Source organism: Salvelinus alpinus, chromosome 8 (genome assembly GCF_045679555.1).
Source record: "Salvelinus alpinus chromosome 8, SLU_Salpinus.1, whole genome shotgun sequence".
NCBI lineage: Eukaryota > Metazoa > Chordata > Actinopteri > Salmoniformes > Salmonidae > Salvelinus > Salvelinus alpinus.
The window spans coordinates 57002516-57074604 of record NC_092093.1 but is presented as its reverse complement, the minus strand read 5'-3'; the positions used below and the strand labels follow the sequence as shown (position 1 = coordinate 57074604).

The 72089-nt window shown below is 45.8% G+C and overlaps 1 protein-coding gene and 1 pseudogene across 2 annotated transcripts; both read left to right on the top strand.

The window, feature by feature from the left end:
• The first annotated feature begins 29034 nt into the window (after positions 1-29034).
• LOC139583329 (eukaryotic translation elongation factor 1 epsilon-1-like) lies at positions 29035-36744 on the top strand. Of its 2 annotated transcripts, none has more exons than XM_071414287.1 (4): positions 29035-29158; positions 30077-30274; positions 33206-33301; positions 34338-36744. In XM_071414287.1, the coding sequence occupies exons 1-4, from the start codon at positions 29072-29074 to the stop codon at positions 34479-34481; spliced, it is 525 nt and encodes a 174-aa protein (XP_071270388.1). In that variant the 5' UTR covers positions 29035-29071; the 3' UTR covers positions 34482-36744. The 2 variants fall into 2 exon arrangements, with proteins under 2 accessions (XP_071270388.1, XP_071270389.1); XM_071414288.1 differs by having other exon boundaries at positions 29048-29158; positions 33206-33308; positions 34338-34839.
• Positions 36745-49151: 12407 nt separating this feature from the next.
• On the top strand, positions 49152-58244 carry LOC139583328 (biogenesis of lysosome-related organelles complex 1 subunit 5-like; annotated as a pseudogene).
• The last annotated feature ends 13845 nt before the right edge of the window (positions 58245-72089 follow it).

The window sequence follows — 72089 nt, the reverse complement described above, 5'->3', positions numbered from 1 at the left end:
CTCATAACTCTCTGTTAAACTAGACTACAGCTTTTCCGTACACGTTATCTCCCAAAATAAAATAAAACAAAAAAATCCAAGGCTACCTTGGTTACCTCCCACTGCTTCCACCTGGAAGAAGGTTCAATAGCTCACTATGTCTATTCGCTCTAAAGGAAGGTTGAGTGACAGATTTGCAGGATTGATATTTCTCTGGCTGCCAAATGGAGCCAGGAGGGTGTCTGTGTTTCACGGAAGGCCTCTGACGTGGTGTGTTAAGGACATTAGACATCATGCTGGGTTGTCACGGTTGAACGATCAAGGAGAAGAAAGTAGCGGAGATAAAACGCAAAATGGGTCTGGCACAACACACACACACACATTCACACAACACAACACACACACATTCACACAACACACACACATTCACACAACACAACACACACACATTCACACAACACAACACACACACATTCACACAACACAACACACACACATTCACACACATTCACACAACACAACACACACACATTCACACAACACAACACACACATTCACACAACACAACACACACACATTCACACAACACGCAAACACACAAACAACAATAAATCAATAGTTACGGTAAGCTTTCCCTTTAGGATGGCAAGAAATGTGAATTGTTGTAGGTTGACAGTGAATGAGAACGCTAGCATGCTGTGGTTGTTGTTTTCTAGGACTGGGGAGGTATCTAGCAATGCGAATTACCTAGTTGGAACCCTCATCAGATGTGATTTGCGATATCTAAGACTATTTGACAATACATGCAGTGGATACTGTACATGCAGTAAAACAGAGAAACCCCAAAACAATAGGAGACACAGCTGTTGAGTGACCTGACACATCTTTTCTACCGAGATACAAAGAGATTTTCAGGTTGAACAAAAACACATATCATTTCATAATGTTTGGTTGAGTAACCTTTGAATTGTCCCTGATGTTGAAGGTATGTCAAAAACGATACTCAGGGGCTCGCTATTAGCATGTCACCAGGGAGGACTGGCCTGTCTCTACACAGTCATGTGCTATCCCTTAGCCATTCAAACAAACGCCCAGGCTAATTCAATCTCCCCGGCTCACTTTGGCTGTGGATGGCACAGGCCTATGCTTTGGTAACAACTTTACATCCACCGCTGTCACAAAGGTCTCCGCACCTTGAGGAAAAAAACTGCAGAGTGCAAGCACATTATCCCCCCACTCCCTCACACTTCCAAGGGGATCACTGCCCTGAGCCTGCGGACGGACCCATCCGCTTAGCACGGCTTGGCAGGATCCCTGTCCTCTCCCTGGATGCTTCATGATGGCCGTCCAGCAGTTCTGACAGCTTGTCAGCATCCCTAGCTGTCCTGTCCCCGAGACTAGGAGACCAAGCCAGAGCTCTCATCGCATTCCTGATGACAAAGGTTGCTTGTCTCTTAAAGGACTCTGACGCCGTCATCATGTCTAACCTCAGATACACACCAAGTTCCTGTCTCTTCCATTGGCATCTGTGGGCGCTATGGCTGATTGGACGTAGAAGAGTGTGAGAGCAGAGCAAGATGGCGTGATGCCGACAGGGTAAACACACCACAGTTTAATAAGCCACATGTTGGTACAGAGAGAGCGTGAGCAGCCCAGAGGACACTGCAAGTAGAGGAAACTTCCATCTGTAGAATGTCAATAACCTGTTTAAAGTCTGTAAAGCTACAAAGCTGAAGTCAAAATAACATTTATTTTCCTCACCATCTCAGGATGATGTCATGGCGTCCGTCTCACTATGCTTCTTCTCACTTGCATGACATCAGACCTCTGTTTGTTGCCGCCGACCCTCTTTCCCAGCCCAGTGAACTCAGTGTCTCAGCCCTCCCTTCCTTCCAGCTATGTTCCTTCCCATCAGACAGTGATGAGCCATCTGCCTCCTCTTCCATCTCCATGCCTCTCATTTGGCCTCCCAGTAGGACTATGTATATTTACGATAACCGGTGAGCTCCTCTTCTGAGACTCATGTGGAGGGCCTAATTAATCTGCTGGCCTCTGGCATCGCCTCGCGTGTCCCTGAGCATCTGACATGTACATGGCCATGCTTTCCTATTCAGCCACGGATGTCGTATAAAGCTCCGTTACTTGAGCCAGCCATTACCACGAGCCCATCCTCCCCAATTAAGGTGCCACCAACCTCCTGTGGTACAGAGAGAGAGACAGACCAGTTTCTCAATCTAGGAATGTTTGACTTGACTTGCTTGTTTCAAGTATGGGGTCAATTACGGGTAAAAAACAAACTAGAGAGATGCACACCATTGGCTCTCTTCTACAAAACAAAATCTGTTATGTCTAGAATATTTATCTGTTTTCAAGACATATACACCTATACATGTAGATGTGTATTTGATGGGTTCTGCATTCTGTCACACAGGTAGGTGAGGCCAGGAGGTGAGGCCAGGAGAGAGAGATTAATGGCCTGAGGTGGGGGTGCGAGGCAGAGGTGGGTGACCTGAGGTGGGGGGGCGAGGCAGAGGTGAGTGACCTGAGGTGGGGGGGGCGAGGCAGAGGTGGGTGACCTGAGGTGGGGGGGGTGAGGCAGAGGTGGGTGACCTGAGATGGGGGGGAGGGGCGAGGAAGAGGTGGGTGACAAAGGTGAGTGTAATCAGGGATGATGGCCTTTTTCCAGAGATCCACACTGGCCCTGCTTCCTCCCCTTCCGTAACTGGAGAGACGCGCCACGGCGGGATGGGGGGGGGGGGGGGTGTAGCCTGTGGAATTGACGGGCCGAGGACAGACGAGGAAGAGACAGTTCTGAATGACGGGGTGAATGGAAACCCCACATACAATTAGGTCAAGGGGATACCCAGCTTGGGGTGGGGGGGGGGTACATGGATAGGGGTTGGGGGGCTAGCATTCACGCCTTGCTTCTCGGACGGTGTGTGTGAATGAGGGAGGGGAGAGACGAGGAGCTGGGCAGGGAGAATGGGGGTAATGACGCATTGCTGCAGGTCAAGGAGGAAATCATGAGTTCAGGTTACAGCTCCTGAGTGGAACCGGACAGAGCTTAGCTACCCTACCCAGACACACCTCAGAGATATAAAACTGCCCTATTGTGGACTGCGTCACTCAATGACATCTCAATTTACCTTTAAAGACAAGGATTGTCTAGAAATGTTTCTCATTGGCTGCTTTTAGACCCATTTCAAAAAACAATAGACATGATGATTTGATAATGTTTAAGCATATCAATTAAATTACATTCAACAGTTTAACAAGGTTGACATGCAAATGAAAGATTGGGGCCCAAATATGCATGTTCTTCCGTATCATTTCAACTCTTTGTTCTAGGTAGAGCTCATGTCATCTCTACCTATTGTTCCTCCCTGTTTAATAGGAGCATCTAAGTGGCACTCGCTGTATTTGTCATACACGTGTATGCCTTTGAGGCCCAACAGGAAGCCAGTCACATGTGAGGCCAGACTAAGGGGGAGTGTAATGATGGGGCGGTGAGTCGGAAGCAGGTGCAGGTGAAACGCTTTAATAAAACATCAAAACCAAGGACACGACACTAACATAAGGCAGTAGGCCGATACACAAGAACAATATCAACTGGTTAGTGAACATGGGAGAGTGACATATAAAGGGGAGGAAATTATGAAGGTAATGGAGTCCAGGTGTGAATCATAATGATTCACGTGTGCTCAATAATGAGTGCCAGGTGTGCGTAATGATGAATCCCAGAACCGGTGGTTAGTACTCTGGCGACGTCGTACGTAAATACTTCTTCCTCCACTCTCCCGGAACCATGTTTGGCTTCGACAGTACAGAGCCCTGGGTAAAATATAGCCCTACTGAAATAAATACTGCACTACTGAGGTGTAAACAGCCCCAATGAGGTAAATACAGCCCTACTGAGATAAATACAGCCCTACTGAGATAAATAAAGCCCTACTGAGATAAATAAAGCCCTACTGAGATAAATACAGCCCTACTGAGATAAATATAGCCCTACTGAGATAAATACAGCCCTACTGAGATACATAAAGCCCTACTGAGATAAACACAGCCCTACTGAGATAAATACAGCCCTACTGAGATAAATACAGCCCTACTGAGATAAATAAAGCCCTATTGAGATAAATAAAGCCCTACTGAGATAAATACAGCCCTACTGAGGTAAATACAGCCCTACTGAGATAAATACTGCCCTACTGATGTAAATACAGCCCTACTTATGTAAATGCAGCCCTACTGAGGTAAATAAAGCCCTACTGAGATAAATAAAGCCCTGATGATATAAATACAGCCTAAAGATAAATGAAAGAGATGAATGCGTAGCGGCTTGGCTACGCTGGCGACTTGTCTGGTTTGCGTTCATGTGGAATAAGGTGTGCTTGTTCATGCAACAAGGTCGTTCAATTAGCCCATTCTACCTCCCTATCTGAAAAGACTCAGTCGGGGCCCCTAGGCAGGTGATAATCAGGGACCCAGATTCCTCCAGATTCCAAACATTTATGAGAAATGACTGCACCTATTGAGTTATAAGTGACTCCTTCATCTAGGGGACAAGATAAGGGCCTGTTTGCAGATCCTTTGCCTTTTTCAAATGTGTTTGGCTGGTGACTGACTGAATGATGTCATCTGCATCGCTGGGGGCAAGAGGAATGGCTATCAGTCCAAGTCAGACAAGACACTATTAGTTGTTTGTTTTTGGGAGCCATTTTCCATTCATTCTGGACCGGTCGTGAAGATTCACCTGCTCAAGGCTTTTACTCCAGACTTTGCTGATCTTCTATAAACTCTTCTCTCTGCCTCGTTTCGTTCTCGCAGAAAAGTTTTATGCTTTAGATGTGGAGAGATAAAAGAATCCCAACGTCGGCTTTAATGAGACTTGGTTGATATTACCTGAGGACTAAGAGGCTTGATTGTCAACCCAGCATAGCTTTAGCAGTTACCATGATAAGAACACCCGGACACCCTCTTGGTGAGGTGGGATTGATTTGAAGAAGCCAACCATTTCATGCTTGAACACACACCCACAAACACACATACACACACACAGAATCAGATACACACACATACACACACACACACAGACACACACACACACACACACGCGCACACACTCTTATGCAGGTGGCTCACCAGGCAGCCAGCGAGAGTCGAAAGCATCACATAAATGAGGGAGAATGACCCCTGGCGTTGATATGACTGTGAGATTTGACAGCCACCTCGTGTGCAGGCCACTCTGACTAATTGGGCTAATTTGGCGGCGAGGGAAGTAAGGAGTCTCAAAGGACCAAGTGGCTACTCGTTTCATCTCTCCTCTTCATCTTAACTGTCTCTCTCCATCCCCCTCTCTTTCCGTCTCCCTAACAACCCTCATCTTTCAATCAAGACGAGAGATGAGCGGTCTGAAGTTGCCTACGAGTTCAACTCCGTCCTTAATAATCCTTATCTATTTGAGAGATGTATATAGCTAGAGTTATTGCAAGTATATTGGAGTGTCAATAGTAAGGATACCTTGCCCGTGGTACCAGGTCTTTGAGGCGTTGCGCTTATTTATTTCTCTGTGATACAGTATCTGGAAAACAAAAGCCTCCTTATGCCCTGCGAGCTTAGAGTTGAGTGAAAGATTAGCACGGCCAACCATCCAACAAATACGATACATCCTCCAAGTTTTCCCCCTCTTGGAGAGCAACACCACTTAGAGAATAGGCCAGGGGAAAGATTATCTGCTTTGAGAATGGTCCGAGGAAACGGCGAAGTCGACTCTCCTCGAATATCAATAAAAATGTATGGGCAATACATTACGTCCGTGTTGCGTGGCACTCTGAATCTAATGCACTACTGTTCCTCTGACGGGTTCTGATAGAATGAATGTGTTATTTGTTCCCGTCGAAGACTAATGATAGTCTATGTGACAATGCATACTACTGCACTGAGCTCTCCCTCTCTGTCTATCCAGCCTTTAGCACTCGCTACTTCGCTGGGCATCTGCACTCGTGGGATAAAGCAAAAAGGGATGGGTTTGAGACACAACATATGTTATTCGTTTTTCCAATAGCGCCATGCCTCCCAGGGATATTGCGCTATCACATTATGACATAGAAAATGAATGAGGCTCCATTGCGCCCCAAGATGGACTACAGCCGGTCAGAAATAATATTGAGGATGCAGACATCGCGGGCTGGTGATAGCTGGACTGGGGACATCACAAACAATATATCTGAGTTTATCTTCAGAAATAAGACGAGAATGGAGAAAACGCTATGAGAAATTGTGTTGTGGAAAAAAATATCTAAAATAAACAAGTCTAGTCCCTTTGTTATTCTCCGCTGTTATGCATCTGTCATTTAGAATTTGTAAATGGATAAAAAATTACATATCATTATGAGGAATGAGGAACAAAATACTAAATGATGTAATGTTTGGAGATAGGTCTGGAAAAGGCCTAGAGCAACTTGCAAGTTTCTGGCAGATTGTCACTGTTCACTATTTTAATAGTCGCCTTCTAAAGGAAGAAAGATTAGCCCACTTAACAAACAGACATAACCTTGCAGAACAACAAATCACTACATCATTTAACAAAATAAAAAACAAAAGGAATTAAAAACACTGGCTGTATCATATGCTATTAAAAAGAAAATGCACTGGACCGAGTAAATACTTTCAAATGCTATTTCGTCTTTTGTCTTAGACTGAACTCAAATACAAAAGAAATGTCCATCACTTGAAATAGAAGAACTATAAAATGGTTTACACTGTACTTCCTTAATCCTGACCTGTAATGAATATGTGTGAAATTCTTGTAGTCATGTGCTGTACCTACAAAATGTACATGTAAATCAACATATGCCATGAATATGGGTTTATCTTCTCCTTATTCATAATAAAACACAGGGCAGCGTATTTTTAACCTGCAATTATTCATGCTTACATTTCTTAGCACTTGCAAGTGTGTATTCTAACGTCTGCTTAGGACTTATGGATGTAATATCCATGAATTTACAATTTAAAAAGAGGACAATTTCCCCCTTACATATATATATTTGCTAACATAACATTGTACTCTCAGTATCAGCACGTTGTCAGCCCTTCCAGCCCCAGCGGAGATCAGGCAAGCATGGTAGACAAATACATACACACACTCACACACACACACACACACACACACACACACACACACACACACACACACACACACACACACACACACACACACACACACACACACACACACACACACACACACACACACACACACACACACACACACACACACACACGGTGGAGATGCAATGCATTTCCACTGATCTCCTGGCTGCAGCTGTAGAGAGACCCAGGATTCTCTCAGCTGGGGGTCCGCTGAGTGACCCATTCCTCCACATAATCACAAGCTGCCAACAGCCGTTACCCTGTGTCTCAGCTACATTTAATGGCGTCAAACAGGCAAGATGAAGACAGAGAGAGAGAGAGAGAGAGAGAGAGAGAGAGAGAGAGAGAGAGAGAGAGAGAGAGAGAGAGAGAGAGAGAGAGAGAGAGAGAGAGAGAGAGAGAGAGAGAGAGAGAGAGAGAGAAAAAGAAAGAGAGAGAGTCAAGCCATAGAGAGAGGAGGGTTAATGAAGAGAGAGAGAGACACGCCCTGACCTGGTGTGATTTGGGGTGGGCATTCTATGTTTTTGTTTTCTATGATTTTGTATTTCTATGTTTTGGCCGGGTATGGTTCTCAATCAGGGACAGCTGTCTATCGTTGTCTCTGATTGGGAACCATACTTAGGTATCCCGTTTCCCTCCTTTCTGTGTGGGAAGTTGTCTTTGTTTGTGGCACTATAGCCTGAAGCTTCACGGTCGTTTTTGTATTGTTTCTTGTTTTTGTCGGCGTCATCCTAATAAAAAGGAATATGTACGCTCACCACGCTGGGCTTTGGTCCAGTACTTTCAACGGCAGTGACAGAACTTCCCACCACCAAAGGACCAAGCAGCGTGGTGAAAGGGACTCCTGGACATGGGAGGAGATCCTGGACGGTAAGGGACCCTGGAGGCAGGCTGGGGAGTATCGCCGTTCAAGGGAGGAACTGGAGGCAGCGAAAGCAGAGCGGCGGCGATATGAGGAGGCAAGTCAGCGAAGCAGACACGAGAGGCAGCCCCCCCAAAAAATTGGGGGGGAACACGGGGAGATTGGCGGAGTCGGAGTTTAGACCTGAGCCAACTCCCCGTGCTTACCGTGGGGAGCATGTGACTGGTCAGGCACCGTGTTATGGGGTGATGCGCACGGTGTCTCGTGTGAGCATCTACAGGCCGGTGTGCTCTGTGCCAACGTCCCGCATTTGCCGGTTGGAAGTGAGCATCCAGCCAGAACGGGTTGTGCCAGCTCTGCGCTCGAGACCTCCAGTGCGCCTCCACGGCCCAGTGTATCCGGTGCCAGCGCCAAGAACCAAGCCTCCAGTATGTCTCCCCAGCCTGGTGAGTCCTGTGCCTGCTGCCAGAACCAGGCCTCCTGTATGTCTCCCCAGCCTGGTGAGTCCTGTGCCTGCTGCCAGAACCAGGCCTCCTGTATGTCTCCCCAGCCTGGTGAGCCCTATGGCAGCTCCACGTACCAGACTGCCCATACGTCTCCTCCCTCCAGTGATGATCCATGGCAAGAAGCCTCCAGTGATGATCCATGGCACGAAGCCTCCAGTGATGATCCATAGCACGAAGCCTCCATTGATGATCCATGGCAAGAAGCCTCCAGTGATGATCCACGGCACGAAGCCTCCAGTGAGGAGTCACGGCACGAAGCCTCCCACGAAGGCCTACAGTCCGGAGCCTCCAGCGACGGTCCCCAGTCCGGAGCCTCCAGCGACGGTCTCCAGTCCGGAGCCTCCAGCGACGTTCTCCAGTCCGGAGCCTCCAGCGACGTTCTCCAGTCCGGAGCCTCCAGCGACGTTCTCCAGTCCGGAGCCTCCAGCGACGGTCCCCAGTCCGGAGCCTCCAGCGACGGTCCCCAGTCCGGAGCTTCCAGCGACGTTCTCCAGTCCGGAGCCTCCAGCGACGGTCTCCAGTCCGGAGCCTCCAGCGACGGTCTCCAGTCCGGAGCCTCCAGCGACGGTCCCCAGTCCGGGGTCGGCGACGAGGGTCCCCGCACCAGAGGTGCCACCAAAGTGGGGTGAGCCAGTGGTGGAGCGGGGTCTGCGTCCTGCACCTGAGCCGCCACCGCGGATAGATGCCCACCCAGACCCTCCCCTATAGGTTCAGGTTTTGCGGCCGGAGTCCTCACCTTTGGGGGGGGGGGGGGGTACTGTCACGCCCTGACCTTAGAGAGCCTTTTTATGTCTCTATTTGGTTTGGTCAGGGTGTGATTTGGGGTGGGCATTCTATGTTTTTGTTTTCTATGATTTTGTCCGGGTATGGTTCTCAATCAGGGACAGCTGAGAGAGAGAGAGAGAGAGAGAGAGAGAGAGAGAGAGAGAGAGAGAGAGAGAGAGAGAGAGAGAGAGAGAGAGAGAGGCCAGGAAAATGTCAGTGTCATACCTCACACCTGGGAGAATAACAACTCAACTCGAATTGCAACAAATGAGGTGGGGGAGTCGCAGAACAGGAGAGAAAAATGAGAGGAAAAGAGAGAGAAAAAACGGTGGGTAGCCAGGAATCTCAGGGCAATCATTGTGATGGATGAAGGGGCCACACACACAAACAATGGCAGGCTGTCTCCCCCCATCTCCCCCAGTCTCCCCCAGTTCCAGGGGTCCATTCCACCGCCGCCCCCCCCTGTGAAGGGTTGTGGGTGTCACTGAGATCATTAGGGGGATAATGATAAGGGTCTGTGAGAACCTGAGCCCGGGCTGCAGCTTAGTCTACACCATTGTCCCAGGGAGCGCGGCGGGCAGGCAGGCATGCAGCCCGGACTGGCAGGGTAATTGAGTGTAACTTCCTCTAATGTCCCCGTCCGAGGCAGGTCTGGGTCACCCCCTCGCTTGTCGACGGACGGGAGGAGGGACAGATTTGATTGGCCCTGACAGACCTTTGAGGAGTAATTGCTCTAATCACTCAGCTGCCTGGCAGGCAGCTACGGCCCCGGTCGGTCGGTCGGTCGGTCGGTCGGCGTGGCAACACAAGAAGGGTGGGGTGTACTACCTTCCCCTCGACATGACATCTCATGGCGGAGGAGACATAGCCCTGCTCTAATTCAGGTTCCCACTATCAACCCCTCCTCCTCCCCCTCTTCTCCCAACCCCAATCCCCTTCCCCCTTTCTCATGATTACTGCCACTGTGCGGTCAAGAGACCAGTGGTCTGTGGGGTCAAAGCAGACCAGAGATCTGTAGCGTGGAGCACAGAGAAGGAGAGAAGTCCTCATTAGAGCAACGAGAGGCCTTGATTTGCAGGTCCACTCTCAGCAGCCAACGTCCGTCAGTGACAGTGAGAGACCCAAGGCTGGCCAGAGATGCAGGAATACTAGAGAGAGAGAGAGAGAGAGAGAGAGAGAGAGAGAGAGAGAGAGAGAGAGAGAGAGAGAGAGAGAGAGAGACATAGAGAGAGGAGGGTTAATGAATGGATGGATGGATAACCAACCTCCACCCCTCTCCAAAATAACAGGGCATCAATTAGAGCCAGTAGGTCTGCAACGGCCCATCACTCCAGTGAGCCCCTGAACCGGTGCACCGAGTAGGGGAGCGGAGAGCAGAAGAGAGGGGGGGGCATAGGTATGGCTTTCTGTCAGTCCCACTCATAGGTAGCGCCACATTCATGCCCACTAATTATATGTGGGTTGTCAGCACTGGTAGAGCTAGAGGTTCACCACTGGGAGACTCTGGGTAGAATAGTTAGCGAGATTGCAGCAGGGACGAGACAAACCTGACAGGCCCGGCTCCCCACTCACTCTATTTCTGGGTTGGATTAGTTTGACGGGCTAGGAAGGTGAGGGTCTAGGACTGGGGCACTGGATCCAGGATGGTTGTGTGCACAATAAAATTACATTGATATTATGAGATGGAGATATCTCTGTTTTATAAAATGATTTATACAGACAGACACTGATCTCAAAATAATTGTCATGTTGAATAAATTATTTGAGTTATGTCTGTGAATCTTTATTATGGTGTGTGTAAATATCTCTTACAAAACAACTACATACAAATCTACTGAAAATAAGACATCAACTATCAGATAGGCCTATCCCTATCAAGAGGCATTTGCATTTAGGCTAGACATGCCAAGTAAACAGATGAAGGCTATTAGACCTATTACAGGAAGTAGAAACTGCAGTATGGAGTAAACACATAAGGGACTAGTATATACAATATTTTCATTGATGACTGTCAACCCTAATGTCTGACTGAGCAGGATGTCCTGAATCAGTGTTTCCAGGAAGTGTAGGATTCGTCCGTGTGATATACATCTGTGCCTATCCTTAGACTAAGTGGATAATGCAGATAGGGTATTAATAGAGGTTCAAAACCTACATGCATATTGGTTTGTTTTTAAGCTCTCTCCGTGGCCCCCGGACTTAAATTGAGATAATCAGCCCCAAAGTTATTCAAACCCTATGTTATATCTCTCTCTATGGCTTGACTCTCTCTCTCTATATATCTTTCTTTCTTTCTCTCTTTCTTTCTCTCTCTCTCTCTCTCTCTCTCTCTCTCTCTCTCTCTCTCTCTCTCTCTCTCTCTCTCTCTCTCTCTCTCTCTCTCTCTCTCTCTCTCTCTCTCTCTCTCTCTCTCTCTCTCTCTCTCTCTCTCTCTCTCTCTCTCTATATATATACACAGTATATGTAGATATATATATCTTTAACACACACACATATCCATACATATTTTACATTTTTATATACGAGGCTGTGACTTGCATTGCATACAGCTTCATTATTTAATTGAGTTAGCTGCTACATTGGGTCTGACAATAATGTACTGAACAGATGAACGAGAGGACCAGATGCTGACCTGCTCACAACAGAAACGGAGGAACACGATCCTCATGTACTATACCAGCACTTCAGCACATAGACACTCCACCAACAACATTTACCATAAGAAAAATGTATGGATCATCCATACTCAAATTCCTTTTCCATTACCATCCTCCATTCCCATTTCCATATTAATTGTTGCAAAAGTGTAATTATATTGATATGGTGTCTGGGGTTGTGTCCGAAATGAATCCCACCCCAAAAAGAACCTGTGCTCTAGTCAAAAAGAAGCTGTGCTCTAGTCAAAAAGAAGCTGTGCTCTAGTTAAAAAGAACATGTGCTCTAGTCAAAAAGAACCTGTGCTCTAGTCAAAAAGAAGCTGTGCTCTAGTTAAAAAGAACCTGTGCTCTAGTTAAAAAGAACCTGTGCTCTAGTTAAAAGGAACCTGTGCTCTAGTTAAAAATAACCTGTGCTCTAGTTAAAAATAACCTGTGCTCTAGTCAAAAAGAAGCTGTGCTCTAGTCAAAGAGAACCTGTGCTCTAGTCAAAAAGAACCTGTGCTCTCGTCAAAAAGAATCTGTGCTCTAGTTAAAAAGAACCTGTGCTCTCGTCAAAAAGAATCTGTGCTCTAGTTAAAAAGAACCTGTGGTCTCGTCAAAAAGAATCTGTGCTCTAGTTAAAAAGAACCTGTGCTCTCGTCAAAAAGAACCTGTGCTCTAGTTAAAATTAGTGCTCTGTATAGGGAATACATGGGGTGCCATTTGAAACACGGTCTGGGATCCAAACAAGCACACAAGACCTACTTGCCTACCAGGTAAACATTACCTGATCCTATTCAGAGTGACGACCAATTCCTCCTCAGAATAATGTGAATGTTAAGCCCCCAGCCCAAACAACTGACCCACAAGCCCTGCAAGGGGATTAGACCTAAAACAACTTCTGAGCACCTGAGACTAGACTCTATCTCCCTACAGCACAACAGCAACGCTGATAGGAAGTGATGGTGAGGGTGTAGTCAAACCAGGCTACCTTTCCACCTTTTCAAAATGGCTGTTTATCCCCATTTACCTCTTACAGTATCAGCCAAGGATAGATAACACGATTAGAGGTATGTTTATATGTACATGGTTGTTTGGTCACTGACAATGACATTGACCTTGATAGAGCCAAATGAAAAGGGTATCGTTAGTGACGCGTCATTACCCTGCTAAATTGGGGTGTCACAGAGAAGGGTAGGTGGAAGATGACATGGAAGGGCGGCCATCTTGAAGATTGCGACAGGTCTTCAGGGCTTTCTCTTTGATTACCTGCCTGCCACTCTCCTTCATGAGGGGTAGACGTGGCCTCAGTAAACAAGGAGACCTGGATCAATGACAATGTTCAACAGTTTTGTAATTGTGACAATGTACTGGATTGTCATAATTAACATACATCAAGTAGAACTCAGTAATTCAGCATGTCTAACTTGATCGAACATGGATCTCACATTCCGTCCACTGTGTGACTGTGAAAATAAAGTTAAGACATTTGTGCTTCTAATCTTCCATCATGGTTTTACATTGTCAAGACACTGATAGATATTAACAGCTATCATCGTCTACACGACTTATCATTAGTTTACAAATTACTATTTTTGTGTCAATAAGCTTGGAGGTCTGTTAGTTGAAAATAATCTGAAAATACAGCAGGAGCTACTTGTCTTCTCAGAATGAATTCCCTTCCTCTCCCTCATTTACTGCTGTTGTTAGTCTCTGCTGTTTCTTGTCCTCCCCATAAGGCCCTCAGCACATTACACTTCAAAGGCGGCCCAGAATAAATCAAGACCACTCAAGATTAACAGTGGCAAATTATTCATGAACCCGAAGTCTCAGGACTGGAATAGCACAGCAGGACAGCTCGGCGCCAGCATCATGTCATAAAGTATCGCAACTAGTGCACACACACGCTAGTCTCTACTGCTGCTGCTAGGTCAACCACGCTGCAACCACCGCAGCAACCACTGCCGTTCCTCTCCCTGATTAAAATATTCATCTGTTTCTACCCCCATCCTGGTGCAGACAGAGTGGAGGGATGAGAGGAAGAGGAGGGATGAGAGGAGGAGAGGATGAGAGGAGGAGAGGAGGGATGGAGCGATGGAAAGAGGGAGACAGAACCCAATACAATTACACATGCATTTTACAAGTGTTATATCTGGTCACGGAAAGTCAATCCCTTTTATATAATCAATGAAACAAGTATGTTTGGAGGGGAAAGGGAGGGGAAACGTGATTACCGGGGAGGGCTGGCTGCGGCTGCAGAAACAGGAGCCCCGATAATGCAGTCACGGGAAAGCTCGGAGGGAGTATCCGTTAGTGTTGACCAGCGCAGCCGGCGTTTATTCCTTTTTAATAGGCTTTGGGCTCGGCTCCCATCGGAGAGTTTGCTTGACAATCTGACAAAGTTATCTCAAGATAAATGGGTTATGGGTCGGTAAAGGGAAAAAACGAGGGACTTGACTTCCCATGTATTTGGTTTGACGGAGGACGTGCCCGAGAGCGGCGAGTGCTGATGGCGCCCGGGAGTCCCTGCAGGTAGATTGGTATAGCCATATCTCCACACAGACCCACTCACAACACATCAGATAGTTTCATGATAACTTGGTTAAAAGGAAGACACCAGAGACAGAGAGCCTGGCCACCAGCTAGCCGTCACCTCGATCACTGGTCCAAAATGTAGATCACACCCTCTGATAAACAAGACCCACCCACATCACGCTGACCATTAAAAACCATTCTAGTCAGTCACGGGAACAGAGTAAAGCGCTTATCTCCTAGGGTCTGTTTCTAATGTCCATTCTCCTGATAAACTCACTTTTTGGAGATCCCTGTCAGTTCATGTTATCTCTACCGCCGGTGCTCGCTTTTTCCGCCGCGGAGCGAATTAGGCCCCTAAATGTCAAAATTGCTGCACTTTATTAAGTTATTTAGGCCCTATATGATGAGACTGAGAGAGGACGAGTGAAGCCGGCCACGTTACAAACATTGAGGAGCTTTGACAGGCACAGAGTTTTAGCACATATACTGTGCGCACACACACGTACACACACACACACAACCTTATCACTGTATATTGACTCACTAAGCCTAGACACCTGGGTCCAATGGTCATGATTAGGGCCCTGTGTTTTGGTTAGTCATGTCAAATTACCAGGATTTTAACCTTTAAATTAAAGCTTTTTCACCCCCTATATTTTCTGTTTTATGTCAGATGGTCCAGCACCATCCTCAGACAATTGCTTTTAGTTTGGATCAAATTCTCATTTCTGGTAAAGGCTTTTTACAACCAGTCTCTAGTCATAATGCAGGAATAGACGTTTTACTATACACTGTCTATATCCATCACTTCCAATGTAGTCCTACAGTATTTGAATGTTTTCACTTCAGACAGGGTGATCTGTACAAATCAATTTGAAGACTACTGTACAGACCAGGATTGGGCCAATGGTGGTGGCCTGTCTGAACTGGAACTTACAGTATATGAAACCGATTGTTCATTGCTGGGCTTTTTCATATTAGCCGTCTTTTATTCCTGGAGTATCGGAATGGCCTGAGGATATATTTTCTACTCGGAGCTCATGTGTTGTCATGCCAATTCCCAATGATTTGCCTTGTACAGTATGTTTCAAGACTTTGAAAAATGGGAAATATGCCACACAGTATGCTGAAAAATATATTACAGAAAAATTATATTTCTTACATTTGAGTGTCATAGTATAATTTAAATCACGATTCAATGTTTTTTATAAAAATGTGTTTGATTCTATTGTGTATTAATCATTGTTGCAATTATATTATTATAAAATAAAGGTATCGTATTGCTGTAACAATATATTTTAAAATGTATAATCATAACCCCTGATTGATTGGATACAACACAAAAGTATACTGAACAAAAATGGAAACACAATAATTTCAACGATTTTACTGAGTTACAGTTCATATAAGGAAATCAGTCCATTGAAATAAATGAATTAGGCCCTAATCTGTGGATTTCACATGACTAGGCAGGGACCAGCCATGGGAGATTGGCCCACCCACTCAGAATGAGTTTTTCCCCACAGAAGGGCTTTATTACAGACAGAAATACTTCTCAGTTTCATCCGCTGTCCGGGTGGCTGGTCTCAGACAATCCCGCAGGTGAAGAAGCCGGAAGAAGCCGGATGAAGTGGTCCTGGGCTGGCGTGGTTACACATGGTCTGTGGTTGTGAGGCCGGTTAGACGTACTGCCAAACTCTCTAAAACAAAGTTGGAGGCGTCTTATGGTAGAGAAATTAACATTCCCTCAAAAGACATCTGTGGCATTGTGTTGTGTGACAAAACTGCCTTTTATTGTCCCCAGCACAAAGTACACCTGTGTAATGATCATGCTGTTTAATCAGCTTCTTGATATGTCACACTTGTCAGGTGGATGGATTATCACAACATTTGAAAGAAATAAGCTTTTTTTTGTGCGTATGGAAAATGTCTGAGATCTATTATTTCAGCTTATGAAACATGGAACTAACCCTTTACATGTTGCATGTATATTTCTGTTCCATGTAGTATTGGAAGTGAATGATACACAGTCAGATGTAAATGTCATACAAATGTGCAATACCACCTTGTCATGTTTTGTCTTTGATCATCATGTCTTGTCCCTGTGCTTCCCTCTGCTGGTCTTATTAGGTTCTTTTCCTCTTTCTCTCTCTCTCTCTCCTCCTCCCTCTCTCCCTCTCCCGCTCTCTCTCTCTTTCGTTCCGTTCCTGCTCCCAGCTGTTTCTCATTCTCCTACGACCTCATTTACTCTTCCACACCTGTCCCCTATTTTGCCCTCTGATTAGAGTCCCTATTTCTCCCTCTGTTTTCCGCTTCTGTCCTTGTCGGATTCTTGTTTGATGTTTGCTGTTCCTGTGTCCTTGTTCCGCCCTGTCGTGTTTTTGCCTTCTTCAGATGCTGCGTGTGAGCAGGTGTCTATGTCAGCTACGGCCTGTGCCTTCCTGAAGCGACCTGCGGTCTGTGGTCGCGTCTCCTGTCGTTCCTCTCTACTGACGAGAGGATTTCAGTTTCCTGTTTTGGATTTACCTTTGATATATCCAGGAGAATCATTGTTTGTTTGATACTGGAATAAAGACTCTGTTTCTATTACGTCGCTTTTGGGTCCTCATTCACCTGCATAACAGAAGAATCCGACCAAGAATGGACCCAGCGACTACGGATTCTCGCAACACTGCCGTCGAGATCCAGGGAGCAATGCTCGGCAGACACGAGCAGGAATTGTCTGCTGCTCGTCATGCCGTTGAGACCCTGTCCGCTCAGGTCTCCGATCTCTCAGGACAGTTTCAGAGTCTTCGTCTCGTGCCACCAGCTACTTCCTGGTCTTCCGAGTCTCCGGAACCTAGGGTTAATAACCCACCATGTTACTCTGGGCAGCCCACTGAGTGTCGCTCCTTTCTCACCCAGTGTGATATTGTGTTCTCTCTCCAGCCCAACACATACTCAAGAGAGAGAGCTCGGATCGCTTACGTCATATCACTCCTTACTGGTCGGGCTCGGGAGTGGGGCACAGCTATCTGGGAGGCAAGGGCTGAGTGTTCTAACGTTTATCAGAACTTTAAAGAGGAGATGATACGGGTTTTTGATCGTTCAGTTTTTGGGAAGGAGGCTTCCAGGGCCCTGGCTTCCCTATGTCAAGGTGATCGATCCATAACGGATTACTCTATAGAGTTTCGCACTCTTGCTGCATCCAGTGACTGGAACGAGCCGGCGTTGCTCGCTCGTTTTCTGGAGGGACTCCACGCTGAGGTTAAGGATGAGATTCTCTCCCGGGAGGTTCCTTCCAGCGTGGACTCTTTGATTGCACTCGCCATCCGCATAGAACGACGGGTAGATCTTCGTCACCGAGCTCGTGGAAGAGAGCTCGCGTTAACGGTGTTTCCCCTCTCCGCATCTCAACCATCTCCTCTCACCGGCTCAGAGACTGAGCCCATGCAGCTGGGAGGTATTCGCATCTCGACTAAGGAGAGGGAACGGAGAATCACCAACCGCCTTTGCCTCTATTGCGGTTCTGCTGGACATTTTGTCATGTCATGTCCAGTAAAAGCCAGAGCTCATCAGTAAGCGGAGGGCTACTGGTGAGCGCTACTACTCAGGTCTCTCCATCAAGATCCTGTACTACCTTGTCGGTCCATCTACGCTGGACCGGTTCGGCTGCTTCCTGCAGTGCCTTGATAGACTCTGGGGCTGAGGGTTGTTTTATGGACGAAGCATGGGCTCGGAAACATGACATTCCTCTCAGACAGTTAGGGAAGCCCACGCCCATGTTCGCCTTAGATGGTAGTCTTCTCCCCAGTATCAGATGTGAGACACTACCTTTAACCCTCACAGTATCTGGTAACCACAGTGAGACCATTTCCTTTTTGATTTTTCGTTCACCTTTTACACCTGTTGTTTTGGGTCATCCCTGGCTAGTATGTCATAATCCTTCTATTAATTGGTCTAGTAATTCTATCCTATCCTGGAACGTTTCTTGTCATGTGAAGTGTTTAATGTCTGCTATCCCTCCTGTGTCTTCTGTCCCCTCTACTCAGGAGGAACCTGGTGATTTGACAGGAGTGCCGGAGGAATATCATGATCTGCGCACGGTCTTCAGTCGGTCCAGAGCCAGCTCCCTTCCTCCTCACCGGTCGTATGATTGTTGTATTGATCTCCTTCCGGGGACCACTCCCCCTCGGGGTAGACTATACTCTCTGTCGGCTCCCGAACGTAAGGCTCTCGAGGATTATCTGTCTGTTTCTCTCGACGCCGGTACCGTGGTGCCTTCTTCCTCTCCCGCCGGAGCGGGGTTTTTCTTTGTTAAGAAGAAGGACGGTACTCTGCGCCCCTGCGTGGATTATCGAGGGCTGAATGACATAACGGTTAAGAATCGTTATCCGCTTCCCCTTATGTCGTCAGCCTTCGAGATTTTGCAGGGAGCCAGGTTCTTTACTAAGTTGGACCTTCGTAACGCTTACCATCTCGTACGCATCAGAGAGGGGGACGAGTGGAAAACGGCGTTTAACACTCCGTTAGGGCATTTTGAATACCGGGTTCTGCCGTTCGGTCTCGCTAATGCTCCAGCTGTCTTTCAGGCATTAGTTAATGATGTACTGAGAGACATGCTGAACATTTTTGTTTTCGTTTACCTTGACGATATCCTGATTTTTTCACCGTCACTCGAGATTCATGTTCAGCACGTTCGACGTGTACTCCAGCGCCTTTTAGAGAATTGTCTCTACGTGAAGGCTGAGAAGTGCGCCTTTCATGTCTCCTCTGTCACATTTCTCGGTTCTGTTATTTCCGCTGAAGGCATTCAGATGGATCCCGCTAAGGTCCAGGCTGTCAGCGATTGGCCCGTTCCTAAGTCACGTGTCGAGTTGCAGCGCTTTCTCGGTTTCGCTAATTTCTATCGGCGTTTCATTCGTAATTTCGGTCAAGTGGCTGCCCCTCTCACAGCTCTGACTTCTGTCAAGACTTGCTTGTTCGGACTGCGCGCAGACTAAGTCAGGTAACTCTCCTCCTGCCGGTCGTCTCAGACCGCTTCCCATTCCTTCTCGACCATGGTCTCACATCGCCTTAGACTTTATTACCGGTCTGCCTTCGTCTGCGGGGAAGACTGTGATTCTTACGGTTATCGATAGGTTCTCTAAGGCGGCACATTTCATTCCCCTCGCTAAGCTTCCTTCCGCTAAGGAGACGGCACAAATCATCATTGAGAATGTGTTCAGAATTCATGGCCTCCCGTTAGACGCCGTTTCAGACAGAGGTCCGCAATTCACGTCACAGTTTTGGAGGGAGTTCTGTCGTTTGATTGGTGCTTCCGTCAGTCTCTCTTCCGGGTTTCATCCCCAGTCTAACGGTCAAGCAGAAAGGGCCAATCAGTCGATTGGTCGCATATTACGCAGCCTTTCGTTTCGAAACCCTGCGTCTTGGGCAGAACAGCTCCCCTGGGCTGAGTACGCTCACAACTCGCTTCCTTCGTCTGCTACCGGGCTATCTCCGTTTCAGAGTAGTCTTGGGTACCAGCCTCCTCTGTTCTCGTCCCAGCTCGCCGAGTCCAGCGTTCCCTCCGCTCAGGCTTTTGTCCAACGTTGTGAGCGCACCTGGAGGAGGGTCAGGTCTGCACTTTGCCGTTACAGGGCGCAGACTGTGAGAGCCGCCAATAAACGTAGGATTAAGAGTCCTAGGTATTGTCGCGGTCAGAGAGTGTGGCTTTCCACTCGTAACCTTCCCCTTACGACAGCTTCTCGCAAGTTGACTCCGCGGTTCATTGGTCCGTTCCGTGTCTCTCAGGTCGTCAATCCTGTCGCTGTGCGACTGCTTCTTCCGCGACATCTTCGTCGCGTCCACCCTGTCTTCCATGTCTCTTGTGTCAAGCCTTTTCTTCGCGCCCCCGTTCGTCTTCCCTCCCCCCCCCCCCGTCCTTGTCGAGGGCGCTCCTATTTACAAGGTACGGAAGATCATGGACATGCGTTCTCGGGGACGTGGTCACCAGTACTTAGTGGATTGGGAGGGTTACGGTCCTGAGGAGAGGAGTTGGGTTCCATCTCGGGACGTGCTGGACCGTTCGTTGATTGATGATTTCCTTCGTTGCCGCCAGGGTTCCTCCTCGAGTGCGCCAGGAGGCGCTCGGTGAGTGGGGGGGTACTGTCATGTTTTGTCTTTGATCATCATGTCTTGTCCCTGTGCTTCCCTCTGCTGGTCTTATTAGGTTCTTTTCCTCTTTCTCTCTCTCTCTCTCCTCCTCCCTCTCTCCCTCTCCCGCTCTCTCTCTCTTTCGTTCCGTTCCTGCTCCCAGCTGTTTCTCATTCTCCTACGACCTCATTTACTCTTCCACACCTGTCCCCTATTTTGCCCTCTGATTAGAGTCCCTATTTCTCCCTCTGTTTTCCGCTTCTGTCCTTGTCGGATTCTTGTTTGATGTTTGCTGTTCCTGTGTCCTTGTTCCGCCCTGTCGTGTTTTTGCCTTCTTCAGATGCTGCGTGTGAGCAGGTGTCTATGTCAGCTACGGCCTGTGCCTTCCTGAAGCGACCTGCGGTCTGTGGTCGCGTCTCCTGTCGTTCCTCTCTACTGACGAGAGGATTTCAGTTTCCTGTTTTGGATTTACCTTTGATATATCCAGGAGAATCATTGTTTGTTTGATACTGGAATAAAGACTCTGTTTCTATTACGTCGCTTTTGGGTCCTCATTCACCTGCATAACACACCTTGCCCAGAGAACCCTGCTGTGTCTGTAGCTTATAGGGAAGAGACAGTATCCACAGAGGCTACCTGTTTATTTATACAAGCAACATTTGCATCTCTGGTATGTAATCACAGGAGGTAAATAGTGGACTTGGGCACATTTTGTTAAGCCGTTAAAAAATTCTAGTGAACTATTGTAGCTTAACAGAGGATTCTAAACAAATATTTCCAAATATATTTGTGAGATGTGAGCGTCAGTACAGTACTGCTTCTGAATCCTTAATGAAATGCCACAAAATACATATCTCTGTCCCTTAATACTAGAGGTGAGCAGCTGGGCTTATATCTCCACTACAAGGACCGGTTCCAGTCATAACCCACTAGCCACTAGGGGGCCCCTGACCCCCTAAAAAAAATAGATCAATATTTTTAAGAACTCAGTCAGGGTCTTACTGTTGCTAGGTAGAATAGTAGAATACACAAGGTGCAATTTAAAAATGTGGTTGTGCATCAGCAGATTTTCTCCTGTGATGTCACTGCCAGTCACTCAGTTAGCCATGTCAGCTAACAGTTTGAGATTGGTAGTCTAGCCAGGTATTTAAACTTGTAGTAATCATGGCCGAATACTGACCAGGCACACATGGCAGGTGCCCAGGGGCCCTGACCTCCAGGGGGCCCCCATTGATTTTGTTAGTCACTCTCACTCATATTTCATTAACATGGCATAAGTAATGGCAAAATGTGTAGAATTACAGGAAAAAAAATGTTTAACTACAAAATATGTCTCTCCACCCAATGTCAAAATGGGTAGAATTGCAAGAAAAGGTTAGGGCTGGTCCTGTCCACTATACACCCCACATAGCGCCACTCTAACCACTACTGAATAACAGTGGATATTATTCCTCTATCGTTCAGTGTGTGAGTCTCAGGTGAGGCCTGGTGGATGTTACCATGGCTGCAACCCCATCTGTCCCTGGGCTGAAATTGCCAATAAAGATGGCCTCATATAGATAATGGTGGCTGGGTGGGGGGCTGGAGATGTCAGCCAGAGTCAGACCATTGCCTGAGAGTAGGAGAAGGCCGAATAACCCCTCTCTCTCTCTCTCTCTCTCTCTCTCTCTCTCTCTCTCTCTCTCTCTCTCTCTCTCTCTCTCTCTCTCTCTCTCTCTCTCTCTCTCTCTCTCTCTCTCTCTCTCTCTCTCTCTCTCTCTCTCTCTCTCTCTCTCTCTCTCTCTCTCTCTCTCTCTCTCTCTCTCTCTCTCTCTCTCTCTCTCTCTCTCTCTCTCTCTCTCTCTCTCTATTGGAGTGTGCTATACAGATCGGGATATACTGGACACAACCATAGGAGAAACAAGCCATGTGTCCTGTGCTTTCCCTTGGGTCCTCCAGGTAGTAGTGGATCAAAGTAATGGGCTAAAGACATGAAGATAGATGGAGAGGATAGAATGATCTGGTCCGCTGGTTCTGGCCTCACCTCCAACTCCTATATGTAACAGAGAGAGGGACACTGTGATCAATAACATGTACAGCATTCTAATAAAACATTGTTTTTACAGTACCGTATAGATGACTATGTACACTATATATACAGCAGTATTTGGACACCCCTTCAAATTAGTGGATTTGGCTATTTTAGCCACACCAGTTGCTGACAGCACACAGCCATGCAATCTCCATAGACAAATGTTGGCAGTAGAATGACCTAACTGAAGAACTAAGTGACTTTCAATGTGGCACTGTCATTGAATGCCACCTTTCCAACAAGTCAGTTTGTCAAATGTCTGCCCTGCTAGAGCAACTGCATGTGCTGTTACTGTTAAGTGGAAACGTCTAGGAGCAACAACGGCTCAGCCGCGAATTGGTAGGCCACTCAAGCTCACAGAACGAGACCGCCGAGTGCTTAAGCACGTAAAAATCGTCTGTCCTCGGTTACAACACTCACCACCGAGTTCCAAACGGACACTGGAAGCAACGTCAGCTCTAGGACTGTTCGTCGGGAGCTTAATGAAATGGATTTTCATGGCCGAGCAGCTGCACACAAGCCTAAGATCACCATGTGCAATGCCAAGCCTCGCCTGGAGTGGTGTAAAGCTCGCCGCCATTGGACTCTGGAGCAGTGGAAACACGTTCTCAGGAGTGATGAATCATACTTCATCATCTGGCAGTGCGACGGACTAATCTGGGTTTGGCGGATGCCAGGAGAAAACTACCTGTCCCAATCCATAGTGCCAACTGTAAAGTTGGGTGCAGGAGGAATAATGGTCTGCGGTTGTTTTTCATGGTTCAGGCTAGGTCCCTTATTTCCAGTGAAGGGAAATCTTAACGCTACAGCATACAATGACATTCTAGACGATTCTGTGCTTTCAACTTTGTGGCAAAAGTTTGGGTAAGGCACTTTCCTGTTTCAGCATGACAATGCCCCATGCACAAAATTTGTTCCATACAGAAATGGTTTGTCGAGATTGGTGTGGAAGAACTTTACTGGCCTACACAGAGCCCTGACCTCAACCCCATCGAACACTTTTGGGATGAATTGGAACCCCCGACTGCGAGCCAGGCCTAATCACCCAACATCCGTGCCCGACCTCACCAATGCTCTTGTGGCTGAATGGAAGCAAGTCCCCTAAGCAATGTTCCAACATCTAGTGGAAAGCCTTCCCTTAAGAGACGAGGCTGTTATAGCAGCAAAGGGGGGATTAGCTCCGTCTTAATGCCCATGATTTTGGAATGACATGTACAATGAGCCGGTGTCCACATACTTTTGGTCATGTAGTGTACAGTATTCTACTAAAACATAGTAATGTGTATGGTACTGTAAACACAATGTACAGTATTCTACTAAAACATAGTAATGTGTATGGTACTGTAAACACAATGTACAGTATTCTACTAAAACATAGTAATGTAAATATTACTGTAAACACAATGTACAGTATTCTACTAAAACATAGTAATGTGTATGGTACTGTAAACACAATGTACAGTATTCTACTAAAACATAGTAATGTAAATGTTACTGTAAACACAATGTACAGTATTCTACTAAAACATAGTAATGTGTATGGTACTGTAAACACAATGTACAGTATTCTACTAAAACATAGTAATGTGTATGGTACTGTAAACACAATGTACAGTATTCTACTAAAACATAGTAATGTGTATGGTACTGTAAACACAATGTACAGTATTCTACTAAAACATAGTAATGTGTATGGTACTGTAAACACAATGAGAAGCCAGCCCCACCATGAGGAAGACAGAGATATTGAGATCAGTCACACTTGTAGAAGATCAGTACAAAACTGTCTGTCCAGAAATTCCTAACCAGGAACGTGAGACAATGTGAAATGGCTTTTCTGAACAATGATTTTTTATCAAATACAACTGGTTTGTGTCTGATAATTGTGTCGGCCATTATGATTAGAATGTTCCGGTGTGTGTTGCTGCACCATCAACAGTCACACAACAGCTATTTTCTCTGATGGACTTGATTAAGCGTTGGCTTCTTAGAACGGCCATATCTGTGTTTGATCATGGAGGGCCTCTCAGTCTTTTTTTAAAGAACCACAGTGCTCCCTGCTGGCTGAAAGAAACATTGAATACAACAACAGAGAGCCTCGCTAAGCTGTACACAACACAGGTCAGATGCTGTGTGTGTGTGTGTGTGTGTGTGTGTGTGTGTGTGTGCGTGCGTGCGTGCGTGCGTGCGTGCGTGCGTGCGTGCGTGCGTGCGTGCGTGCGTGCGTGCGTGTGTGCGTGCGTGTGTGCGTGCGCGCTTGCGCGGGTGTGTGTGTGTGTGTGTGTGTGTGTAACTTACATATCCACAAAGGTGTGCATAAGTGTGTGTCTGTGTGTTTTTGAAGTCCATGTGTATTGCACATTCTCCAAAACTCTACATGGGAGTCTCTGTTATCATCCTCAGGGGCATAGCGAGAGCACAACCGCAATAGTTCCCACCAATAATCTGTCTGAATCACGGAGAGAGAACCTGCATGGCCAATGGGCAACTTCAATAAAGGCAATCTGAGTTTTCAGAAGCTATAATGATCAAAATCCTCCACTGAGGTTTATTTTTCTGAGGGGACATGGCTGAGGGTTAGAGAAATCAGAATAGTAATTAATAGTCCTAACTGACTGTTGTTGGAAGCTCTCTGGGATGGTACTATGAGCTGGTACTGTGTCCCCCAGCGTCTGGTTGGCATGGTAGCAAGGAGACGGACAAACTGTCTTTCTACTTGCTCCTACTCCTCCCTGGTTGTACCAATGCTGATCTCTGGTCACAAGTGTTAACGGAAAGTCTAGAAATGCCACGAAAATATCCTCGTTCCATCATGTCGTCCTCTCATCTACCCCCACCCTCAATGTGTGTGTGTGTGTGTGTGTCTTGGACATGTGAGGGAGGGGTCGTGTTCTTGCTGTGCGCGGAAGGCTGGTTTGTCAGTTCCTTACAGAGACCCCAAGGCAGGCCTGGAGCACTGGTGTTGTAACTCTCTTCAGTACTTCCACTGCTAGAGCCAGCAGGGTACATGTGTACACTGAAAGATTGTCACTTTTAGAGGTTATTAAAGGTTTGAAATCTGTCACAGTCTGAGGTTATGGCCCTTTCAGAGGGCTATAAGATTTACAGAGTTTTGCCTGTATCTGCTCTTAAAAACATTGAATATTTTCTGAAGCCTCCTCACAATCTTTTGCTTCTATTACAACAAGGCCAACACTGATACACAGAAATGTTACGTACCAGGTTTGTTCATCCACCAATCCTTTGTGAAAGCTGAAAGCTGTCTTGTCTCTGGTGTTGGGGAGATGTGAGACAGAGAGGATGCTGGGGTAGGATTTCAATCCATGTCTATCTCCATCCATCTCAGGCTTTTCTCAAATTGTCACACAGCCGCCCCGTGTCTGGGCCCATGTTCGTTCCAGCCCGGCAATCGGAGCCAATACGCAATTTCAACAATCCGTGCTGACAACATGCATGTCTCTGCTCACGAACTATCCCCCTTCATCTTGTGCATCTGTAGATTTAAATATCCAGACAATAACCTTACAGGTCATGAGAAGTAGCGGGGGAGACAGCTCTGCATAGGCCCTACATCCAAGCCAGACAAATCAGTGTAATGGGCGAAGAGATATCACGATTGAGGTATGCGGAAGCCCCTGGAAGCCCCACGGCTGTATGGGTGACCCCACAGTGTATTCTCTTACTAATGTGACCCGGGATTATGTATCACAATCGGCATGAGAAATACTCCCATGGGCTATGGATCATTCCCGGCAACTGGAGATCGTTGTCCTCAACACATCTGTTTACATACAGGATGTGGCAGCTCCAAGGCATTTGGGTGAAGGAGGTGCACTTTAACGCTGCAGGCATGCATTTAGGAAATCCTTACTGGGATAAAAGTGTACGACATTCTGCAATGCACAAACAAATGCACAAAACATGTTTTCTTTTTTTATATCATACCTTGTTCTGTGGCATCTAATCATGTATAACTAATTTGCATCCTGGGACAGCTTTTTTCTCCAAATTAGTTCTAAAAAGAACGTTTGCAATAGCAGATGAAGTGCACATGTAGTGATGGGGACAGGATACGGTGAGGATGTGTACAACGTAATAAACATCAACAAGAATGGTCCATCCAAGGCCCTATTTGCACTAGAACCAATCACAAAGAGGCCCCCGAATGATTCTGCTACAACTAGATGAAGAATGAGACTCAATATTATAGCCCTGACGTTTTACGTGACACTGCATATTGGGTTTATTTATATTGGAATATTGTTTTTATTCAACCTTTATTTTGCTGTAACCTGATAAATTGAATCAGAACACATTCTCATTTACAGAAACGACCTGGGGAAGGCTTAAAGGGGTTCATCAGTGTACTATCTGATCAATTCGATTTCATGTTATTGTGATGCATAACGTGCCGTGTGGGGATATGGTAGAGTTCTACCACAGGCTGTAGCTTATTCTTTTTTCCTGTTTAGAGTAACTGCCCTCCACGTTACCTCAACCTGGATATTCAGATACGTGTGACAACCAGGGAGGTGACTGACGGGAAGTTGTAGCATGCGACACCTCAGCGCAACAGTCACTTCCTATAATGTCATACACACACCTGGCCCTCATAGAGTTAATAAGCAGAGTTTGATTGACATCCGACATTTCATTATGGACGAGTCATAAGGGGACCGAACAAATCGAAACAGACATGACACACAACGGCAGAGCAAGGAGACACTGTGAGACAGACATGCCAGGAGACATGGGGGCAAACTTGCTGCAGGACTTAGGGAAACTAGACCTTCACTGTCATTTTGATTTAATTTTACACAAATCTCATACAACGCATTGAGGAAACAAGCATGTTACTATAAAATGTTGGCCCCTGTATATTTCCCATGTTTTGGTAGATTCAGCTGTAGGAAGGGTTTGAATGGTAGATTCAGCTGTAGAAAGGGTTTGAATGGTAGATTCAGCTGTAGAAAGGGTTTGAATGGTAGATTCAGCTGTAGGATGGGTTTGAATTACAGATTCAGCTGTAGGATGTGTTTGAATTACAGATTCAGCTGTAGGACGGGTTTGAAATACAGATTCAGCTGTAGGAAGGGTTTCAATTACAGATTCAGCTGTAGGATGGGTTTGAATTTGTAACGATTCTCGTCTGCCGAAGGAGAAGAGGACCAAAATGCAGCGTGGTAAGTTTTCGACATAATTTAATAGAAAACTGAACACTACACAAAATAACAACGAGGAGAAAACGAAACAGTTCTGCAAGGTGAACAGACACTAAAACAGAAAATAAACACCCACAACCAAAATGGGGAAAACAGGCTACCTAAGTATGATTCTCAATCAGAGACAAACTACCCACCCCAACTCACGCCCTGACCAACCTAACACAAAGACATAAAAAAGGAACTAAGGTGAGAACGTGACAGAATTATAGATTCAGCTGTAGGAAACTTTTGATTTAGGGGAGTGGCCGAAAGTGCAGAGCACTCCCATAACAAATCGAGGCACCCCTTTAGCCTATAATATTATCATGACATAATAAGAATATTGTTGACACATTGGTTCTATGACATCAGAAGTCTCCGCCCTCTGCCCCGTCTGCCTGTGCTTCTACGTCTGCATGGCTTGCTCTTTAGGGTTTTAGGCTTGGTGTCTGTAAAGCACTTTGAGACAACTGCTGATGTAAAAAGGGCTTTATAAAATACATTTGATTGATTACAATTTGATTATAAGATGGAGCCAAGACATGCTGTATAGTGCCATGTGTAAAGAAAATATCTATGCCGTGCTGGCTTGGGTTGGCATGAAAAGGATCATTGATCAGGCTTGGTGAATTAAAATGAGACAAGTATTTTCTGTAGGATAACATGCACATCCATTACAAAATACACTTTTAATTCATTAAAACTCCTCAGTTAACAGTATACCTTATATTATTAACCAAATACCGTATGATTTGTGAACACGGGCTATCCTTCCAACAATCAAAACTTCTCTTTAATGTGCCTCAGTGGGTTCTCTTTTTTTTGCTATTTTATTCTCCTGAAATATTATTTTTTATTAATCAAGAAACATATAATTTTAGATATTTGAATTAAACAATTAAACATTCTCAATTTGATAATGTATGTGTAGCCTACAATGAAAATGTAAGTGTGTTTTAAATATGTTTTAAAATATTCTGTAACAAAATATTCAGGGAGAAATTAGTCCTATACTATTTTATAGTATAATTGTTTCATCTGGTCATTAAAGTTATTGATCTGATCTGATGCAATGTAACCTAAAAGCTAGCAGGGCTAAAAAGACAATGTAATGAAACGAAATAAAAACCACTTTTCATGTCACCATTGGCTGAATATGTTGTCCATTTGAGTCTAGTGGGCGGCAATGACTAATCTCGACCAATCGTGTTGCCATCCCATTGCCCAGCAGACATATCGCAATGATGGCGTTGAGAGAGCTGTCATCGCTGGAAAAATCTTTAGGATTGAAAAAGCCTAACAAATACAGTACTCAGGGAGACAAGAAGGTGAATTTGCCATCTAATGGTTGCGGTCACAGTTATCTATATGTGCCAAGTATTATAGACCTTACCACATGAACAGTAGGTTAAAAAGAGTAGCGAGCACATGCTACTCTACTGTCCTTAGAAAAGCTAACGTTAGCTAGCTAACAAGATAATGTCCGTAACTTTAGCAACTCTTTTATCTTCTATTTTTAGCGAAGGCAGGTCACTTAGGAACAAAGATGTGTAATAAATGTGTAATAATCATTGTTTCAGATAAAAATGTGTTGTCATTAGCCAGTTAACGTTAAGCTAACATTGAATGAATTTGCCATGTGAATTGCATATTGGATTGTCAACATATCTTGCTGCTACTACTACACGTACTATAGCTAATTTCAGTGAGTGTGCAGTACTAGTTCTGCCTCAACAGCCTTCATTGCAATGCTAGAAACAAACAGACATACTGTACCACATGGGGTAGTGACAGTGCGTGTGTTGTTGTTTAGGAAGCTAGCCAGCTATACAAATGACTTGAGCAAGTATGCAACTAGCGCTTAAATAGTGTCTCTAACAGGATGTTGACAACTAGTTACAGGGTTGTCGTTTTATTTCATGTGTCCATAATTCCTATCAGGCTCTTAGTGTGCCCAATAATGTTTGTACAATGTTTTGTGCTGCTGTCATGTTTTGTTGTTTTGTTGTGTTGCTACCATGTTATGTTATTGTATTAGGTCTCTCTTTATGTAGTGTCGTGGTGTCTCGCTTGTCGTGATGTGTGTTTTGTCCTATTACATTTTTAATCCCCCGTCCCCGCAGGAGGCCTTTTGGTAGGCCATCATTGTAAATACGAATTTGTTCTTAACTGACTTGCCTAGTTAAATAAAGGTATACATTTTTTTTAAATGTGTAATGCACACATTCTTTTTCTCTCCCACCCAGGTACCCGTGCTCCACAGTAATAATGGCCCAGCTCTGGTCGGCTTGGTGACCATCGCCACTCACCTGGTCCAAGAGGCCAAACGGCCCGAGTTACTGGGTGGGTCAGCAGAACACAAGGCTGTAGTGCAGCAGTGGCTGGAGTACAGGCTCACCAAAGTGGATGGATGCCACAAAGACAATATCAAGACCATACTGAAGGTAGAGACCCAGAAACAATAGTGAAGATTCTTCAGTATTAGAAAGTCAAAACATTTTAAATATCTTCCTCTTGCAAGTTAGTCAGTTTTATTGTAGTCTCTTGTCAAATGAAAATGTGTACCACTACCCACTGTTTTTCATGAGAAGTCCCTTCTACCCTTGTGGGATAGAGGGGCTTGGTGAGCTGTGTACGGAGAGGGTCTAACAGGACCTTGGAGAAGCCCCTTGTCACGATCGTGTGGAGGAGAGACGGACCAAGGCGCAGCGGGATATGAATACATCTTCTTTTATTAGAACCACGAAGATGAACACGAAACGAAACACTTATACAAACTATACAAAACAACAAACGACCGTGAAGCTATAAACGTAGTGCACACACACAGGCTACAAACGTTCAACATAGACAATTACCCACAAACACCTAAAGCCTATGGCTACCTTAAATATGGCTCCCAATCAGAGACAACAATAACCAGCTGTCTCTGATTGAGAACCAAATCAGGCAACCATAGACTTTCCTAAACACCTACACTCAACCATAGACATACCTAGACACATACACTCAACACAAACCCATACACTACAACCAACACCCCCTATACCATATAATCACCCAAAACACACACATACCCCATGTCACACCCTGACCTAACTAAAATAATAAAGAAAACAAATAATACTAAGGCCAGGGCGTGACACCCCTGAGCAAAACTCTCCAATGTTCTGCCAGCAGGGGCCAGACTGACAGTGTGTGTGGCTCATTAATGCGAGGCGACATGAATCAAGACTGATGTATGGCCCTTCAGTGACATGGCCGAGACAGGCAAAGCAGTGTACAACAGTAAAAGTCTTTAATGGGGGCCGCTGTGGCTGTCGACAGCGTGAAAGAGATATGAAGCCATCGATTGGCTGGACAGGCGCCTCTCGCCACTTTTAAATCTTCCTGCGTGTGTGTCACACGTTGTAGTTTATCTGATGATGCATAATGTTAGATCTGATTTCAATAGTTACTCTGATACTACGGTACGGTATTGTGATACTACGGTGCCGGTATGGCGATACTACGGTGCCTGGCGATACTACGGTGCCTGGCGTTACTACGGTGCCTGGCGATACTACAGTGCAGGTATGGCGATACTACGGTGCCTGGCGTTACTACGGTGCCTGGCGATACTACGGTGCCGGTATTGCATTACTACGGTGCCTGGCGATACCACGGTGCCGGTATTGCATTACTACGGTGCCTGGCGATACCACGGTGCCGGTATTGCATTACTACGGTGCCTGGCGATACTACGGTGCCGGTATTGCGTTACTACGGTGCCTGGCGATACCACGGTGCCGGTATTGCGTTACTACGGTGCCTGGCGATACTACGGTGCCGGTATTGCATTACTACGGTGCCTGGCGATACCACGGTGCCGGTATGGCGATACTACGGTGCCTGGCGATACTGCGGTGCCGGTATTGCATTACTACGGTGCCTGGCGATACCACGGTGCCGGTATTGCATTACTACGGTGCCTGGCGATACTACGGTGCCTGGCGTTACTACGGTGCCTGGCGATACTACGGTGCCGCTATTGCATTACTACGGTGCCTGGCGATACTACGGTGCCTGGCGTTACTACGGTGCCTGGCGATACCACGGTGCCGGTATGGCGATACTATGGTGCCTGATTTTGTATGGCAAAAAAAGAACACGAATTAGACTAAACTCCTATCGTCCTATAAAAAAACAACTTTATGTAAAGTTGGCCAGACTGACAGTGTGGATAGCTTGCAACAACAAAAAACTAAGGAATATTACTCTAGGTGAAAACATGATGCTGTTTGTTTCTACCATTGGGACTGTTTTCCCTTTCATCACTATGGCAGATATGGTCATGGTGCTATAACCCACAGCCTTTCAGCAGCAGGGAGGTCTAGTGGCCCCAGTGACTGCAGCGATATCAGAACTCTCGGGCAGAATGTGGTTAGGGTGGAGGAGCAGAGCCCAGGTTCTGATGTCCATGTGGGGGTGATGGTGGAGATGGGGGTGGGGGGTAGTCTCTTGTCCGCCTGCGCCTCCAGCTTTAGGGAAGGCAGGGATCTGATTGTGGCGGAGGAGTCTGTCTTCATGCCTTGCTTGGCAGCACACACTGCACAATAACTCCATTAGCCCTCAAGACGCTGTATGTGCAGTGTAAGTGCTAAAGATGGTCCCATCCCTTGGGACCTGCATAACCACACACACACAGCCTCCTTGCTCAGCCCATCCACAGCCTGGGTTTGGGGAAGGTTCATTAGATTTGCAGGCGCCCGTGTAAGTTGGGAAAGGAGTGAGCCACTTGTAAGGCACCTGCGCTAGCCGGAGTGGCCAGAGTTGTGGGGATGGCATGCCACGGCAGGCTGATATTCCCCCTCGGGTTGTGCATTGTTCACGTACAGATACCGAGCTCTCCACCCGTACGTCCCAGATATATAGGTTCAATAAATCTCAGGCCTGAGTTGGCTCCACCGGCCACAGCTTTCGTCTTGTATTTCAACTCTCTTGACTATTGAAGAAGTGTATTTGGATATTTTGTCTTTTACTGTGTATAAGTCATTATCACACCTATCACGCTGGGAAAGTATTGTTATTGAGACGTGTCGGGACGTTCTCACTCCTGCTTTTACTGTTCAAATACATGTTATGTGGTTGATGAACTTTGTTGGTTACCTTTTATTGAATCTAATGTCTAATTAGGTGATTATGATAAAGAAATACTAAGTTAATGTCATGAGTTACATTGTAGTAATTATGTGACCTGCAGTGTTCAAGATGTTTATAGGTGTTTGTCTCTATTGAGGATCTGTGAAATTCTTTTTTTTTCTTTTTTTTTTTTAATCAAGCAATTCTGATGAACTTAATGATGAAATGTTTATTTTATTTATTTTCTCATGCAGGACCTCAACAGCTATCTAGAAGACAAGGTTTACCTGGCAGGAAATGAGTTCACCCTCGCCGACACACTCATGTACTACGGAATCCATCACATCATCGTAAGTCGTAAGTCGTAAGCGTCCAATAACCAAACAGAGCCGACTTCAGAGTTGAAGTTAAAAGGCGTTTTGTCAAACGGAGCTCACAATTAAGAGTCATACGGTTAAAGGGCATGGGACAGAGAACTTGACACAAGCCCCCCAAAAAATAAAAAGAGGCCCAAAGTGATGTCTATAGTTCAGGCCAAGGAAGAAGTTTGTCGGCCCCGGAGGCTGACGGAGAGAGACGGGATCACATGTTGAGAAATGTCAGCGGTGGTGGCAGAGATGGATCCTTGCCACCAGACACAAGGGAGTCAGTTTAGTTTTTATCATGGCGGTTAACCTCAGGACAGAGGTCACTCAGCAGTCTAGGTCCTCATTGTATTTGTTAGATGTACAGTCATGGTAGGGCTATCGTAGCGACTGAATCCAACTGGTATGATTCTAGACTCTGTTTCAGGGACGGTATAGCTAGCTAAGACCAGGTTTGGGCAGCCTCACAATGAACCTGAAATAGGATGGTCTAATAGGTTCACTTTAGTAAGGCATTATTATTGTGTTCAGCTAAACAATGACTTGTTTTTTGGGGAAAGAGATGTGAGTTAGTAACAAGCAGAGTTGCTGCGTTAGTTTGGGTATTAGCTAGCTAGCCAGCAATATGCATTTGCAAAATAATGGTGGTTCAAAACATTGCTAGACATTTTCTTTCCTTGCTGCCTTGTAGTGTCACAGTAGCGTCATTCTCAACCTTTTAGCAATGGCAAATGGAAATACTGTTAGGAGAGATGGCGACCCGAACACTTTCCCAGAAGTGTATTGGTCCACTTTTTGGACAGTGTGCAGATCTCCATCTCTGCTAACAGTGTTTAATTTGCCCTTGCTAAAAGGTATTCTAATTTTGAAAGCTACACACCTGTAACAAACACTCTTTCATATAAAGGACCTTTTTAAAGAGCACAGACGGGACCACCCATTTAAATGAAACAATGGCAGATTTGTACAGTGTAGTTTGGAGCATCAGTGGAAACAAGGAATGTCTCCCCCTCTCTCCCAGGTGGACCTGGCCATCCAGGAGAAGGAGAAGCACATGAATCTGACGCGGTGGTTTGACCACGTGCAGCACCACACCGGTGTCCGGCACCACCTACCCCCGGTGGTGGTCCTGAGGAACAGAGTGTACACCAGCAGCCACCACTGAGGTCTTAGGCTGGCTGCCAGGATGGCCGAGGGCCGGCGTGAGGAGTACACAGGCGTGTGCTGACGTCTCAACCTACCTAACACCACTGTGGCCTCCTCCCTCCTTTGCCTTGGAGACATGTGGTTATTTTTCCCTCTGAAACCCCAGGCGAATAACACATGCAATGGAGAAATGATCACAAAGAGATGGATGGTTTGTTTTTGTGTGAGTTGGTTGTTGGGAGTCTGTGTTTTGACTAGTCGTCAGGGTCAATGTGCAGGGATAGTCTGAAACGGCCTGAGAACATTCTTACTGATGCCTCTCTCCTAACCTGAGCCTTGAATGTGATAAAGTATTATTAAAAATTACAATTGACTTATTCCTTTGCTATGTCCATTTTAAAGAAATCCCTGCTATTGCGTTTTCAATGTATTAACATTTTCCTCAAACAAAACTAAATATGTCCAGTCCGCCCAACTGTGTGTTCAGCTATGTAATCATCATCCTCCACAGTTGTCCAGTCCACTATCAACTTTCCGCCCTCATGAATTTAGTCTTGTTTCTCAAGCTGCTGCCTCTGCTGTTCCACCAGCAGTGTGGGCAGCAGCCTCTAGCTCAGTCACTCAAATCGGTCCGTGTGTTGACGCTGAGGGGGCAGAGTGCAGACTACCAGCTGCCATAGAGGCTCCAGTGCGCCTCTGTCCAACGTCAGAGCCCTGGGTGACAGCCACGCATTGTCATTTTACCCTCTTACCAGGGGGCGGGAAATCCTTTTGTGACAACATCCGAGCGACAATACACACTCAAACCACTCACACAAGCAGACTGGATTTAGCCATTAGCTCTGTCAGCAGTGAAAATCACAGCTAATATACACTACATGATCAAAAGTATGTGGACACCCGCTTGTCGAACATCTCATTCCAAAATCATAGGCATTGATATGGAGTTGGTTCCCCCTTTGCTGCTATAACAGCCTCCACTCTTCTGGGAAGGCTTTCCACTAGATGTTGAAACATTGCTGTGGGGACTTGCTTCCATTCAGCCACAAGAGCATTGGTGAGGTCGGGCACTGATGTGGGGCAATTAGGCCTGGTTCACAGTTGTTCCAATTCATCCCAAAGGTGTTCGATGGAGTTGAGGTCAGGGTTCTGTGCAGGCCAGTAAAGTTCTTCCACATCGATCTCGACAAACCAGTTCTTTATGGACCTCGCTTTGTGCATGGGGTTATTGTCATGCTGAAACACAAAAGGGCCTTTCCCAAACTGTTGCCACAAAGCTAGAATATAATTGTATGCTGTAGCGTTAAGATTCCTCTTCACTGGAACTAAGGGGCCCGGACCATGAAAAACAGCCCCAGACCATTATTCCTCCTCCACCAAACTTTACAGTTGGCACTATGCATTGGGGCAGGTAGCGTTCTCCTGGCATCCGCCAAACCCAGATTCATCCATCGGTCTCCCAGATGGTGAAGTGTGATTCATCACTGCTCCAGATTCCAATGGCGGTGAGCTTTACACCACTCCAGCCGACACTTGGCATTGTGCATGGAAACCCATTTCATTAAGCTCCCGACGAACAGTTCTAGTGCTGACGTTGCTTCCAGAGTCCGTTTGGAACTCAGTGGTGAGTGTTGTATCCGAGGACAGACGATTTGTATGTGCTTCAGCACTCGGCGGTCTCGTTTTGTGAGCTTGTGTGGCCTGCCACTTTGTGGTTGAGCCGTTGTTGCTCTGAGACGCTTCCACTTCACAATAACAGCACTTACAGTTCACCGGGGCAGCACTAGCAGGTTATGTTGGAAAGGTGGCATCCTTTGACGGTACCACATTGAAAGTCTCTGAGCTCTTCAGGAAGGCCATTCTACTGCCAATGTTTGTCTATGGAGATTGCATGACTGTGCTCGATTTTATACACCTGTCAGCAACGGGTGTGGCCGAAATAGCCAAATCCACTCATTTTAAAGGATGTCCACATACTTGTGTGTGTATATCTTGGATTTAATCACAGAGTTTGCACAACAAAATAGTTGTAGACTTTCTTAATTTTGGTAACTTAATCCAGTGTATCAAACTGCTAACTGGTTTGAGTTGTTTCACTTTCACCCTGGCATCCGCCAAACTGTCATGTAGGCCCTGTTTACCCTTCTCCAGGTTTTATATGATCATCTTCCCTATAAGCCTTCCTTATAACATGTATACTGCTTTTAATGCTATGGTTTGTGTTATTGAAGTCTACAGAAGGTTGTCCTGTGCCAATAAAAAAAACTAAGGGAAGCAAAGAGGACAGTTGTCTCATCTGGTTCTTTTAATCAATTCGTTTTTCACATTTTGTATGTCCATCGAAACACATTCGTTTTTGAAAATTTGGTGGTTCCGTACATCATCGAACAAAGTGCTGTGTGTTCCCGGAAAGTGTAAACTTGTGAAAGCAAACAAATCCCGCAGTCATTTGAGCAGGCCTTGTGACTAGATTAGGAAGAACATTGCACTACTAGACTATAATAGAACCACTGTCCTGTTGTTTATTTCAGTCCCATTTAGATATCATCACTGCTGCTTTTATCTTTGACCTGTCGCCAAGATTGAGGAGACTGAACTTAAGACTTCAGTTTTATGAGTGTATTCACTTGAAATTAGTCTTTCTGAAGTTTTGTGTGCTGACTAATGCTGTAATGTAAAAATGGCAGTGGCATAAGGTCTTCCAGCTTTGCAGCTGATGATCAAACCAAAGTCCAAACAACCCCAGACATGAAGCCACAGTGGGTATCCCAGACAGCCCAATTAGTAGGACCCTCTCCTAGTCATCTGAAGACTGAGGTGCACCTCTCTACAGGGGTGGACTGCCACAATGAGCTCACATTTAGATATTTCCCTCCTGGCAGCGGAGGCAGCCTTCATTTCTCCCACCCCCTGGTCGGTGATAGTTCAGGGGTCAATTGGCCCGGTGGATCAGCAGGGTTCACTGGTGATTTCAGCTCTCACCAGGAGTCCATCTCTCAGTGTGTGGTCCGGACCAGACGCCACCTATCACTCGCTCGTCTTCACTGCCACAGGGGGTTTCATTGTGGGAACGGCATGGGGACAGAGTTCAGGGCCAGGTGGGGTAAAGTGCTACGGACAACTATCTGAAGGACGACACCTCTGTTGGGAATCAACTTTTAAACTAGGTAGGAATGCCACGGTCCACAGGTCAGGAAGTAAATGGTGCCATGCAGCACTTGTAAAAAAAAAAGGGAAGTGCTTTCCCACAGATTCAGGCGGTTTCCAGTAGTAGGTTCCTTAGTACCATCTCCCTAATGTGCGGCAAACGTGTGGAGTATTCACGTGGCATAACGCCCCACGGTGTTAGTTAGAGTGCCATGTCTGCACAGAAAAAAACCTTTGTTAAGTCTCGTTAACGAGATCGAGAGAGCGGCGCATCCGACGGGACATGTATCTGGCAAAACAGCATTCCCTGATTGATTCAATGAAACAATCAACACTGTGTGGGGGCGGGTTAGCATGTCATAAGCGCTTTTGACAGGCCTTGCCTTATCATCCCCTTACAGATAGTGACAATTCTACCATGCACCCATAAAGATGGCATCTGATTGTCAATTGCTATTACACGAGTGCAGAGGCGAGGATCAGGCTGCTGGGGGGGGGTGGGCAATGTTCTCTATACACACTTTAGTGCTGTCATTGGTTCAGACTTCCATTGCTTGAAGGCAAGTTGGGAAAGACATTTTGCTCTAGTTTCCTCTCCTCTTTAAAGGTACAGAGAATCTTATGAGATTGTTGAGTGAGCAAGGGTTACATTCCAAGGGTGAATCAATTAAATTTGGTTAAACCAACGTGGAATAGATGTTGAATTGACGTCGGTGCCCAGTTGGTCTGTTGACAGTGTATTATCTTTATCTCCAGACAGCTTCTGTATTAGAAACAGAGTCTTAATGCAGCTTCTGTATTAGAAACATAGAGTCTTAATGCAGCTTCTGTATTAGAAACATAGAATCAATGCAGCTTCTGTATTAGAAACATAGAGTCTTAATGCAGCTTCTGTATTAGAAACATAGAGTCTTAATGCAGCTTCTGTATTAGAAACATAGAGTCTTAATGCAGCTTCTGTATTAGAAACATAGAGTCTTAATGCAGCTTCTGTATTAGAAACATAGAGTCTTAATGCAGCTTCTGTATTAGAAACATAGAGTCTTAATGCAGCTTCTGTATTAGAAACATAGAGTCTTAATGCAGCTTCTGTATTAGAAACAGAGTCTTAATGCAGCTTCTGTATTAGAAACATAGAGTCTTAATGCAGCTTCTGTATTAGAAACAGAGTCTTAATGCAGCTTCTGTATTAGAAACATAGAGTCTTAATGCAGCTTCTGTATTAGAAACATAGAGTCTTAATGCAGCTTCTGTATTAGAAACAGAGTCTTAATGCAGCTTCTGTATTAGAAACATAGAGTCTTAATGCAGCTTCTGTATTAGAAACATAGAGTCTTAATGCAGCTTCTGTATTAGAAACATAGAGTCTTAATGCAGCTTCTGTATTAGAAACATAGAGTCTTAATGCAGCTTCTGTATTAGAAACATAGAATCTTAATGCAGCTTCTGTACTAACAGTAAGCTTCAGGGAGGTGAACACTGAATGGGTGGGGGGAGGGGGAGTCTTGTCTGAAGTTTTTGTCCTTCGTTCTTCTCTCTGGGGTGCAGCCATGCCGCGGAGCACAGAATGAGCCCAGGTGTGTGGTGAGGAGTTTACGAGATGCACTCACTCACTTCATCAGTCAGAGAGGTGCGGCTGATTCGGCCTAGGTGCTAAAGTGCATGTGTGTATCCCGGGGCAATGGGATCACACCTTAACTCAGCACGGATCACAGACAGCTCCAGAATTAGCCTTTGCTCTCCCTCTCTCTCTCCCAACCTGCCTCAGCTGCACACACACTTCCTGGCTGCCTCTCTCTGATGTCCTGTGTGTGTGTGTGTGTGTGTGTGTGTGTGTGTGTGTGTGTGTGTGTGTGTGTGTGTGTGTGTGTGTGTGTGTGTGTGCGTGCGTGCGTGCGTGCGTGCGTGGGTGCGTGCGTGTGGTGGGTGGGTGCGTGCGCGCGTGCATGTGTTCATTCAGGGCGTTGTGGATTTGGCTTGGGGGCAAGGGGTGAGAGGGGCGTAGTGATGTTGGGGGATGGGAGGAATACATACCCATGCAAGACTCAAGGATTGTGATTCTCCCTGTCTGAATAAGTTCAACCTCTCAGTTTTCTTGTGTGGATTTGTCCTGCGCTTTGTTCTCAAGCTGCAAAAGGATTGGTATTTTTTCTTTAAGACCCCTGCTGTTAGGAGTCAGTGGGGTACGGGTGCAATAACATGCACATTATAAAGGACATATTTTAAATAGAACCAACATGCGACTGGGTCTCCATAAATTTTGCCAGGAATTAACTCCTCCAGGACATGTCATGGGCTACACCCTGGCTTTGGGGCATAGTCACTGGATGACAGAGAGGCCACTCGTTGTCCTCATATTCTAATTCTGAAGAATGTGTCGCATATTAGGTCTGCATTTTGTCTCCTACTCCATGCACCCTTGCCTCTCTTCCCCACAGGTCTATGCCACTTAACTTTATACTGCCTTGATGGTTTCTGATAGGATGTCTTCAGGGGGGACTCACTGCCCCGCGAGAAGTGATACCAAAAGTAATTGCATCTGAAGCCCCATGACAAGGGCTATACTTTTAAAAAGCCACTGCTCAGGGAAGAGAGGGCAATAAGCTGAGAGAATGGGGATGCAAGAGGGATGGCTGTAAGCCTCCAGATGCATTCCTGGGTGACGAGAGGGAACGAGGAGGTCAGTGCCCTCAGCATTACCCTATAATGACCACCCTGGGAATAATAACAACATCTTCATTAACATTTCTGCTCAACTCATCTGCATATCCGTCACCCGGCTCTGAATTTTTAATTTCCGCCTAATTACAATGTCCGTTTTAATTTGGGCTGACTCATTTATTTAAACCTGGAGTTAAATTAGCCTCTTCTCCCAGCACTGTTTACCTCCTTTTCTTGTCACATTTCCCTAATGCAAAAAACACACCCTGATACAGATTTAGGAGAACAACACAAGGTTTGATATGATTAACTGTAACTATGTGTTACCTAACTAACCTCTATTCTAAATGCATGTATGTATGAAAGAGGAGGGAGTTTACAGTAATAGTTTGTGTTTATCTTCCATTTTAAACCCAAGTTTGCATTTCCACTTTTTACCGAAAGCCACACGATGCAATGACAGTACTTTCGCATATTTGACCTCTGGACTGACTGTATCATAGAAGCCAAACCAATAGACAGTTCCCAGTGTCCACCTCACTGAGCATGACAAAATGGCAGAGCCCGGGCACAAGGGGAACCAGCCGGGGTGGCATTAACGGATGAACCTTGACAGGACATGATTATGAAGCAGAAGTGCACCTTTTACTCGTGCCTGGCTGTTTCCAGTGGGTGGGTATGTGTCTGTGTCTGTGTCTGTGTCTGTGTCTGTGTCTGTGTGTGTGTGTGTGTGTGTGTGCTTCACCGCTCACTGGCTTGATTCTGGACTGGGGGCATGAAGCTGCAATCTGGTAGAGGGGACACCCACTCACTCACCCGACCGCACTGCTCACTCCACCCCCCCACGTCTCAGTCTTTCCCCTCAGTGAGCCTGCTCTGCTGAACATCAAACTCATGTCATGGGATGGCTCTTTGATTCTTGCAGTCTTAGTCTAGCGATTCAAGTCTAGCGATTTCCATCCTCTCTTATACAAAATGAGTCATTGTGATCTTTGGTGGATTTTTTGTTGATCTTGTAGTTACCAGGCTGCTTCAGGAGGTCAGTTAATGGTTCTAGTTAGTGTTAGGGGCTGTTGCATGCTTAGACCAGAAACAGACTTAATTAATCTGTGTCTGTACAGCCGCCCCTCAGTGTATTAACTAGTCTCGAGTAAACATGCAATAGTGCTTTGTGTCAAGCAGCCGTGGATGAAGGAAAGACAAATGATTGCAACTGCCAAATTACAGAGTGAGTGGGGCACATCTATTCAGAGAGCCTATGGGGCATTCCTCACAAAAGACGGTCTTGAAGTCCTAGGATTTAAGGATACTGTCCTTGAGCCTCGACTAGGGATTTGTTCACGTTGCCACCCCCGACAACAACCCCAGGGGACACACAGGACGGGGGGGGACACCAAGAGGTACGATGTCCTGCAGATGTGTCCTTCTTGGAAACATGACATGACGTAATACAGACATCCAGCATCCTGGCAATGAGCTACTGCTAGGGATGTGTGTTTCTGGGGGGGGGGGGGGGGGGGAGCTCCTCAGTCAATCACACAGCTGATCTCAGGCTCCTTTGAAAACATATATGGTAGAAGCCTGCGTGAAATCGACATTTGTGAGCGAGACAGGACAAAAACGGGGTCGACGAGGCCCCCGTCTTATCTCGTGTTTCCCCACACGCTTTGAACTGGGCGCCAGAAGCCCTGAGGGCAGCGGCGGATTGGTACGCTATCAAAGATGCTGTTGATGGGCTGGATGGATGATGGTTGAAGTTATACGGCCATGGAGATGATGGTATTACAATAGGCCCAGTGTGCTCCTCTAGGACCCACTCTACCGCCGCCTACCACCATCCCCGGTCGTCCCAGGGATGGCCTTCTTTACAGCCCTTGCGGCCTACCCTTGTGACTTTCACAACTGTCATGCTGCACTCTGCAGCCATTCATTCATTCTTAAGATATGTAGTGGGTGCTTTTTTGCAAGCATGTGATGGACAGCCAATGTGATGGCCAGGCTATGTGATGGCCAGGCTATACACACTAGTGAATGATTCCTGTGCCTAATGGGGTGTGTTATTTGCCATAATGTAATTTCACGGGGAGTTACGGCACTGCAAAGTCAATGATATGGATCTTTAGCAAGGCAGGTGTACGAGGCACCTAGTTTTCAATGGATTTGGTATCATCTGGAGAAGAGTATATTCAATGCTAACATAATACCTGAGTAATGTGAGAGGATGAATCAAAACCAATCTGATGAGAACTTCTATTCATTGAAATCTCGATCAATTTCATGGTGCACTGTTAATGCTGTATACTATGGATTGATATTCTTGGCAGTATTAATGTGGATAATTCCAACGACTCGTGACTCATAAAAACTCCCTGGGTCTATGTGGGAATCCAAATGCATTCTCCCCAGTTAAAAATTGTGGATTCGTCTTCAATTTTTGGGGGGGGTTGGTTCTTTTTATGGTGACACAGTGTTATAGTCCTTGCCCTAGAACCCTCCATTACGCTCATAATATCTCCCTTTCATAAAATATGTCAGCTGTGAGGATGGCGGAAGTTTAGTCAAAGACAGTTGGCGATCACCTCAAGGGACACAGAGAGGAGAGAGAGAGAGAAGATGAGAGAGGGAGAGACGTTAGCAGAGTGCCTCGTGGCTCGTAGCCCCCTGGTCCGCTCAGTGACACTTCTCCCGCAGCCAGCAGGATTAATAACTGGAGCTGCTGCTCCCACTCCTCCCTCGGGGAGGAACCTGGCCTGCGTCCATCCTTACACACACACACACCCACTCACACGCATTCAAATTGATACCCACACACACATTTGTTTGCACACACACAGGCATAAGGATACACTCCCACCAGGGTACACACACACATCGGCGCACACACAAATACACAGGCATCAGGCAGGGGGCGCTATCACTGCTCTTTGCCTCCCACTGTCATTGCTGAAGGGCTACTGAATGTAAGCTACAAGACGACATGGTGTAGCAGGCAACAAAGACCTGGACAACCCGGAGCTTCTCCTGACCTGAGGGCTCCCGTCCTTCCTTCCTACCTCACAGACCTCAAGAGTCAGATGGAGAGAGAGGGAAGAGGCACGAAAGTGAAAGAGAGCAACAACTCTGGGATGCACGGACGACAGCATCTCCCTCAAGGAGGCCGCCGTCCCCCACCATGGCGGACACCAGCACTAAACTCCTGTCAGGTCCCATCTCACCCCCCCCCCCGTCTCTCTCGGGCAGGACGCGCCTCTCCGAAGGGGGTCACGTCACACACAGGGACGGCAGTCACTTGTCCCCCTCTGAGGGGTCTACTGTACGAACATGTCGCCCTGTCCAAAGACGACCCGCTCTTTGTGTGTGTGTGTGTGTGTGTGTGTGTGTGTGTGTGTGTGTGTGTGTGTGTGTGTGTGTGTGTGTGTGTGTGTTCTGTTGTTCCCTACCTGCTTCTGTTGTTTCCTACACACTTCTGTTGTCCCCTACATACTTCTGTTGTTCCCTACATACATCTGTTGTTCCCTACATACTTCTGTTGTTCCTTACCTGCTTCTGTTGTTCCCTACCTGCTTCTGTTGTTTCCTACATACTTCTGTTGTTTCCTACATACTTCTGTTGTTCCCTACATACTTCTGTTGTTCCCTACATACTTCTGTTGTTCCCTACATACTTCTGTTGTCCCCTACATACTTCTGTTGTCCCCTACATACTTCTGTTGTTCCCTACCTGCTTCTGTTGTCCCCTACATACTTCTGTTGTTCCCTACATACTTCTGTTGTTCCCTACATACTTCTGTTCTCCCCTACATACTTCTGTTGTCCCCTACATACTTCTGTTGTCCCCTACATACTTCTGTTGTTCCCTACCTGCTTATGTTGTCCCCTACATACTTCTGTTGTTCCCTACCTGCTTCTGTTGTTCCCTACATACTTCTGTTGTTCCCTACATACTTCTGTTGTTCCCTGCATACTTCTGTTGTCCCCTACCTACTTCTGTTGTTCCCTACATACTTCTGTTGTCCCCTACATACTTCTGTTGTTCCCTACATACTTCTGTTGTTCCCTACATACTTCTGTTTTTGTTTCTTCTCAGGACAGGAAGCAAAGAATAATTAATAACATTTTATATTAACCCCTCCTCACTAGGAGGGACCAAATCTTTTCAGCATTTCCAATCCTGTGAGCTAATTTGACAGCTCATGGGATGATGCAGATTCCACTTCAGAGAGACAGGTACCCTAGGGCTAGCCAGCTGGATTGTGGATGCTTACAGATTTGGCTCTCCCTTCCTGCTGGGTGTCATCTGTCTCCTTGGTCTCGCGGTGGATAATTTTGTGTCCTCCTGACATCATGTGCCTGAGCAGTCTGTGCCTGGCAGGGCTTGTCTTTCCAGGTTGGCCATCAAACCCAGCCAGCATGCATCTAATCTGACGAGGCACCTCTCCAAATACAACCGCCCCCCGGGCGCCCCCTCTGTCCAACGTCGAAAATCACGGCCCCACAAAAAAACTTCCCATCCTTCAAGACCGCGCGCGGCCCCCGCTCCTCCGACGACATGGTAAAGGGGGAGAAGAGGGGGTGTGGGGTTTCAGAGGGAAGAGGGGGGACTTATTTCGCTCACACAAAGAAAATGTCCCCACTTTCGGTCCCGTGGCTGTCACTTTGATTGCCATCGTGGTGCGGGAGGGTATGCCTCAACAGGTTTGGGCCTCTCCCTGCCTGTTGCCGGCAGTTGACTTGGACACCGCGCCATTCGGATGAGGCAATACTTTGGTTGGATTATCGTTACAGCCGACGTCCCTGTGGGAGAAGTGACAGCGCAGCGGCCCGCTAATCTCGGGGACAGCACCAAACCGGGGCCCGCTGAGAACGCTAATCGTAAACGACACAATCGTTCCACTCCAAGGAAAGGCAGTTTACATATCGCAAGATGCGGCTGACAAGGTTGCTTGGCGGATAAAAAATATTTTTTCCCAAAAAGCACATGATGACTACATATGTTGATTTTCAGGCTGAGCTACGTGTCCGCTGCTGCTTCTTGCTGCTTCCTTCCACCACTCGGCCTCTTGCTTCCTCGGCCCTGGGAGGATGTGACAGCAGGGCAGCGTCATGCTCCACCGTGCCTCGTGAGGTGCCACTATTACCGGGGCTCCAGTTATTTCCTGAGGCCTCTTTCTCTCTCTCTCTCTCTCCCTGGCAGAGTTGTGGTGGGCAGCTCAGGAGCAGCCTCCAGGATAGAGTGGCACCAGGACGACTGACCTGTTCAGTGCCCAGGGAGCTGCAGTGAGCTGACTGACTGGCTGAGGAAGAGAGGGGAAGAGGGGGGCAGGTGGGTGTACGGAAGGAGGGGCCCCGCCTAGGGGCCTAGGCAGTGAGTAATCCTCCCCATCCACCCCATCCGTCCCCCACCTGTTTAGAGCCACAGTCAGTGGCGCTCAGCATGCTGTGAACGCCAAGCACCATGGTCCCTCTGGCCTTCTCCAAGGGCCCAGAGATCATGACCAGAGCCAGAGAGAGAAAGAGAGGAGGAGTGAGTGAGAGAGAGAGAGCAATGTAATGCAACATAATTAAACCCATTGGGTAATGTGAGCAGCACCGTCGTTAGGGGCTGTGTGGAGTGGGAGAAAAAAAGAGCTGTGTTTTCTAAGCCATCACCATGCTAACAGGCCCGATGGGTATGTTTTGTAAACCACTCGTACAGACCTCCCACAGAACACTCACCGTTTGTCTAAGGACTCAATGCTCCAGGACCTCAGCCAATTTACTGCAGTCTGAGCAAGTGAAGAGCAAGCCTGTGGTTTCACATGCTGTGTGTGGAGGTCTATGAGAACAAAGCTATATGCTATGGAGGGAAATACTTAAGCAATAAGGCATGAGGGTGTGTGGTATATGGCCAATATACCACGGTTTATGGATGTTCTTATGCATGACACAAAGCGGAGTGCCTGGATACAGCCCTTAGCCGTGGTATATTGGCCATATACCGCAAACCCCCGAGGTTCCTTATTGCTATTATAAACTGGTTACCAACGTAATCAGCATTCAGGGCTCGAACCCGGTTTATAAAGAGAAATAAATGACATGTACATCTAACTAACCTGTAACCTGTAGTTAATTTAATTAATGTATAGTTAAATATGACTACACATTTGAAATTGTATAGGAATTTCTTATAAAACATTTAATGTTAAGCACATTGTTAAAGTATTGAAAATGTTTTACACCTTTTATTCAGGAATATTGTAGATGTTATTTATTCTGTAAATATTCCGGGAAACTTTTTAAAAATGTAACTTTTTTAATTTTTTTACTATTTGAAAACACTACATTTTGTGTTATTTGGCCTTGAAAAGCTATTCTATTTCAGAACGGGTGTGCAACGAAGAGTTCACCCCTGTTGCTGTTTTCACTTAATAGACCTGTGAGACATATGAGTCTAAACACATGACATGGCTCATGCAAGGGACTATCGCATGCGAACCTAACTGGAATCTGGGAACACAACCCTGGCAGATAATAATGGGCAAAGACAGTGTCATCGTTCGTGCAGTGTTTGTGGCTTTAGTTCAGTTTGCGGTCCTCACTCCCAATATGTAGGCCACATTTCTTTAGGTGTAATTAATTCACTCTCAACTATAAGAAAAAAAATGACATCCTATTCATCCTTTTACATAAAGTCAATGAAAATATAAATCATTTAAAAAATATATTTCATTACAAATGTACCAGTGAAAAAGAAGGTATATATAATTCAACAACTGTAAATTAATAATGTGGGTCTATGCTTTATTGAGCAAATTGGCATTGGCAGTTTTTATATATATATATTTCATGGCTGTTGATGTCTAATTACATTTTTACCATCACAATAATAATGTTATACTCGTAAACTCTCAAATTCTGCGAGTGTACTACAATGTATCTATAATACAATACATTACATTGCAGCCTATTATACATAAGTATTTTTAGTCTTTAACAAAATATTTGATCTATCATAAATATTATTTGCCTGCACAGCTGCACATCAAGGGAATATTGGTTATGTCATTGTCATACTGTGTAGTGTGTACGTGTTGTTTTGTCATTATTTCATGCTCATCTGACCTTGTTTGTAGGCAATCAATTTAAAAGCACCCCAACTTATTTTCACGAACGTCAAAGTTTACTAAACGCACTCTTTTTCCAATGGGCCCTGGAGCACTCTGCGATGGCAGTTAATCAATTGCCACAAGAACTGCTCATGACTGCAATATCTAGTAGCCTCAGATCAAAATCAATGGTGCGGATAGGCTAACAACTATTTAGCTAGGACGGTAATTAGTGCATGTCTGAAGACTTTCTTTTATGTGGAAGTGACAATTGTGAGTAAATGCGGCCACCTCTTTTAGAACAAATGTTGGAAGTCTGAACATGCAACACTGGCCCCCAAACAACCCCGTTCTTACTGTGGTCTTGCCAGGAGTCCTTGTCTCTAAATATGCCTACACTGAGAAGAGGTGATATATTTACATTTAGATTTACATACTAAATTAATTTACTAAGCAGTGTCTCATTAACCAGACTGGCAATTATAAAACTGGACCTTGTTTTCACCTAGTGGCAAATTATGTGAACAGACTTTTTCTTCAGTAAAACAAGTCTTCCTCTCCTCGCCAGAATTAGCATAACATCAAGTGATACTCTCGAACTTCTTCTCTGTATATTATATCTGCATGACTTTTGAAGAATGAGCCCACTAAATCATCTAGTCTCTACACGTACTGTACTTTGTACTTATCTTTGGCTCATTCATCCCCCTTCCTCTCCCCTGTAACTATTCCCCAGGTCGTTGCTGTAAATGAGAATGTGTTCTGTCAACTTACCTGGTAAAATAATGGTTAAATAAAAATACAACTTGGTAGTCTTTGTGGGATACAGTGGCCCATAATATTATAGTATTTCATTTACTGAAGTTAATGTACTATTGCACAAAAACAAGGAGATGGGGTGTGTAGTGTATAATCTCACTTTTAAAGTCATATTCAGATATCTACTATTTCCTGCTATGGCCGACATTGTACACACAGCATAATGTTTCAATTCTAAATCCATGGCAGACACACACAATAAGGTATCACATGATGAAATCCCTCAAAATGATGGCCAACCCTTCTAATTACCACTGTCATCAACCTGAATGGGGTGCGGGAATTCTATAGATGTAAATGGACTATCACTCTGTTATGAGACACTTCAATTTATTGTATTATAGGCTATGCAGAGGTGACTCATCAGCCGCATCCTCAGTGTTAGACTTTATGTGGCTGTGGGGAACTCACTGATAAAGCCACACCATAGAACAAGACTGACATCTGCAGTCCTAACTCATGCAAGACCTCCTGTCCTCCATCATTATCATTGCATTGAGATTTACACCCTGAAATAAATGGCATTTTGTCAATAACAATACAGCTGTTTAAATGCCTTATCATACACACAGACACAGAGAGAGAGAGAGAGGAATTTGCACATCATTATAACACTGTACATAGCCATAATATGACATTTGAAACTTCTGTGAATGTAATGTCTACTGTTAATTGTATTGTTTATTTCACTTTTGTTTATCTATTTCACTTGCTTTGGCAATGCTACCATATGTTTCCCATGCCAATAAAGCCCTTTGAATTGAATTGAGAGAGAGAGATTAAATACTAAACCATTGAAGATGGAAATGTGCTGCTAAATGTGTAGGCTACACCCATAGTATACATTCACAAAAGTGATGATTGATGCTACGGAACTGTACCTACTGGTACCTTAGAATTAGCATTGGTATGCCTCTAAGTGTGCTCCCCGTTTTGGGAGGTTTGGTTTGATCCAAGACCTCGTACCCGGAAGTAGTGTGAATATTTACATCAGCTGACATCAAATCAACTGACTACAATTACAGTTTAGGTTTTTGTTAGAATAACCAAAAATATATGCACATTTACGTATGATAATTTGCATGTAAATAGCTACTAAGCATTTATATATTCTGTAGCTAGGCTATAGCGAAAAGAGGTTGCTAAAGCCAGTTTACTCAATTCTAAACAAAGTAACGTTATTTCAAGTGTTGTCGGGATTTGTGTGTTTTAACGCGTGACTATGGACAAGCTAGCCTTAGGTAAGTTCATTATTATGTTGCAGTTACCATAAATCGCATTTAACTTAGCTAACCTACATAACTTGAGAGTCATATGTTGCAGAATGTACGCATACTGGGTGCCAGTCTTTTTAGCTAGCTAATATTTCACTCCATGTATGTACAACATTTTAGTAATTTTAGCAGACGCTCTTATCCAGAGCAACTTACAGTAGTGAGTGCATACATTTTCATACTGGTCCCCCGTGGGAATTGAACCCACAACCCAGGCGTTGCAAGCACAATGTTCTACCAACTGAGCCACACAGGACCAATTACTCTGTGTCAAATGCCAAAGATTTGATTTGTATGTTTAGCATGACAGGAGTGGCAAGGATTGGAATGATAGCCAAACGGACTGGTACCAAGACTAGTAGCCTCTAACCTGGTCCCAGATCTGTTAGCCAACCTCTAAATGGTCCCAGATCTGTTCGGCATCCTCTAACCTGGTCCCAGATCTGTTAGGCAGCCTCTAACCTGGTCCCAGATCTGTTAGGCAGTCTCTAACCTGGTCCCAGATCTGTTCGCCAACCTCTAAATGGTCCCAGATCTGTTCGGCATCCTCTAACCTGGTCCCAGATCTGTTCGGCATCCTCTAACCTGGTCCCAGATCTGTTCGGCATCCTCTAACCTGGTCCCAGATCTGTTAGGCAGCCTCTAACCTGGTCCCAGATCTGTTAGGCAGTCTCTAACCTGGTCCCAGATCTGTTCGCCAACCTCTAAATGGTCCCAGATCTGTTCGGCATCCTCTAACCTGGTCCCAGATCTGTTCGGCATCCTCTAACCTGGTCCCAGATCTGTTAGGCAGCCTCTAACGTGGTGGCAGATCTGTACGAACATGGTCCCAGATCTGTTAGGCAGCCTCTAACCTGGTACCAGATCTGTTAGATAGCCTCTAACCTGGTCCCAGATCTGTTAGGCAGCCTCACCGTGTCCTTGTGTAGTTTCCTTTTTTTCTCAATTCAGGAGCTAAATTGAAATGTAATTCTAATTTGACTGTCAATGACAGATGTGTGGAACATTTTACAATTTTTCCTCTAAGGTGGGGACACAATTCCTTGAGTTTAAATGGAATTGACCAGTGTTGACTGCTAGCCCTAGTCCTCCTACGATAGAAAATAAAGTTGTTTCTTTTCAATATATCTGACACAGAGGAGGCTGGTAGGAGGAGCTATAGGAGGTTTCCATATGTTTGAAGCACTTTCCATTTATTCCATACCAGCCATTACAATGAGCCCGTCCTCCTATAACTCCCCCCACCAGCCTCCACTGATCTGACATGATCAATTACTCAACATGACATGTTGATGGTTTGTGTCTCCCATTAGATGTTGGTGATATTCAGTCCAGGCCAATGGCGTGTCGTAAAAGGGGAGATCTGCTATTTTGTGAATTTTTAGGTGAGTTTTTAGCTTGCACCATAATATGTCATTTGACCAATTGATTAATTGTAATTTGATCTTTGCTAACATACACGTTTTTGTGATTTTTTTTAAAGGAAAAACATGGATTCAGAGAGAGCCGTTTCCTGGACAACCTGAACAAAATGGTGGTGGAGACCAATGAGCAGTCGTAGCACAAATGTTCAGAGCACATGCATAAGCACCTCTGTGAGGCCCTCACACGATGTAAGCCCCTTCCTGACCTAGCCAGTGTATTTTTCAATTGCTAACCATTGCAGTTGTAATATGGACTGATTGAATGCTATCGTAGTGTTCTCCAGATTACTTGACTGCGTTGTATTATTTCAATGTGCCTTACTGATAAAGCTGGAAAGTAGTTGAATGTAACATTGTTCATTGTGTTTTTCTACAGTGGAGGATGGGAATCACACGTCACACAGGATCCAGGAGAGGGAGCTAGAGGCAGACCAAGTAAAGACACAGGCTCTCTTCAAAGCCCATGAATTACCAATAGTGATTTAACCATTCACAGGCATGGATTGTGACAACAGACCAGGGCCCAGTTTCCCGTTATCGATGGAACTTAGGCTTACGAGTGTATGAACAATGCATCGTACAACAACCGAAGAAGTCGCTTATGTTTCCCAAAACACTAAGCAGGGAGAACTTTCACTAAGTCTGTCGTTGGAGCAGGTGTCATTACTGATAGGATGGAAAGAAAGGCAGCGCTGCTCACGGATCAGCTTGGTCCATTCAAATCTTACCTTAACATTATAATTATTCCACAATATTGAGGAAGGATCAGCTGCTGCTCCTAGAGAGCTATTATCACATATAGGCTATGGCTGCAAATATTAAGGTGGCTTATTAACCTAATGCTTATGCCCAGCCTACACATCATTGCTCGCATGTTGTTACACATCAGGAAATATATTTAGGCAAAAATTACAAACAGTAGCCTACAATTAGCCAAATAGAACTCAATTGATTGAACAAGAAATAGATTTCAATATGATTGAAATGTGTAGGCTTATGTAGTCTATACTGTATTTACCTTTTATTACAGTCATCTGGGTTTTCATTTGAAGCATATTTTTATCCTTCGCTTGTCTGTAACATACAAAGACTTTGGTAACTTTGTAGTCAACTTTGTTCTGAATTTATAGCCGTTTACAGAGAGACAGATAAACATCTTGAGTCTGTGTTTAGCAGAGATCTTCTATGTATAAAGTTATGTGGAAGGGCAAAAAAAGCACCTAACAATGCACTTAGCTGTTCTAAGAGTGGTCTGAGACAGTTAGTAAATAACGATTGTTTTCAAGTGCAACATTAGTTCTAATGGGTTTGGGAAAGCAACTCGGGGATGTACCAATGCTCCTACAAAGATTCTAACGATGAACTTGGTTTTAAGATGCTTTCGGGAAACCGGACCCAGGGGCGGATCATTTGGCATCTAACAGGAGATGGCTGTTTGAAACAGAGTGACACCCAAATCTCCCCAACAAGAGTGTTTTCATTTGGCATCTAACAGGAGATGGCTGTTTGAAACAGAGTGACACCCAAATCTCCCCAACAAGAGTGTTTTCATTTGGCATCTAACAGGAGATGGCTGTTTGAAACAGAGTGACACCCAAATCTCCCCAACAAGAGTGTTTTCATTTGGCATCTAACAGGAGATGGCTGTTTGAAACAGAGTGACACCCAAATCTCCCCAACAAGAGTGTTTTCATTTGGCATCTAACAGGAGATGGCTGTTTGAAACAGAGTGACACCCAAATCTCCCCAACAAGAGTGTTTTCATTTGGCATCTAACAGGAGATGGCTGTTTGAAACAGAGTGACACCCAAATCTCCCCAACAAGAGTGTTTTCATTTGGCATCTAACAGGAGATGGCTGTTTGAAACAGAGTGACACCCAAATCTCCCCAACAAGAGTGTTTTCATTTGGCATCTAACAGGAGATGGCTGTTTGAAACAGAGTGACACCCAAATCTCCCCAACAAGAGTGTTTTCATTTGGCATCTAACAGGAGATGGCTGTTTGAAACAGAGTGACACCCAAATCTCCCCAACAAGAGTGTTTTCATTTGGCATCTAACAGGAGATGGCTGTTTGAAACAGAGTGACACCCAAATCTCCCCAACAAGAGTGTTTTCATTTGGCATCTAACAGGAGATGGCTGTTTGAAACAGAGTGACACCCAAATCTCCCCAACAAGAGTGTTTTCATTTGGCATCTAACAGGAGATGGCTGTTTGAAACAGAGTGACACCCAAATCTCCCCAACAAGAGTGTTTTCATTTGGCATCTAACAGGAGATGGCTGTTTGAAACAGAGTGACACCCAAATCTCCCCAACAAGAGTGTTTTCATTTGGCATCTAACAGGAGATGGCTGTTTGAAACAGAGTGACACCCAAATCTCCCCAACAAGAGTGTTTTCATTTGGCATCTAACAGGAGATGGCTGTTTGAAACAGAGTGACACCCAAATCTCCCCAACAAGAGTGTTTTCATTTGGCATCTAACAGGAGATGGCTGTTTGAAACAGAGTGACACCCAAATCTCCCCAACAAGAGTGTTTTCATTTGGCATCTAACAGGAGATGGCTGTTTGAAACAGAGTGACACCCAAATCTCCCCAACAAGAGTGTTTTCATTTGGCATCTAACAGGAGATGGCTGTTTGAAACAGAGTGACACCCAAATCTCCCCAACAAGAGTGTTTTCATTTGGCATCTAACAGGAGATGGCTGTTTGAAACAGAGTGACACCCAAATCTCCCCAACAAGAGTGTTTTCATTTGGCATCTAACAGGAGATGGCTGTTTGAAACAGAGTGACACCCAAATCTCCCCAACAAGAGTGTTTTCATTTGGCATCTAACAGGAGATGGCTGTTTGAAACAGAGTGACACCCAAATCTCCCCAACAAGAGTGTTTTCATTTGGCATCTAACAGGAGATGGCTGTTTGAAACAGAGTGACACCCAAATCTCCCCAACAAGAGTGTTTTCATTTGGCATCTAACAGGAGATGGCTGTTTGAAACAGAGTGACACCCAAATCTCCCCAACAAGAGTGTTTTCATTTGGCATCTAACAGGAGATGGCTGTTTGAAACAGAGTGACACCCAAATCTCCCCAACAAGAGTGTTTTCATTTGGCATCTAACAGGAGATGGCTGTTTGAAACAGAGTGACACCCAAATCTCCCCAACAAGAGTGTTTTCATTTGGCATCTAACAGGAGATGGCTGTTTGAAACAGAGTGACACCCAAATCTCCCCAACAAGAGTGTTTTCATTTGGCATCTAACAGGAGATGGCTGTTTGAAACAGAGTGACACCCAAATCTCCCCAACAAGAGTGTTTTCATTTGGCATCTAACAGGAGATGGCTGTTTGAAACAGAGTGACACCCAAATCTCCCCAACAAGAGTGTTTTCATTTGGCATCTAACAGGAGATGGCTGTTTGAAACAGAGTGACACCCAAATCTCCCCAACAAGAGTGTTTTCATTTGGCATCTAACAGGAGATGGCTGTTTGAAACAGAGTGACACCCAAATCTCCCCAACAAGAGTGTTTTCATTTGGCATCTAACAGGAGATGGCTGTTTGAAACAGAGTGACACCCAAATCTCCCCAACAAGAGTGTTTTCATTTGGCATCTAACAGGAGATGGCTGTTTGAAACAGAGTGACACCCAAATCTCCCCAACAAGAGTGTTTTCATTTGGCATCTAACAGGAGATGGCTGTTTGAAACAGAGTGACACCCAAATCTCCCCAACAAGAGTGTTTTCATTTGGCATCTAACAGGAGATGGCTGTTTGAAACAGAGTGACACCCAAATCTCCCCAACAAGAGTGTTTTCATTTGGCATCTAACAGGAGATGGCTGTTTGAAACAGAGTGACACCCAAATCTCCCCAACAAGAGTGTTTTCATTTGGCATCTAACAGGAGATGGCTGTTTGAAACAGAGTGACACCCAAATCTCCCCAACAAGAGTGTTTTCATTTGGCATCTAACAGGAGATGGCTGTTTGAAACAGAGTGACACCCAAATCTCCCCAACAAGAGTGTTTTCATTTGGCATCTAACAGGAGATGGCTGTTTGAAACAGAGTGACACCCAAATCTCCCCAACAAGAGTGTTTTCATTTGGCATCTAACAGGAGATGGCTGTTTGAAACAGAGTGACACCCAAATCTCCCCAACAAGAGTGTTTTCATTTGGCATCTAACAGGAGATGGCTGTTTGAAACAGAGTGACACCCAAATCTCCCCAACAAGAGTGTTTTCATTTGGCATCTAACAGGAGATGGCTGTTTGAAACAGAGTGACACCCAAATCTCCCCAACAAGAGTGTTTTCATTTGGCATCTAACAGGAGATGGCTGTTTGAAACAGAGTGACACCCAAATCTCCCCAACAAGAGTGTTTTCATTTGGCATCTAACAGGAGATGGCTGTTTGAAACAGAGTGACACCCAAATCTCCCCAACAAGAGTGTTTTCATTTGGCATCTAACAGGAGATGGCTGTTTGAAACAGAGTGACACCCAAATCTCCCCAACAAGAGTGTTTTCATTTGGCATCTAACAGGAGATGGCTGTTTGAAACAGAGTGACACCCAAATCTCCCCAACAAGAGTGTTTTCATTTGGCATCTAACAGGAGATGGCTGTTTGAAACAGAGTGACACCCAAATCTCCCCAACAAGAGTGTTTTCATTTGGCATCTAACAGGAGATGGCTGTTTGAAACAGAGTGACACCCAAATCTCCCCAACAAGAGTGTTTTCATTTGGCATCTAACAGGAGATGGCTGTTTGAAACAGAGTGACACCCAAATCTCCCCAACAAGAGTGTTTTCATTTGGCATCTAACAGGAGATGGCTGTTTGAAACAGAGTGACACCCAAATCTCCCCAACAAGAGTGTTTTCATTTGGCATCTAACAGGAGATGGCTGTTTGAAACAGAGTGACACCCAAATCTCCCCAACAAGAGTGTTTTCATTTGGCATCTAACAGGAGATGGCTGTTTGAAACAGAGTGACACCCAAATCTCCCCAACAAGAGTGTTTTCATTTGGCATCTAACAGGAGATGGCTGTTTGAAACAGAGTGACACCCAAATCTCCCCAACAAGAGTGTTTTCATTTGGCATCTAACAGGAGATGGCTGTTTGAAACAGAGTGACACCCAAATCTCCCCAACAAGAGTGTTTTCATTTGGCATCTAACAGGAGATGGCTGTTTGAAACAGAGTGACACCCAAATCTCCCCAACAAGAGTGTTTTCATTTGGCATCTAACAGGAGATGGCTGTTTGAAACAGAGTGACACCCAAATCTCCCCAACAAGAGTGTTTTCATTTGGCATCTAACAGGAGATGGCTGTTTGAAACAGAGTGACACCCAAATCTCCCCAACAAGAGTGTTTTCATTTGGCATCTAACAGGAGATGGCTGTTTGAAACAGAGTGACACCCAAATCTCCCCAACAAGAGTGTTTTCATTTGGCATCTAACAGGAGATGGCTGTTTGAAACAGAGTGACACCCAAATCTCCCCAACAAGAGTGTTTTCATTTGGCATCTAACAGGAGATGGCTGTTTGAAACAGAGTGACACCCAAATCTCCCCAACAAGAGTGTTTTCATTTGGCATCTAACAGGAGATGGCTGTTTGAAACAGAGTGACACCGAAATCTCCCCAACAAGAGTGTTTTCATTTGGCATCTAACAGGAGATGGCTGTTTGAAACAGAGTGACACCCAAATCTCCCCAACAAGAGTGTTTTCATTTCCAATTTCATTTTTGTCTAGTTCAGATTTTTTTGTTGTCTTTGAGCCTGACCCAGATCCTTGTGTGTTGTGCACCTTAGAGCACCTAGTTGCAGGTGACCATAGACAGACAGAAGGAGGACTGGGACAAGTGTCTAAAGGACCAGCAGCGGTTGAAGGAGAAGGTGGACGAGGAGCATACCAAGGCCATCGGACGCCTCAGCATCATGTACAGCGACATGAAGAAGAATCTGGCCAAATTCTCTCACTTTTAATCCTCTGTGTGTCTGTCTGCTTGAAATTAAGTTGTTGAATTTGATTGATGCGGTACTTAGTCATTGGCACTAACAGAGGACTTCTGAGGACAAAAGTCAACAGTTTCCAGATCACAAATGACAAAGTGTGATTAACAACGTGGCATTTTCACAGCCCTTCAAAATCACAATTTTCTGGCCTAAGCACATGGAATATGTATGTCAAGCTCTGGAAAAATGTCATTTTTAAACCATAAATTACATGATTGTTCCTTGGCTGCTAAACTTCTTTTTTAATGGAATTATGCTAGGAGGTGTTGATAGATGTGTGTTTTCTATGGTAGGGCAGATTTTCAAACCGTCAAACAATTTTGGCAACAGGGATCTTGATCCAGGAGGGGATTGAATGTCTCCGCTGTAACCAAGAAACTTGATCTTGACATCTGGCCACTTAGCTAGCCAGGTTATTATTATATATATATATATATATATATTTTACCTTTATTTAACTAGGCAAGTCAGTTAAGAACAAATTCTTATTTACAATGACGGCCTAAGTTAGCAAACCAAATGCATAGCTGGAGCCCTGAGTTTGATATAATTTGACACATCTTAGATTTCTTATAGTTATACTTATAGATATAAACAGTGGCGTAGCACGCACCCCCTCCCCACCAAAAAAAGTTTGAACAGTATTGAAAGTCATACCGTTGGTATTTTGAAATACCCCGGTATATGGTATCAACTGTATATCGCCCAAACCTAGTGTTTCCCTCCAACTGAATAAGAAAAGAAACTGGATTTTGCCACTGATTTAGATATTTGAAGCTTCAGGCGAGTGAAAATGTTGAATGTCAGAAGTGCTATTCAAAGCTGGGTTGTCAACGGCACAGGTCAACATCTCAAACTTTACTCACTGAGCAGTTTCCCCAACTATGCGTGCCTCACCAACTCTTCAGATTAGGGTACAGTGAACCTTTGACATCAAGTACAACTAGCAACATCTCAAAATAAGTAAATCAGAAATGGTTTTACTGAAGCAGGCTCAAGCTGTCAGAAATTGACATTATTTAGTGGTGTTTTCCTGGGCCTCTTATGTACCTTGTTAAATGGAGAGGTATACTTGTAGCGCTGTATAAAGTGTTTTGTTTAAGGACAGTATTTGCACTGGGTAATGGCATGTTGTTTAGACTGATGGATGGATGGGCATGCTGACACATTCCTGACCTGCTGGGAACAGGATTAATCTTGGCAGAAAGTGACAGAGCAAATATTTTAAATGGCTCTCATGAACACAGAATGTGGGCACGGACGCTTTAAATAAAACTTCATTGTTGCGTGGGGGGGATGCAGACCTCATCAATCAGTATAAGTAAAATAAAGCGTTGCTAAACTCTGCATGACTCAAGTGTGTGTTTTTTTCTCTCTCGACTCGAATGTATACAACGTAGTTCAGCAATGCCTTTGACATGTCTGACAGCCGGCCTCGAAACGAGGCCCAGTATCCAATTTCAGTGGAGGTTGAGGCGCAGTCTTTTTCATTTTTGTTCGTGGTGACCCCTTTCCCTTCTGCCCGCGATGGCAGCTGCTGTCCGGTTACCCTGGGTCACCCTCTGTGAGTGACTGACATCAGGGCAGGGCCGGTGTGTCATCAACAGAGATCAGAGAGGGCCCGAACGTGCCAGCAGATGTGGAGGTATAGTAATGTAGACAGGGGAGCCCTGACGTCCCAGCCAGCTAGAGCCAGACAGGGCATCACCACTTAACGAGGAGTGACAATCCGGAAACGCAGCTCACCTCCGCCAATCTTTCCTCTGGCCCTGTTTATTTCTTCGGTTTAGTGAGAGAGAAAAACTGCCTGGGTATATTCCCGAAAGGTCAACAATAAAGTCAGTGTTAGCTATTCATGAGAAAGTACTGTAAGCCCTTTGCCCCTATTAAGTCCTCTGGTGTGGTGAGAATCTGGTGCACCCCTAATGTAAGTCTGGAGGATGTCACACTGTACTGTACATAGCAGATGTCTACTCAAGGGAAGCATGGCCTGCGGCGGTTCTTACTCAAAGTACCTCTGGAGCGTGGGCGTCCCGTCTTTTGCCAGATACACTCACCGTTCCGGGAAGTAGAGTGTGGAGCAGATTGGACACCGAATGACCCCGGCGTTATCGTCCCTCCGGCCCACCGCCACGTGGAACCAGGGCTTGTTATTCATCTCCTATGTTTACAAAGTCATTGCGTTCTTCCTGTTATGGAAAGAGAGTGGCGATCCCAGTCGACGAGCTGGCGGCCAACATAAATTGTCAGGAAAAAAGCACCCGGAGCACGTCAGGGTGGGGGGGTGGGTGACTATGGAAACACAGATTAGAAAATGTCTGATCACAGCCTGCCTCCATTTCTCTGAAACAAAAGAGGGGCCACATCCATTGGAATGGCGTTGATGGTGTGTGTTTCAGGATGGGTTTGGCGGTTGCACAAGAGTGGAGTGGATAGAGATTCCCTAACCTCTGATATCACTTTCTTATTGAATATACCTAATATAACCCAGGGGCATTGAGATAGTCTCTTCTTTAATGGCCTCCACTCCGTCTGAAGTGGAGAATAAAGAATGGAGGGCTGTAGCCGTTCCAGTCTGCAGCTCTATTGTCCCAACTCCCAGCGTTCTCACACATTTCAGAACCAATAAACCCTCACTGAACTGCTGCTTCTGAAAGCCTGAAAGGGGCCCTTGGCAGTACCCCCCCCCCCCCCTCCAGTGCACTCTTCAACTTCGTCAATGAGATTTCACTCTTCCTTGCGAGGGGGCTGAAAAGGAAAACTATTTTAAAAGTCAGTGATGGAACAATGTGAGGTGGAGGACATTCATTACAACAACTCCTGAGATGTAGCTTCTGTACGTGGAGGGCATTCATTACAACAACTCCTGAGATGTAGCTTCTGTACGTGGAGGACATTCATTACAACAGCTCCTGAGATGTAGCTTCTGTACGTGGAGGGCATTCATTACAACAACTCCTGAGATGTAGCTTCTGTACATGGAGGGCATTCATTACAACAGCTCCTGAGATGTAGCTTCTGTACGTGGAGGGCATTCATTACAACAACTCCTGAGATGTAGCTTCTGTACATGGAGGACATTCATTAAAACAACTCCTGAGATGTAGCTTCTGTACATGGAGGGCATTCATTACAACAGCTCCTGAGATGTAGCTTCTGTACGTGGAGGGCATTCATTACAACAACTCCTGAGATGTAGCTTCTGTACATGGAGGACATTCATTAAAACAACTCCTGAGATGTAGCTTCTGTACATGGAGGACATTCATTACAACAACTCCTGAGATGTAGCTTCTGTACATGGAGGACATTCATTACAACAACTCCTGAGATGTAGCTTCTGTACGTGGAGGACATTCATTACAACAGCTCCTTGAGATGTAGCTTCTGTACATGGAGGACATTCATTACAACAGCTCCTTAGATGTAGCTTTTGTATGTCCGCTCTCCTCCATTGTATCATATAATAGGCCTCTCACTCAATTACTGTGGGGTCCAAATTAAAACGGCAATGAACAATTGGGTGTGCTCCCAAGTTAATAACCTAGTATTACAACACCACAGGGAGCCAGTGGATGGGTCCTGTGGGGTTGCTGATGCACATGGTAATATGAATTCTTTGGCAGTGGCAAACGATCACCCTGAGAATTACTAAGTGGCGAGAATAAGCTCTGAGGGCTTACATTTTGGTAATTTAGCAGACTCTCTTATCCAGTGTGATTTACAGTTAGTGCATTCATCTTAAAATATGTGGTTGTCCCACCTAGATATCACAGTCATAGTAAGTACATTTTCCCTCAATAAAGTAGTTATCAGCACAGTCAGAGCTAGAAGAGGGGGGAGGGGGAGTATATTGCGAGTGTTAGTTCACAAATGGCTTTTAACATTTTTGGGGTGCTGTGGGATTATTTAAGATACTCTTTGAAGAGGTAGGATTTCAGATGTTTTTGGAAGATGGGCAGGGACTCTGCTGTCCTAGCTTCAGGCGGAAGCTGGTTCTACCATTGAGGTGCCAGATCAGAGAAGAGCATGGACAAGGCTGTTCGGGAGCTGCCCTCCCATAGGGGTGGGAAGGTCAAGAGACCAGAGGTGGCAGAATGAAGTGCTCGGGTCGGGGTGTAGGGTTTTAACATAACCTGAAGATAGAGAGGGGCAGTTCCTCTTGCTTCTCTGTAGGCAAGTACCGTGGCCTTGAAGTGGATGTGAGCTTCGACTGGAAGCCAGTGGAGTGTATCGAGGAGTGGGGTGACATGGGAGAACTTGGGAAGGTTGAACACCAGGCGGGCTGCAGCATTCTGGATAAGTTGCAGGGGTTTGATGGCACAAGCGGGGAGCCCAGCCAACAGCGAGTGGCAGTAGTCCAGAAGAGAGATGATAAATTCCTGGATTAGGACCTGAGCTGCTTCCTGTGTAAGATAGGGTCGTACTCTACGAATGTAGTAGAACTTTGACAACTCCAACGCCATGGAGTTATCAACCGTGATGGAGAGGTCTTGGAGCGGGCAGGCATTCCTAAGGGAGGAAGAGCAGCTCCGTCTTGTTGAGGTTGAGCTTGAGGTGGTGGACTAACATATCAGCTGAGACATCTGACAGGCACGCAGAGATGCGTGTCAGAAGGGGGGAAGGAAAAAAAGTAGTTGAGTGTCATCCGTATTAAGATAATTATATTTTTCTGAGGGGAAGTATGGTTATCCTCAGACACTGCCAGTTTAAAAAATGAGAACGAGGTGGCATATAAAAGCAATTAGACAGGGATTCAAATGGAATTCTCTCACTCACACTTCACCTGGAAAATACCCAATAGGGCACCCATTTTGTCATGTAGTGTTTTTGGTCGTCCTGCCAAGTCCAATAAACCCAGATAAGGGCCAGCAAAAATAAACACTTTCCTCCGGTCAGTCAATAACAGCCAGAACAATGACCAGCGAGGATGCTGGGAATGGCTTGTCATCGCTGGCCGGCCTCTACTGGGAACATGCCGCTTGTTGTCGTCTACAAGTTGTGGAATGTCTGGATCCTTTGCCAACTACATACCTCTACAGACGTTTTTTTTCCTTTCATATAACATGTACTATTTATAAATAATGACTATTTGAAAGGTTTTTGTCACCCCCAACGTCTAACCAATGTAGGTTCCAGATATTTTTGTCTGGCAGGCTATTGGGTCATTCCCATGGCCGGAAATCTCCCAGCTATTCCTCTTCTACGCCCTTCTCTGTGTCGTTGGGAATGACGACGGAAAGGGAAAAAACCATTATGATTCCTCTGTGTCTCCCTGTAAGTTAGTTGATAAGAGGATATAGTCTGTGTCTTCAGGGGACAGTGGAGATCTATGGTTGTTATCAGACGGGTGTTTTTAAACTACTGCGTATTGTTCGATAACGGGTAACGGATGATCTTTTAATGACCACAATAACAGTGACCTCTACAAGCTACCCGTTATCAGTCACAATACAGAAGAATGTGAAGTATTAGCCTAATTCTGAGAGTTTCAAGAATGTCTCTCAATCAAGTATGCGTCAAACATTGTTAGACCACGATACCCGTAGTCAAACGCAAGTGTGGCCTGAAACCGAAGGACCATTTTTAACAAAGGACAGAAAAGGCCACAGTATCTACCACCTGCTTAATGGAAAATTCCACCCCAAAATTATCATTTGGTATTTGTTTCATTAGTCCATTGTTGACATAGTCCCAAAATGGTTTGCTTGTCAGCAATCAAGTTTTCAAGATATGTACCTTTCAAAATGCAAAAATCCTCCCCGTATGATGCAAAATGCACGTGGGGCAACTGCCCCCCCACCCCCCCTGTAATTTTCACAGAAACCTCTGTCACCCATTTTTTCCCCCAACACCTTCCCTTGCTGAATTTAAAAAATATATTTTGTGTGTTGGGGGAAACTGCCCCAACCCCCAGCAATCCAATGCGAGTTAATGGTAGGCCTACCTTAAAATCATGTCTACAAGTAACTTAATTAAGTTACAGTCATATTTTAGATACTTTAGGATGATTTGGACTTTACATCAAAACCTTATCATAGTGAGGATATTAATAGTGAGATGGGCAATGCCATTTTGTTTCAATATGTAATTGATTTAATTAAGATACCTAGACCATAGCTTTTAATAAGAGTTCATTACAAAAACAAATCAAATCAAATGTATAAAATAGATTTTAACACACTAATCCTTGGGGCATTAAAAACATGCTCCTGTACTTCAGCAACCACTTATTTCCCTTCATAGTTTGTTTGGCTAAGCATGAACATCATCCATATTATAATGATGGGGCGGTGAGTCAGAAGCAGGAGAAACGTTTTAATTAAACCAAGAACACAACGCTAATATAAGGCAGTAGGCCGATACACAAGAACAATACCAACTGGTGAGTGAACCTGGGAGAGTGACATATAAAGGGGAGGAAATGATGAAGGTAATGGAGTCCAGGTGTGATTCATAATGATTCACGTGTGCGCAATAATGAGTGCCAGGTGTGCGTAATGATGAATCCCAGGACCGGCGGTTAGTACTCTGGCGACGTCGTACGCCGGAGGGGAGAAGCAGGAACAGAAGTGACACATTGGTCAGCAATTGGTTCATTGTTCTAATCGCTCGGCAGTTATCCCACATGACCTTATCTGAGTGAACAAAAACCCAGTACACCAATACATGAATTAGGGCATGTTGGGATAAACTTGTTTACTTTGCCTGATTTACCTCTAAACTTAGTACTTAGTGTTGTAAAGTAGGCTGAATTTACATCCTCCCTTGAAAATGTTTCCCGTTTTGATGTGGTGAAATAAAGGAAATGATTTAATGAAATCTATTGTTAAACGATCATGGGGAAACCATTTCCCAACCTTTTTATCAGTTATTTATCGCTCGTTGTCGGCATATTGATGATTTAAGGAAATAATTCAACAAACAGAGATGTAATAGCTGGACGTAATATAAAAGATGATTCAGGAGCCTTCTCCTGGTGAGTGAAGTAGCAGGGACGGTAAGCCAGGCAAACACCATGGTGATCTTCCCTCTGTCAGTTTCTTTCAGTTCCTCTCTGAGGTCAAATTGGATCACACGGATCATCGATAGAGTGCTGTATTGCTCTCATCTCCTCAACATGAACCTCTCCAAACGTTGGAGGATGCTCACGTATTCCCAGGCACACACTATGCATTATACTGGGAACAGTTCCCAGGCGGTATTTTCCTTTTGACATCAGGCCTTTCATTTTAGCTATGAATTATGTTATAATATTCTGGTCAAGATCAGGCCATTGTGCATGGGATCCCGGCTAGAGTGGATTTTTTTCTACCGTAATATTGGAACCACTCCGTCCAGATGCTCCATCATTGTGAGTAGCCCTCTCCTCTAAACAGAAGGTTCCGGAATAAGATCTCTGAAGCACATCTCATATCCAACTAGAAACAAGCCCTGAAACCCAATAAATCAATCAATTGCGTTTTATAAGGGGGTGTGTTACCCACTCAGGAAATGGAGTATTCCTGCTGTTGCTTAGCCACCTTGTATCATGCTGAGTAGGAGACTGACAGCACAATGAGTGTGTGTATGTGTGCGCTGTGTATGTGTGTTTACGCAAGCTTACAAATAGACATGCGTGCATGCAATTGTGCATTTGTGTCTGTGTGTGGCACAGCTCCAAATGATAGAACCCTGTGTCTGAGTCAGTCTCCCATCCTCGCTGATCCTGGGAGGCCCAGGCCGGGCCGAGTCTCCCATCCTCGCTGCTCCTGGGAGGCCCAGGCCGGGCCGAGTCTCCCATCCTCGCTGCTCCTGGGAGACCCAGGCCGGGCCGAGTCTCCCATCCTCGCTGCTCCTGGGAGGCCCAGGCCGGGCCGAGTCTCCCATCCTCGCTGCTCCTGGAAAGCCCAGGCCGGGCCGAGTCTCCCATCCTCGCTGCTCCTGGAAAGCCCAGGCCGGGCCCAGTCTCCCATCCTCGCTGCTCCGGGGAGGCCCAGGTTGGGCCCAGTCTCCCATCCTCGCTGCTCCGGGGAGGCCCAGGTTGGGCCCAGTCTCCCATCCTCGCTGCTCCGGGAAGGCCCAGGCCGGGCCCAGTGTCTTGGCAGAGGAATACCTAGGAGTGGGCTTTTCCAATAAAGGAAACTCTCTTTCAGGGCCCTGTGACGGCCTTAAGTTTTCATCCTCTCCCTCTCTGAACCCAAGTGGGCCGCTTCATCTCGGGCTGGCTCTCAGCCCCTAATGACTTTACCTTGAGGAACAGAGGCCTGGAGCTAAAAGCAGCATTACTCATGTCCTGGCCGCCCATGTTAAGTGCGCGACGCACTGCTATCGTGTCATTCGGTTAAGAACCTGGCCCTGCAGCCGTGGGACTCAACAGAACACTCTGGTCTCTGTCTCTGACAGGCTGGGATCATCATGTACGAACATTGTCTGAACTGATACGTAACGTCTGTTGTTGTTTGGAGTGGAGTCATCTTCAGTCACTTCAGGAATAGTCCCCAGTGGTCATGACACAATTAAAGCAGGGGTAGAAGAACTTTCAGGGCATGTAGAAGGAGTTTTTGTATTTGTTATCCATTATACCAAGGTGTTAGCCTACTCCTTTGTACTTTGTATGTCATAACATTTAAAAACACAACAACAAAAAAGCATTATATCACCATATGTCATTTTATCCTGTCAAATTTCAGACCCTGGCAGCACTTTGTTTTCCATAAGTCTTGTCTATAAATTTAAACTTACACTCAATACGATATACCCTGTTGTATTGTTGAGGGCTAGCAAGCCTGTCAGCAGCAGTTGTGTGGGGCTGGAGCCTGCAGCAGGGCTGAGTCCTCTAGCAGGAGCGGAGGGATGGAGGGTGGGAGGCAGGACCCTGGACCACAGATCAAAGTAGCCACAGTGAGTAGAAGCCCTGAGCAGAGCACCTGCTCCTGCCTCGCCGGCCGGCCAAGTCAAACACATTATTCCACCAGCCGCGCTGTTTAATGGCTTCTGTGGGGACCCCGCGAGTGGAGGGCCATCCAGGGCTGCCTCATACTACGCAGGTACCGGCCATACACACACACAGTACACACATTCTAATAACGCAAACACAGAGACAACCTCACACAACAGACTCACACATAAATGCACATGCACACACCTGGGCTTAGCCTACGAGGAAAGCCTTTGCTGCACCCACGCTCTGATTCTGTTACACAGCACTCTGGTGAGGGGAGTGTGGTTATGCTTGGACTGAGATCAATAATGAGCAGAGAACAAATCATCCTAAGGAAAACAGTAAACATCTGTTTTGAGACTTGGCCACCTCTCGTTGGCAACGTCAGGCTAACTTCAACAAGGCTGGTCTTCCATGAGCGAGTGAAGGAAAATAAAAACAAACCTTGATGTAGGGCTTAAGTGTCTTGTAATATGTCTAAACAGAATGATTTGGTCGTTTCTCAGACTGGCAGGTGAACGTCAGTGGTCATCGTGATTTTTTAGAGCCCTTAAAAATATTGGTTGTTGAAAGATTACCTGCGACAGGACCATGTCTGTACAAGTCTTTGTGTCAGCTATGTGATTTGTACACTGACGATGATGTTTTGATTACTAGACCACATGCATTCAAATAAAAGTAATCTCTTTTAAATAAGGTGGAGGCCCAGCATGCTCCATGTATCTTACTATGATTATGGCCTCTGTCTAGAAGTGGACCTTAAGACACACATTGTGCCCTGTTACTATGGGGTTTCTGGTTTAAGCTCCGTCCTGACTTTTCTGTCTCAATGGCCACAATAACGTTGAATGTTAATCTCACCAAACAGAATATGCCCCCCTCCTCCCTCCCCTAACAGGCCCATAGCCGAAGCCTTCGCTGTCTGCCTTGTTAGTGGGGATCTGACTGGGTTGCCATGATGGCCGACTCCCTCCTGCCGCACCTATGGGCAGCGGTGTGGTGATAGACTTTGCAGCTTGGCCCCTCTGCTCTCTCAATCTCAGCATCCAGCCACAGGGGAGCCTGAGATCTGGCAACCACCAATGTTTCTACAGGTCTGTGTGTGCTCTCCCCTGGTCCCGATGCTCTTGATGGCTTTTCCAGCAGGAAGACGGAGCTTAACGTTTGGAGGGGACCGCTGGCCAGCCAGCGTCTGTGTGAGGTAGCCCCGGCAGAGGGTCCTACCTCCAGGGCTCAGATTGCGCCACGTACGACTTGTTCAACAAGGAGCCGTGTTCATATTTCTTACAGACGTGGTGACCCTTGACAAAGCAAAACGAATCTGCCAGGATAACCTTTTCTGTTCCTTTCCCTGCTCAGCCAACAGAGGTATCTAGACCTTGTTACCACGGTTATAGCTGAAGAATATTGTGACGAATCACTACGCCAGGTCATTAAGTCTTGAGCATGTTTTCACCACATTGAATTGAACACATGGACTAAATAGCAACAGTGCCTGTCCTGAGTTGTCTGCATGTAGATTATTCTGTGATCTGCTCCCCTAACCGCAGGTTCCTATCAAGTCAAAGACAAATAGGGAGTGCTTGTATTCGTCCTGTTTCACACATGTACAAGTGTGTGGTGTGAAATAGAAATGTGTTTTTTTGCGTATCCTACTCCCCCCGATTCACCCTCGGAGAGTGGGGTGACGGCCAGGTCCCCATAAACCACCTGCACAACAAGGCCCTCACCTTTCCTGTACACAACCTGCGTACTGCCATGTCCACACCGAGAGTCACTGATGCAGTAGCCCGACCCTACTCCCAGGTCATAGTCCCAACATCTACCGCAGGAGACCTGGGTTTGGGTTAGTCATTAAGCAGAGGTAGAACACAAAAACATTGTGATACAATAGCCATCGCCATGGCGATCGACATCAGCCACGTGTGTCCTTCCCAGATGAAAGGCACGGCGGCATGGGAGGCCTTTCCCCATGGAACGTGGCTGGTGTAGAAGCTAGCCTGCGAATGACATCCGTTCCTCTCAATTGATTGCTTCCTGTGTCCCCGAACGCCGTTTCCTGTGTCCCCGAACGCCGTGATCATTTATTTTCTTCATATTCCCAGAAAACATATGTACTGTTGTAAGACTTCCTCAGTGATATGCTTTATGTTCAAGTAATCATCAAGAAGCTGTGCTGCGAGTTTAAATATTTAAAACAACTGTGGCGCTGCTGGCACATAAGTGATGTACCTTAACTAATCAATTTGTTCAGTGTAAGCCTGCTGTGGATTTTTTTTTTAAATGTATTATTGCAACATAACCAGGAAACAACTGTACCAGCTAACAATGATCCTGACCTTATTTCAGTGTTTTGTAAAGCTTAGCCCAGGAAAGTAAATAATATGCTCAAAAATTCTCACATGTTCCCAAAACCCAGTTACTGATTTAATATGGCCTGCTGTTCTCATTGAAACTCTCCAATGCAATCCACAGCTGTGAAGTAAGATATCTATTGTGGTCAGGTTAACCAGGTTGTTTTGATCAAGATATAATTTCTAAGCAAAGGTTTAACAACTGTGGATGGTGGGAACATGGTGTATCACAAGATAGCAGCTTCTTCTCAACTCAATAACATTTTATAACTAGAAAAAGTGTTTCATACTCCGTTAAGACAGACAGCTGAGTAGGTCTTTGACTTATATTCTTCAACTTTGTTAGACAGAAATCTGACTGTGCCATTAATTTGGTCCTCACTCTCTTTCTCTATTTCAGTCTCCCAATCAGTCTCTCTTTGTCTCCCAATTAGCTTATCTTTCAGTCTCCCAATCAGTCTCTTTTTCAGTCTCCCAATCAGTCTCTCTTTCAGTCTCCCAAATCAGTCTCTCTTTCAGTCTCTCTTTCAGTCTCCCAATTAGCTTCTCTTTCAGTCTCCCAATCAGTCTCTCTTTCAGTCTCCCAATCAGTCTCTCTTTCAGTCTCCCAATCAGTCTCTCTTTCAGTCTCCCAATTAGCTTCTCTTTCAGTCTCCCAATCAGTCTTTCTTTCAGTCTCCCAATCAGTCTCTACCAGTCTTTCACTAAACCACCTGTCGACTACTGCACTCTCGAGCACTAACTAAAGGAAATTAGGAAAATAAACAGACCATTAATCTGCTTTTCCTTTGACAGCCTGTACTGTATATCTGGCCTGGCATGCTGCCCACTGTCATCAATGGGTAACTGATAGGCACTGGAACCATGTGCCCTTCGGTAGGAGAAGCGTGTCTAAATGTGTCAGCTGCAATTTAGTCACATTTACCACCAGTATGACATGTTGAGATGAAGCTGTTGGGATATATTGTGAAATGTTGTTTCCTGGGTAGCGACAGAGCACCAATGGGAGATTCGGCTCTCGACATTATTTATCAGGTGTGGAAGTTAAAGAAAATAATATTGTATATTATTTTTCACCTGCTGTTAGCTATAAAGGCATAGGTTTCATTGGCAAGGAAGGGTTGGAATGTGATAGGGTGGCAAGAGCGTCAGCTCTGGGTCGTTGGGGTGTATATTATACAGCTCTCTTCTGATCAAAAATCTCTATTATAAACTGGGTGATTCAAGTCCTTAATGCTGATTGGCTGACAGCCGTGGTAGACGGTATACCACAGGTATGACAAGACATTTATTTTTACTGCTCTAATTACGTTGGTAACCAGTTTATAATAGCAATAAGGCACCTCAGAGATTTGTGGATATGGCAAATATACGGTGGTGGCAAATATATGGTTGTGATGGTGGTGATAGGAGTGGTGGTGGTGAAGGTGGTGGTGGTGGTGAAGGTGGTGGTGATGGTGATGGTGGTGGTGATGGTGGTGGTGTGGTGATGGTGGTAGTGGTGGTGGTGGTAGTGGTGAAGGTGGTGGTGGTAGTGGTGGTGAAGGTGAAGGTGGTGATGGTAAAGGTGGTGGTGATAGTAGTGGTGGTGGTGGTGGTGAAGGTGAAGGTGGTGTGTTGGTGGTGGTGATAGTGGTGGTGGTGGTGATAGTGGTGGTGGTGGTGGATGGTGGTGGTGGTGGTGGTGGTGGATAGTGGTGTTGGTGGTGAAGGTTGTGGTGATGGTGGTGGTGGTGGATGGTGTTGGTGGTGAAGGTGTTGGTGGTGGATGGTGGTGGTGGTGGTGGTGAAGGTGGTGGTGGTGGTGGTGGTGGATGGTGATGGTGGTGGATAGTGGTGTTGGTGGTGAAAGTGGTGGTGATGGTGGTGGTGGTGGATGGTGTTGGTGGTGAAGGTGTTGGTGGTGGATGGTGGTGGTGGTGGTGGTGGTGGTGGTGAAGGTGGTGGTGGTAGTGTTGGTGGTGGATGGTGGTGGTGGTGAAGGTGGTGGTGATAGTGGTGGTGGTGGTAGTGAAGGTGGTGATGGTGAAGGTGGTGGTGATAGTGGTGGTGGTGGATGGTGGTGGTGGTGATGGTGGTGGTGATAGTGGTGGTGGTGGATGGTGGTGGTGGTGAAGGTGGTGGTGGTAGTGGTGGTGGTGAAGGTGGTGATGGTGATAGTGGTGGTGGTGGTAGTGTTGAATGTGAAGGTGGTGGTGGTGGTGGGTGGTGGTGGTGGATGGTGGTGAAGGTGGTGGTGGATGGTGGTGGTGGGGAAGGTAGTGGTGAAGGTGGTGGTGATGGTGGTGGTGGATGGTGGTGAATGGTGGTGAAGGTGGTGGTGAAGGTGGTGGTGGTGGTGGTGATAGTGGTGGTGGTGAAGGTGGTGGTGAAGGTGGTGGATTGTGGTGGATGGTGGTGGTGATAGTGGTGATAGTGGTGGAGATAGTGGTGGTGGTGGTGGATTGTGGTGCATGGTGGTGGTGGTGGTGGTGATGAAGATGGTGGTGGATGGTGAAGGTGGTGGTGGGTGGTGGTGGTGGTGGTGGTGGTGTTTGTGGTGAAGGTGGTGGTGGATGGTGGTGGTGGATGGTGGTGGTGGTGGTGAAGGTGGTGTTGGTGGTGCTGGTGGTGGATGGTGGTGGATGGTGGTGGATGGTGGTGTTGGTGAAGGTGGTGGTGGATGGTGGATGGTGGTGGTGGTGAAGGTGGTGGTGAAGGTGGTGGTGGATGGTGGATGGTGGTGGTGGTGGTGAAGGTGTTGGTGGTGGTGGTGAATGTGAAGGTGGTGGTGATGGTGGTGGTGGTGATGGTGGTGGTGATGAATGTGAATGTGGTGGTGATGGTGGTGGTGATGGTGGTTATGGTTGTGGTGATGGTGGTGGTGGTGGTGGTGAATGTGAAGGTGGTGGTGGTGGTAGTGTTGAATGTGAAGGTGGTGGTGGTGGATGGTGGTGAAGGTGGTGGTGATATGGTGGTGGTGGATGGTGGTGGTGGTGGTGGTGTTGGTGGTGGTGAAGGTGGTGGTGGATGGTGGTGGTGGTGTTGGTGAAGGTGTTGGTGATGGTGGTGGTGGATGGTGGTGGTGGTGGATGATGGTGGTGGTGGTGGATGGTGGTGGTAGTGAAGGTGTTGCTGGGTGGTGGTGGTGGTGTTTGTGGTGAAGGTGAAGGTGGTGGATGGTGGTGGTGGTGTTGGTGGTGGTGGATGGTGGTGGTGAATGTGAAGGTGGTGGTGATGGTGGTGGTTATGGTGGTTATGGTGGTGGTGATCAAATCAAAATCAAATCAAATTTATTTATATAGCCATTCGTACATCAGCTGATATCTCAAAGTGCTGTACAGAAACCCAGCCTAAAACCCCAAACAGCAAGCAATGCAGGTGTAGAAGCACGGTGGCTAGGAAAAACTCCCTAGAAAGGCCAAAACCTAGGAAGAAACCTAGAGAGGAACCAGGCTATGAGGGGTTGCCAGTCCTCTTCTGGCTGTGCCGGGTGGAGATTATAACGGAACATGGCCAAGATGTTCAAATGTTCATAAATGACCAGCATGGTCAAATAATAATAATCACAGTAGTTGTCGAGGGTGCAGCACCTCAGGAGTAAATGTCAGTTGGCTTTTCATAGCCGATCATTAAGAGTATCTCTACCGCTCCTGCAGTTGAAAACAGCAGGTCTGGGACCGGTAGCACATCTGGTGAACAGGTCAGGGTTCCATAGCCGCAGGCAGAACAGTTGAAACTGGAGCAGCAGCACGGCCAGGTGGACTGGGGACAGCAAGGAGTCATCATGTCAGGTCGTCCTGAGGTATGGTCCTAGGGCTCAGGTCCTCCGAGAGAAAGAAAGAGAGAATTAGAGAGAGCATACTTAAATTCACACAGGACACCGGATAAGACAGGAGAAGTACTCCAGATATAACAAACTGACCCTAGCCCCCC

What these genes read in the sequence shown, in the direction of transcription:
- LOC139583329 (XM_071414287.1), top strand. Translation starts at nt 29,072, where the DNA reads ATGATGGCGTTGAGAGAGCTGTCATCGCTGGAAAAATCTTTAGGATTG. An exon ending in GTACTCAGGGAGACAAGAAG is followed by an intron (nt 29,159 to 30,076) that starts GTGAATTTGCCA and finishes TCTCCCACCCAG; the next exon opens with GTACCCGTGCTCCACAGTAA. An exon ending in ATATCAAGACCATACTGAAG is followed by an intron (nt 30,275 to 33,205) that starts GTAGAGACCCAG and finishes TTTCTCATGCAG; the next exon opens with GACCTCAACAGCTATCTAGA.